The 72089-nt window shown below is 46.7% G+C and overlaps 1 protein-coding gene across 1 annotated transcript; it reads right to left on the bottom strand.

The window, feature by feature from the left end:
• Positions 1-39516: 39516 nt before the first annotated feature.
• LOC141270736 (uncharacterized) lies at positions 39517-71248 on the bottom strand. The gene is made up of 5 exons (XM_073680830.1): positions 71074-71248; positions 70867-70990; positions 70690-70787; positions 67910-68000; positions 39517-43847 (listed from the first exon to the last, which is right to left on the bottom strand). Exons 1-5 carry the CDS (start codon positions 71095-71097, stop codon positions 42421-42423), a joined length of 1764 nt encoding a protein of 587 aa, XP_073536931.1. The 5' UTR covers positions 71098-71248; the 3' UTR covers positions 39517-42420.
• Positions 71249-72089: the final 841 nt, after the last annotated feature.

Here is a 72089-nt window from a genome sequence, read left to right as displayed (position 1 = left end):
CGATTCATGATGCACAGATACCGCAGAGAAATTATATATTGTAAATTCTACAATAGCTCAGAAACCGGCGAATAGCTCCATACAGGATACTGGCCCCCATATAACGCTCCATACAGAATACTGGCCCCCATATAACGCTCCATGCAGACTGTGCCCCCACAAAATGCCTCATGCAAGCTGCTCCCCCCACATAATGGCCCATGCAGGCTGTCCCCCCCCCATATAATGCCCCATGCAGGATGTCTCCCCCCCCCCCCATATAATGCCCCATGCAGGATGTCACTTCCCCCCTCCCTTATAATGCCCCATGCAGGATGTCACACCCCCCCTCCATATAATGCCCCATGCAGGATGTCACACCCCCCCTCGCATATAATGCCCCATGCACGATGTTACACACCCCCACCCCACCATTTAATGCACTATGCCCCCATACAGTAATAAAAAAAAAAAATCCAATACTCACCTCACTTCTCACCTGCTGCTGCCGCTGCTCCGGACTCCAGCGTCGCTGGCATCTTCCCGCTCTGCGCTGTCATGGCTCAGGAGAGAGCGCAGTGTTAAGACGTCACCGCGCCCTCTGACCTGAGACGTCACAGTGCAGCAGCCGCGGAAGAGACAGGAGCTGCTGCGGAGGCATGGGGAGAGGTAAGTATTATGCCGGCTGCCGGGGCCCTGAGCAAGCGGGGGGGGGCTCTAACACCGGCACCGCACCACTCACGGGTCCCATAGCGAGCAGGGGTGCGCGACGGCAAGTGGGCCCCCTTGCCTGCTCAGGGCCCCGGGTGCTGAAGCTGGCCCTGCCTGACACCACCATTTCCGTGGCCAACAGATTGGAGATGGTGAAGTTCAGTCTCTTAGCTTTGTCATGTGTAGGAGGAAACAATCTTTTGCTGGCTGCAGTGCTGAGAGAGGGCGGAGTACAGTGGACCGGACAAACAGCTGGACCGTGAGTGAGATGCTGACGGAGATGTTACAATGGATAAGGTTGTGGTGTGCTCGTTCTCGGAGATCGGTCAAAAACAGCAGGCATGTCCTCTTCCATTATAGGTGATGGGCTCTCACTCAGCCTGACTGGAGCGGGTAAAGAATCAGAGATTCTGCAGTCGGAGACCTGCTTGACAATACTTGGCATGGTAACAAAAGAGGAGGAAGACGCAGCTGATGCGTTTGATGGGTTGGCTGATGGTTGTTTATTGAAAATCAATTTTAAGTTTAACATGTTTGTGTACCCCTGTGTGGAGATCAATATCTGCACCAAAAAATTAATTTCACTAAGATCAATATCTGCACCAAAAAACTGATTTCACTAAAGTTTTTATAATTATATTTATATATTAAAGTTATTATAATAGAGACCAAAACCTCTTCCACTACAGCCAACCCAGCAGATGGAGACTCAATCAGGAGTGCACCATCCTCTCCAGTCGTTCATGTGTCAGACTTGTACTCTGTTGTGCTGGTGCATGAGCTGGTCTAAAAAATTTGTGAAAGGACTCACAGAAATTGCTTCAGCCACTTACACTACTGCTGCTACTAATATTTTTGCGTTGATAAATTGATGTGCCAGGTTGGAAGTGTAGAGCTGCAATGCATTCTGTGTGCCTCATTGCTGTCTTGGGAAAAACCTCTCTTAAGGTTGTGTAAAAACGTGTTTCGATACTCCAGTATTCGAGGGTCCTTTTTCAGGGCGGGAAGCATGTGGCAAAATTTACTCTTATAATATGGATCGAACAGAATTACAAGCCAATAGTCAGCATTATTTAGAACCATAACTATACGGGGATCATGTTGCAGATAGTGCAGCAACAAGGCACTCATATGTTGGGCTCTTCCAAGAGGTTCAAGCCCATGCTGTGTTGGTCCTGGGTAATTCTGAAGATTGTTTCCTCTGTCCCCTCCCACCAAACACAAACAGAGAGGGGATGATTATCCTCTTCATGTTCCAACTGTTGCTCGCCCCCATCACCTCTTCCATTTGTTCCTCGCCTCTTGCACCTTCACTAACAATTTGTCTGGTATCACCAACCCCCCTTCAATCGCAGTGAACCACCCTCCCTTGGCACCCTGAGATGTCCCCCAGTGTATGACGTTAGTAACAGAAGAAAGTATTTTAGTGTGGATGAGGCCTCTATAACATAGCAGATATGCTCTAAACTACACTGCTCAAAAAAATAAAGGGAACACTTAAACAACAGAATATAACTCCAATGAATCAAACTTCTGTGAAATCAAACTGTCCACTTAGGAAGCAACACTGATTGACATTCAGTTTCACATGCGGTTGTGCAAATGGAATAGACAATAGATGGAAATTATTGGCAATTATCAAGACACTCAATAAAGGAGTGGTTCTGCAGGTGGGGACCACAGACCACATCTCAGTACCAATGCTTTCTGGCTGATGTTTTGGTCACTTTTGAATGTTGGTTGTGCTTTCACACTCGTGGTAGCATGAGACGGACTCTACAACCCACAGAAGTTGCTCAGTTAGTGCAGCTCATCCAGGATGGCACATCAATGTGAGCTGTGGCAAGAAGGTTTGCTGTGTCTGTCAGCGTAGTGTCCAGAGGCTGGAGGCGCTACCAGGAGACAGGCCAGTACACCAGGAGACATGGAGGGGGCCGTAGGAGGGCAACAACCCAGCAGCAGGACCGCTACCTCCGCCTTTGTGCAAGGAGGAACAGGAGGAGCACTACCAGAGCCCTGCAAAATGACCTCCAGCATGCCACAAATGTGCATGTGTCTGCACAAACGGTTAGAAACCGACTCCATGAAGGTGGTATGAGGGCCCGACATCCACAGATGGGGGCTTTGCTCACAGTCCAACACCGTGCAAGACGTTTGGCATTTGCCACAGAACACCAGGACTGGCAAAGTCGCCACTGGCGCCCTGTGCTCTTCACAGATGAAAGCAGGTTCACACTGAGCACATGTGACAGACGTGACAGAGTCTGGAGACGCCGTGGAGAGTGATCTGCTACCTGCAACATCCTTCAGCATGACCGGTTTAGCAATGGGTCAGTAATGGTGTGGGGTGGCAATTTTTTGGAGGGCCGCACAGCCCTCCATGTGCTCGCCAGAGGTAGCCTGACTGCCATTAGGTACAGATATGACATCCTCAGACCCCTTGTGAGACCATATGCTGGTGCGGTTGGCCCTGGGTTCCTCCTAATGCAGGACAATGCCAGACCTCATGTGGCTGGAGTGTGTCAGCAGTTCCTGCAAGATGAAGGCATTGAAGCTATGGATTGGCTCGCCCGTTCCCCAGACCTGAATCCGATTGAGCACATCTGAGACATCATGTCTCGCTCCATCCTCCAATGTCACGTTGCACCACAGACTGTCCAGGAGTTGGCAGATGCTTTAGTTCAGGTCTGGGAGGAGATCCCACAGGAGACCATCCGCAACCTCATCAGGAGCATGCCCAGGCATTGTAGGGAGGTCATTCAGGCACGTGGAGGCCACACACAATACTCAGCCTCATTTTGTTTTGTTTTAAGGCCATTACATCAAAGTTGGATCAGCCTGTAGTGTGTTTTTCCACTTTAATTTTGGGGGTGACTCCAAATCCAGACCTCCATTGGTTAATAAATTTGATTTCCATTGATGATTTTTGTGTGATTTTGTTGTCAGCACATTCAACTTTGTACAGAACAAAGTATTCAATGAGAATATTTCATTCATTCTGATCTAGGATGTGTTATTTGAATGTGGTCGGCGGCACAGCACGCACTCCCTAGTACCGTCCTCACGTGTGGTCAAGCGCACAGCAGGCACTCTCTAGTACCGTCCTCACGTGTGGTCAAGGGCACAGCAAGCACTCTCTAGTACCATCCTCACGTGTGGTCAAGGGCACAGCAGGCACTCTCTAGTACCATCCTCACGTGTGGTCAGAGGCACAGCAGGCACTCTCTAGTACCGTCCTCACGTGTGGTCAGAGGCACAGCAGGCACGCTCTAGTACCGTCCTCACGTGTGGTCAGAGGCACAGCAGGCACTCTCTAGTACCATCCTCACGTGTGGTCAAGGGCACAGCAGGCACTGTCTAGTACCGTCCTCACGTGTGGTCTAGGGCACAGCCATCACAATCTAGTAACATCCAGTCCTATTGATGTCGCTGGTCTTCATCCGACACAATCATCCTCCTCTGCTTCATGTGGATTACACGTCCAACGTCAGCCACACAGCCTCTGCCATCACGCTCCTGCGCAGGCACACTTCTCTGCTGTGTGCGGCGAAAAGGCAGAGAGAAGTGCGCATACGCAGGAGTGCAATGAAAGACACTGTCTGGATAATGTAGGACACATCCTCCACTTGAAGAAAGAAGGACGGCAATCTCAGGAAGAGGAGGCGCCGGATTAACACTAGAGAAACCCATTGGGACGGGACCGCCCTGTAGGTGAGTCTAATATAAGGGTTTGTTTTTTTTACGTTATGCAGATCTGCTTGGGGACTTATATACAGCATTCTAGGGTATACAGGTGGTGGTCGTACTTTATATGGGGAAAACCAGGTTTTCATCTATGCAGCTTGTACAAGTGAACTTCATTGTTTCAAAAGTGGGTTACCTGTCTAAGCCATGTTATTATAGTACCTTTTACATGGTTTACACAAATGCATCATGGGCTTTTCCTGCCCTATCAGTAAAATGAAAGGCTAAAATACAATGTGGAAGCTTAATCAGAAATGTTTTATTTACATTCAGAACAAGTTTAAAAGAAACAAATAACCATTACCACAGAAATCTCAAACTTTTAATTGTAGAAATATTGTATAAACAATATTAACATTATGTATAGAAATAATTCTAATTTTATAAAAGATCATTTATGGGAGGATTGTGGGTAAGGTCTTTGGCTTTGCCCCGACCCCTTGGCCTGCCTCCGGTATCTGATGTTTCAGCGTTCTGGAAATTAGATTATGATGCCTGCTTTGGATAGCAAATCAATAGCCTTGAAAAACCCAGGAATAAGTGAAGGGGGTCTTTGGGGAAATTGGTCTCGAATACAAGGCAGCGTGGAAAATTCTATTTTGTGGCTGTAGTCGACAACATCTCAGACCCAAGCGTTGTTGACTACTGAGAGCCACTCATCCCAGAACCAAAGGAGACGGCCGCCCACCCTGAGAAACATCCCAGGTGGAAACACCGATGAGAATCTGCTAGATCCAAACCGGCGCTGGCGAGTTCGTTGATGCCAGGAGGGGGCTAGCCTAAAGGAAGGTTTCTTCTTTTCCTGGCGGGCCGGAGAGTTGTCCTTTTGGCTGCTGTTCTACACTGAAAATTTCCAAAAGGACAAAAAAAAAACTGGACTGTGCGTCTCTTGGGGGAGGGCATTTGGCCCTCTGTTGTGGAAACAAAATACTCTTACCCCCCATGGCATTAGAGATCATCTTATCTAGCTCTTTGAAAAGGTGGGAGCCCTGGAAGGTGAGGCTGGTGGACTTTTTGGAAGCTGAATCCACGCTCTATGATTTCAGCTATGAGGCCATGTGAATGGTGATGTTGCCGTCTGCCAGGGCTGAATAGGCGGCTGCAGGGGGGGGCGGGCACACTCTCGTTATAGGCAGTGAGGTGCTCCTCGGGAGGTGACATTGTGGGCAGACTGGAGTCCTGGCAGAGGGACCAGGTCTGACCAGAAGGAAACCTTTTGTTACAGGAGAAACATGCAAAATGAGACTCCCTGGGGTTAGGTATAGAGAGAAGAGAAAGAAACAGATGCTAGAGGGGAGCTAGGCTGTGGATAAAGAGCTGCCCCCGGTGGCAGAGGTTACTCAGACCCTGCATCCTGAAGACCTTGAGAGGCTGAAGGTGGCGGTGATCCGGCAGAACCAGGTAATGAGGTAGCAGAGTTCAGGTGAGCTGCGGCAGTGTTATAAACTGGCGACAGAAAGATGGCGACGAGTAGAAGGAAGAGAAAGAGGCAGTAACAGGAAAAACATGTGCAGGGATCTTGCGCACCAGAATGCAAAGTGTGCCCTGATAGGTGGAGGGCGGAAAGCGCTGGAGAGCCAGCGTGCGTGATTGTTCAGACTGCTAGGGGTGTGGCCCGGCCACCGGAGAAAGGCTAGACTGAAGTCTGGATTTTTTAAAAGAGGTGCCGCAGGAGCCTCTGGAAAACGTGGAGGTGGCGAATCGAGCACCCTCACTGCCTGGTAGGATATATCTATGGTGAAGAACCTGAATCCTTCTTCGCAGACCGATGATGAAGCTGGGCATGAGATAGCCTGATCCTTCTGGATCTGGGGGGCGAGCGGGCAGAAGATTAGTGCCAAGGATAGTCTGCCAGGGAATCCCAAACACTCTTGTTGTGTTAGTGTCCTGCCTCGTAGACCACAGAGGATACAGTAGTGAAACAATTCCACTGTCGCCCTCACAAACAGTATCTGAAAGAAAAAGGGGAATCATTAATATAAAAAAAAAAAAAAAAAAACCCTACGGCTACATACACATTGCGTTCTGTGTCCCAGTCGGGGTATATGTCCGAAATCCCCAGCAAAACGGGGTCTGACGTATGCGCTGACGGGGGCCATAGACAGCAATGGTGATGGCAGAGCGAACATGCACTTTTTTCGGGAGTGTACGCCTACAGGAGGCGGACTCTCAGACACAGTAGACGTATGCCCCGACGGCGACACAGAACGCAATGTGAAAACACCCTAGGGTAGAGATGGGCCTGGGACCAGACCCATGTCTGCCTCCTACTGACACTAAGCTAAAACGGATTAGCTTCATGCCAGTTGATGATGCACCCTTCTGGGGAAGAGCTAAGTTTTTTTTGCATAGTGTCAGCAACATACACCCATGGTTTTTTGCGTCCCCCAATGAAACATTAACCCACCACCCCAAATCCCCCCAGCATTAATCCCCCCACATCAACCAGAGGGCCCCAAAGCATAAACCCCTCAAATCCCACCAGTCCTCCCCCTTCAAGCAAACCCACACCAGCCGCCTCCCCAAGCATAAACCCCCACCCCAAATCCCAGCAGACAGGCGTGCACCATCATTCCGCCCCCCTTCCCCAGAGCCCCCACAGGCGTGCACCATCATTCCGCCCCCCTTCCCCAGAGCCCCCACAGGCGTGCACCATCATTCCGCCCCCCTTCCCCAAAGCCCCCACAGGCGTGCACCATCATTCCGCCCCCCTTCCCCAGAGCCCCCACAGGCGTGCACCATCATTCCGCCCCCCTTCCCCAGAGCCCCCACAGGCGTGCACCATCATTCCGCCCCCCTTCCCCAGAGCCCCCACAGGCGTGCACCATCATTCCGCCCCCCTTCCCCAGAGCCCCCACAGGCGTGCACCATCATTCCGCCCCCCTTCCCCAGAGCCCCCACAGGCGTGCACCATCATTCCGCCCCCCTTCCCCAGAGCCCCCACAGGCGTGCACCATCATTCTGCCCCCCTTCCCCAGAGCCCCCACAGGCGTGCACCATCATTCCGCCCCCCTTCCCCAGAGCCCCCACACGCGTGCACCATCATTCCCGCCCTTCCCCAGAGCCCCCACAAACCCCCCAGAGCATGCTCTCAGAGCCCCCACAAACCCCCCTGAGCCCATAGCATGCCCCCAGAGCCCCCATAAACCCTGCAAAGCCCACAGCATGCCCCCAGAGCCCCCACAAACCCACAGCATCCCCCAGATCAAGCAGCATGCCCCCCAGAGCCCACAGCATGGCCCCCCCACAGCCCACACAAATAAGCAGCATGCCCCCAGAGCATCCCCACAGAGCACCCAGACCCCGCAGCATGTCCCCAGAGCCCGCAGCATCCCCCACATAACCACCACCAGCCCCCAAACGTGCATACCACCCAGAGCCCCCACAAACCTGCAGCATCCCCCCAGAGCCCCCACAAATCAGCAGCTTCTCCCCCAGAGCCCCCACAAACCCGCAGCATCCCCCAGAGCCCACAGCATGCCCCCACAAACCCGCAGCATCCCCCCCAGAGGCCCCAGCATGCCCCCACAAACCCGCAGCATCCCCCCAGTGGCCACAGCATGCCCCCGAGCCCACAGCATGCGCCCACAAACCCGCAGCATCCCCCCCAGAGGCCCCAGCATGCTCCCACAAACCCGCAGCATCCCCCCCAGAGGCCCCAGCATGCTCCCACAAACCCACAGCATGCCCCAGAGCCCACAGTAAGCGCCCACAAACCCGCATGCCCCAGAGCCCACAGCATGCCCCCACAAACCCGCAGCATCCCCCCCAGAGGCCCCAGCATGCCCCCACAAACCCACAGCATGCCCCAGAGCCCACAGTATGCGCGCACAAACCCGCAGCATGCCCCAGAGCCCACAGCATGCGCCCACAAACCCGCAGCATCCCCCAGAGCCCACAGCATGCGCCCACAAACCCGCAGCATCCCCCCCAGCATGCCACAACACACAAGCAGCATCCCCCCCCAGAGCCCACAGCATGCCCTCACAAACACGCAGCATTCCCCCAGAGCCACCACAAACACGCAGCATCCACCCACAGCATGCCCCCAAAGCCACCACAAGCCTGCAGCATGCCCCCAGAGCCCGCAGCATCCCCCACATAGCCACCACCAGCTCCCACAGAGCCCCCAAGCGTGCATCCTACCCAGAGCCCCCACAAACCCGCAGCATGTCCCCACAAACCCGCAGCATGCCCCCAGAGCCACCACAAACCCGCAGCTTCCACCCAGAGCCCACAGCATGCCCCCACAAACTCCACAAGCCCGCAGCATCCACCCAGAGCCCCCACAAGCCCGCAGCATCCACCCAGAGCCCCCACAAACTCGCAGCATCCACCCAGAGCCCCCACAAGCCTGCAGCATGCCCCCAGAGCGTCCCCACAGAGCGCTAGAGCCCGCAGCATGTCCCCAGAGCCCACAGGATCCCCTACATAGCCACCACCAGCCCCCACAGAGCCCCCAAGCGTGCATCCCACCCAGAGCCCCCACAAACCCGCAGCATGTCCCCACAGCATCCCCCCAGAGCCACCACAAACCCGCAGCATCCACCCAGAGCCCCCACAAACCGGCCGAATCCACCCAGAGCCCACAGCATGCCCCCCAGAGCCCCCACAAACTCACAGCATCCCCCCGAGCCCGCAGGATGCCCCCAGAGCCACCACAAGCCCGCAGCATGCCCCCAGAGCATCCCCACAGAGCCCGCAGCATCCCCCACATAGCCACCACCAGCTCCCACAGAGCCCCCAAGCGTGCATCCCACCCAGAGCCCCCACAAACCCGCAGCATCCACCCAGAGCCCCCACAAACCCACATCATGCCCCCAGAGCCCCCACAAACTCGCAGCATGCCCCTAGAGCCACCACAAGCCCGCAGCATGCCCCCAGAGCCACCACAAGCCCGCAGCATGCCCCCAGAGCATCCTCACAGAGCACCCAGCATGCCCCCAGAGCCCGCAGGATCCCCTACATAGCCACCACCAGCCCCCACAGAGCCCCCAAGCGTGCATCCCACCCAGAGCCCCCACAAACCCGCAGCATGTCCCCACAAACCCACAGCATCCCCCCAGAGCCACCACAAACCCGCAGCATCCACCCAGAGCCCCCACAAACCGGCAGCATCAACCCAGAGCCCACAGCATGCCCCCCAGAGCCCCCACAAACTTGCAGCATCCCCCCGAGACGGCAGCATGCCCCCAGAGCCACCACAAGCCCGCAGCATGCCCCCAGAGCATCCCCTCAGAGCACCCAGCATCCCCCACATAGCCACCACCAGCCCCCAAGCGTGCATCCCACCCAGAGCCCCCACAAGCCCGCAGCACTGACCTCCTCCTGCAGCTTCACCAGCAGCTTGTCTCCCAGTCCCTCTGCATGAGGCTATGGCGTCTGCTACTCAACTAGAACACGCCGGTAATGCACAGCCAGGACACGCCCCCCGGAAATGACGTCATACCTGGAAGGAGCCCAAACATTCTAGCGTTTACCATATATTCAGGCCTAGTGCCTGCAATGCAGAAATGCTCCTGATTTTTTCTGAGCATTTCTGCATCTCCCTGGCAGATAAAATGCATGCAGATTGTACGTGCGGATTGTACATGCGGATTGTAGATGTGGATTGTAGATGCGTTTTCCTGCCAGGGACAAGCGGAAGTGAAGCGTTCTTCACATGCATTTCCGCATGCGGGTTGTCGATTTTAGCATCACTTGGAAAGTGCTTGACAACTTGGTCACACTATATAAATCCATGCAACCGGCATGGATTTATATAGTGTGACCAAGTTAATAGTTTAACCCCTTTCCGACCCAAGGCGTACTAATACGTATCTGTGCCCTGGGACTTATGGACCAGATACGTATTAGTACGCCCTATCTTTAAAGCGGCACCGCGACCGAAGTCGCGGTGATAAAATTAAAATTCCGGTGCCATCTTACCTCAGGGTAGATGGCGCCGGCATCTTGGGTGGTGGCGCCGCCCCCCTGCACCCACGATTGCTGTGATTGGCTGTTCAATTCTGAACAGCCAATCACAGCATTTCTCACTGTTTCCGGCAATTAGATTGCCGGAAACAGTGCTGTGCAGCCTAGGATCGCTGCTCCTAAGAGCACCGATCCTAGGCTGTTGCCTAGTAACCCCAGCCCTCTCCCCAAACTGCTAGGATCGGTGCGATCGCCGATCAAATCGATCGCACCGATCACAGCGGGACCGCGCGGTAACAGGGCGGTGACCGGCTTGTGACCTGCCTGTCACCTCCCCATGACCCCCTGTGAAGTCATACAAGCCCCCAGCCAGCTCTGATTGGAGCGATCGATGATGACATCGATCGCTCCAATCAGAGTACATGAACACAGGTGACACGGCGGTCACAGGGCGGTGACCGGCTTGTGACCTGCCTGTCACCTCCCTGTAACCCCCTGTGGTGCGTGCCCAGGCCCCAGCCATCTCTGATTGGTGCGATCGATGTCATCATCAATCACACCAATCAGAGTACCTGACCGGGTGGTGACCGGCCTGTGACCTGCCTGTCACCACCCTGTCACCCGCCTGTGACCGCCCTGCAGATCCTCACACTTGGTGAGGATTTCTACAGAGCAGTCACGTCTGATCACTCTGTGCTGGGCCTTGTAGTTCCACAACCTTTTGTGACACTACAAGACCTCTCTCCTACCTGCTCCAGTCGCTGCTTCAGCTCCGGCATCCCTCTGCGCTCTCCAGGGTCCTGGATCTCTTGCTCCGGCATCCTGCGGAGCTCTTCAGGCTGCTGGCTGAGCTTCGGCGTCTGGCTGCTGTCCAGGGTCCTGGATCTCCTGCTCCTATCTCCTGGGTCGTCGGTCTCCAGCTCCTTATCCTGCGGATCCTGCTCCTGAGCCTGCTGAAAGAAGAACAGAGAAGACTTTGGTAAGTGCATCTCTGTTCTCCCCTCATCCACCCCTCGCCCCCCCACCTCCTCTCCCCCCCCCCTCCTTTTTACCATTTTTTTTTTCGTGTGTCCTGCAGTGTCTACGTCACTGATCAACATCCGTGCTCGCTGCTTTTCAGAACTTTTCTTTTCACGACTTTTCTTTTTTTTTTCTGTGTTCGCTGTTTTCACGACTTTTCTTCTTTTTTTGTTTTCTCTTTCTCTTCTTTTTCTTGTCCCTGTCAATTCTCCCCTCTCCACACCTTTGCACCACATCCGCGCACACACCCAGCAGCTGCCGAGAGTTGATTGGTGACATAGTTCACCGATCCGCACTCGTGCTCGCTGTTTGAACCACCCACGGTAGTTCTTTTTTTTTTCAGGAAAAAAAAGTTCACACCAAGCACACTGACACACACACACTCTAAATAAATTACTGACACACACGTGTAGCACCCTGAGGATTCGGCTGCTACAGGGGTATTGCACCTCAACCCAGAGGTGTGATATTCCACTCCCGGGTAAGGATGGAGTGTGGAACTGAGCTCAGAAAGCTGCATGCACTACACACATCCCATTTCCGAGGAACAGACCAACGGTACTCCCACTTAGAAATGTGCAGGTACGACCGAGTCTGTTCCTGGCTGGAGTGGGAGGGGGGTGGTACATCCCAGTAGTGTAGGGGCAGATAGGGGGAGCAGCCTGGGTAAAGTTAGGAGCTCATTGGGTGCTGGTCACCTGAGCTCACACATAGAGGGAGTATTTAAGGTGGGCACCATCTAAGATCAGGGTCAGTCAGTCAGTCTTTTGCAGAGTCAGAGGAAGAAAGCAGAAGAGCAGAGCAGCCCCAGAGCAAGAGTGAGAGAGGAGAGAAGGAAAGACCCAGAGGGGGAGACAGAAGGAACTCTGAGAACCCAAGTACAACCCTAGGGTGAAGAGTTGGCAACAGGGTACCGGATCCCAAACTGGTGGGGGCTAAAGCATACCTCAGCCAGAGACCGGAGGCCGTGGGCAGGATCTGCCACGGCCACCCACCACATCCACCCTGAAGGCAAACCACGTGTAGGGTCAGGGAACCCAAGGCCAAGGGTCTCCCAACAGAAGGCCCGAGGGAGCTGGACCTAGGTGGATCCCTGGTGGGGACGGCCAGAAGAAAGGACAAGAAGGAGGGCTCAGGGACACGCTCCGGACTTGCTTGGGGGTTGGCTGAATCCAGGACCTGGTGAACGCAGCACGGCTCGGGTGGTCACTCAAGGCCGGAGTGACCGGAATATCTGCAGTAAGTAAACACCCTGAACTGCACAACCCGACTCTGTCTTTAATTATCATCTACGCTGCACCACCACAACCCCCATCCTCTGCACCTGACCCCCTGAGGCCATACCCCTCCCGTTGGGGGTTATACTATCTAAAGCTGCACCAACACCATCAGCCTCAGCGGACCCTGCTGCAGCGGCGGCCGTAGTGACCGCAATACAACGGGTGGCGTAGTCGACATAACGAACTTTGTAACATCTGTAGGACTGCCACATACTCTGAGCTTGACACCCTGGGCACGGACCGGGTCACAGCCACTCGGAGACTACAACCCCCATCTGATCCGGCTCCGGGTATTCCCCTAAAGAATATGGCCCAGGGGGCGCGTCACACGCACCACATACACGAAAAAAAAAAAATGTCCGGCTCAGCCCAAACTCGCTATTCAGCGGAGGAGGCATAATCTTTTGTTGCCTCCGACACTGAGACTGACAGCGAGGGCGAGGATCCCACATTTCTTTGCTTTTCTGACGCCTCATCGTCCTCGTCTTCCTACTCTTCTTCCTCCTCAGGTTCTCCTGGACCGCCCCGCAGTCATCGCAGGAGAGAAGATGTTCCAGCGCCACCCAATACTGACCCCATATGGACCTCGCTCCCCGAAAATTTTGAGCCATTGATTCCTGATTTCGTGGCGGAATCAGGAATCAAGTTTGACACCACCGGCCTCACAGAAATAGACTTTTTCAAAGTCTTTTCTCTGAGGATTTTATAAACCTCATGGTGGGCCAAACTAATGTGTACGCTCATCAATTTTTGGAACAAAACCCCTCTTCATCATTTTCTGACTGGTCTCCTGTAGACGCAGAAGAAATGATGACGTTTTGGGGCCTGGTCCTTCATATGGGGATTCTGAAAAAAACAGAGATTCGGCAATACTGGAGTGACGTTTTTTATAACACTCCAGTGTTCCGAATGGTGATGATCCAGAAACGTTTTGAGGCCATCCACAAGTTCTTGCATTACAACGATAATGCAAGGTGTCCTGCATGCGATGACCCGAACTTTGATCGTCTTTTCAAAGTTCGGCCGGTCATCGAGCACTTCAACAACAAGTTTGGTGAAGTGTACGTGTCCCAAAGGGACATCTGCATGGATGAGTCCTTAATTGCTTTCAAGGGGCGGCTTGGATTCCGACAGTACCTGCCCAGTAAAAGGTCCAGGTATGGGATCAAGCTGTATAAACTTTGTGAGAGTACCTCAGGGTACACTCACAAGTTTAGAGTTTATGAAGGGAAGGACTCCCGGATTGAACCCCCTGAATGCCCGCCTGTTCTGGGAGTGAGTGGGAAAATTGTGTGTGACTTGGTGCACCCACTGCTGGATAAAGGTTATCACCTGTACGTGGATAACTTTTATACAAGTATCCCACTCTTCAAGTCCCTCTCTGCGCGACATACCGCAGCTTGCGGTACTGTCCGCAAAAATCAGAAAGGCCTCCCAAAGACGCTAATTGGGCAGCTGCTCAGAAGGGGTGAGAGCAGAGCCCAATGTAGCGACCACCTGTTGGTGGTCAAGTACAAGGACAAGAGGGATGTCCTTCTCTTGACCACCATACATGGTGATGGCAGCACCCTCAGCACTGTAAGAGGTTCCACTACACAGGTCGCCAAACCAGACTGTGTAGTGGGGTACAACAAGTACATGGGGGGAGTTGATCTCTCCGATCAAGTCCTCCAGCCGTACACTGCTTTGAGAAAGGCCAAGGTATGGTATAAGAAGCTGGCCGTGCACATTGTTCAGATGGCAATGCACAACGCTTTCCTTCTGTCTCAATGTGCAGGCCAGACTTCTGTGTCGTATCTTCACTTTCAGGAGACAGTTATCAAGGCCCTGATATTTGGCAGTGGTGGCGGAGCGGGTCCCACTACTTCTGGAACTGAAGGACCTCGAATTGTACCGGGCCAGCATTTCCCGGGGCAGATTCCTCACAGCGGAAAAAAGGGTAAGTCACAAAAGAAGAGCCGAGTGTGCTACCGAAGAGGAATACGCAAGGACACCATTTACCAATGTGACACCTGCCCCGACAAACCTGGCCTCTGCATGAAAGACTGCTTCAGAAGATACCATACCTCCATGGATTCGTAAAAATGAAAAAGTGAAAAAAAAAACACCTTTTCATTTTTATGAATCAATTGGTGAAGCACCTGGGGGTTCCAAGTGCTCACTATGCATCTAGATAGGTGCCTTGGGGGGGTCTAGTTTCCAAAATGGGGTCACTTGTGGGGGAGCTCCAATGATTGGGCACACAGGGGCTCTCCAAACGCAACATGGTGTCCGCTAACAATTTGAGCCGATTTTCCATTCAATTTGTTAGCGGACACATTTTGCATTTGGAGAGTCCCTGTGTGCCCAAACATTGGAGCTCCCCCACAAGTGACCCCATTTTGGAAACTAGACCCCCCAAGGCACCTATCTAGATGCATAGTGAGCACTTGGAACCCCCAGGTGTTTCACAAATTGATTCGTAAAAATGAAAAAGTGAAAAAAAAAACACTTTTTCAGTTTTATGAATCAATTTGTGAAGCACCTGGGGGTTCCAAGTGCTCACTATGCATCTAGATAGGTGACTTGGGGGGTCTAGTTTCCAAAATGGGGTCACTTGTGGGGGAGCTCCAATGTTTGGGCACACAGGGGCTCTCCAAACGCAACATGGTGTCCGCTAATTATTCAAGCAAATTTTACAAAAAGTCAAATGGCGCTCCTTCCCTTCCGAGTCCTGCCGTGCGCCCAAACAGTGTTTTTTCCCCACATATGAGGTATCTGCGTGCGCAGGGTAAATTGCACAACAAATTTTGGGGTCCAGTTTTTTTGTTACCCCTGTGACAATAAAAAAAATTGGGTCTAAAGTAACATTTTTGTGAAAAAAGTTGAATGTTCATTTTTTTCTTCCACATTCCAAAAATTCCTGTGAAGCACCTGAAGGGTTAATAAAGTTCTTGAATGTGGTTTTGAGCACCGTGAGGGGTGCAGTTTTTAGAATGGTGTCACTTTTGGGTATTTTCTGTCATAAAGACCTCTCAAAGTGACTTCAAATGTGATGTGGTCCCTAAAAAAATGGTTTTGTCAATTTTGTTGGAAAAATGAGAAATTGCTGGTCAACTTTTAACCCTTTTAGCTCCCTAACAAAAAAAATTTTGGTTCCAAAATTGTGCTGATGTAAAGTACACATGTGGGAAATGTTATTTATTAAGTATTTTGTGTGACATATCTCTCTGATTTAAGGGCATAAAAATTCAAAGTTTGAAAATTGCAAAATTTTCAACATTTTCGCCAAATTTCTGTTTTTTTCACAAATAAACGCAAGTGATATCGGAGAAATTTTACCACAATCATGAAGTACAATATGTCACGAAAAAACAATCTCAGAATCTGTGGGATCCGTTGAAGCGTTCCAGAGTAATTACCTCATAAAGTGACAGTGGTCAGAATTGTAAAAATTGGCCTGGTCATTAACGTGCAAACCACCCTCGGAGGTAAAGGGGTTAAAAAAAGAATAAAAATGGTAAAAAAACATTATACTCACCTTCCGATGGCCCCCGGTCTCCTGTACGGTGCGTCCGGTGTCTTCGGCGGTCGCGTGACCTGCCACATGACGTCATGGAAGGTCCTTTTACACCATTGCGAGCCGCCGGGGAGCCAGGACACATCGTGAAGGAGACCGGGGGCCATCAGAAGGTAAGTATAATATATATTTTTTTATTTTATTCTTTTTTTTTTTACACCTACTATGGTACCCCCGGTCTGGAGGAGAGTCTCCTCTTCTCCAGACCCGGGTACCATCCGCACATTGAATCACTTAATATCCGCATGTGTACATGTAGTCATGCGGATATTAAGCGTTTCAATGCAAGTCAATGGCGGCAATTTCGCCGCGTTTCCGCGAAATTAATGGACATGCTGCGGATTTTTCCGCAATGATAATCCGCAACGGAAATTTCCGCAGCATGTGCACAGCACATGCGGATTATCATTGGGGACCATGGGGCACGTATGCTACGTTAATTCCGTGGAAAAAAACGCTTGAAAAATGCATAGTGGGCACGCAGCCTCAGGGTTGTGTCTAGATCGGAGTTGCTCTATTGTGCTCCTCATTAGCCTCCGCTGTAGACGCTTCACTGCTGAGGAGGAGATCGGAGTTGCTGCAGTGAGGGCCTCAGTAAATCTGCTCCTCTGTAGACAGTTCAGCACTGACACCACTAGATGGCGCTGGTTCCAGGATCCTCATACACTCTGCTGTGTAGTCTTCTCTTCTGGATTTTTGATGCTTTTTTTATGGAATTGCTCAGGTGTTTAATGGAGCAAACATCACAGGTCAGAAATGACATTTTATTATCTGCCCATGTGGTGCGTGAGACATGATCAGACACATCCTGTTTCATTTATAAAGGAGGGACTGTGATAGTCATAAAACCTATTTTTACAGGGCCATCAGTCGGACTTTAGTATTGTTAAAGGGCCAGCAGTCGGCTATGCTTTGCGGTTCCCATTATTAAAGAGTGGTTCTCCTATACTGTTATTGCGTATGTGTAATGGAGACAAAAGGGCCTCTTAAGAGGATTCTTACAGGGTGCTTCAAAGATAGAGAGAGATTGCCATCTGCTGGTCAGGCACAGTCATGCGGAACTGAGATGTGCAAGAGAAGTTGAAGGGGGAGCAGATTTAGACGCTGGACCCAGTCAGGTGACTTCCAGTAAGGAGTTCCAAGGTACATGAGGCCAGCGTGCCAAGCCTGAGGGGTTTTTGGCGCCAAGCAGCAGAGAGGAGCAGACGTGCTCCCTGCGTGTTCTGAAACTCCGCGTGGCAGGTCTAAGCTGGGGGCCTGCAAGGTGCCACAGCCGGGCGCCGGTGAATGAGCTCCAGATCCCTCACAGATATGACTCGAGTGCTGTGCCTACTGAAGAGAGTCAGAACTTGCTTGCGGTGCTGAGCGAGTTCGCGGAACCCGACGTCGTCCGCCGACAGACGAGGTCTGGACCCCCCTATCCACGGCTTGAGAGACTGCCTCCAACGGCCAGGAAGAGAGGAGTTGGGAGACTGCTGAGCCAGGAAAGTCACACCTGTAAAAGCAGAGGAGCTGCATACGTGAACAGGGCCGTCACTTATACTGTTCACTCACGGTACTGGGGCCAGTTGGGTTTAGGTACTCAGGTTGGGAGGGGAACAGTTGCGGCGGAAGAAGCTAAACTTGCTCTAATTGATTTTGTCCGGAAAAGACTTGCAGCCCAGCGGGAATAACCGGTGACCCCACTAGGGCCATATACAGAGATAAAGAACTGACGTGGTGATTCCCCTGACTGGGTGCACCACATTACTTTGAGAGACTTCGTATTTTGCTAATATTTCAAATTACCGTTCAATACCCTTGTCGTTATCCCCTTGTTCAGAATACCTGTTATATACAGTACAGACCAAAAGTTTGGACACATCTTCTCATTTAAAGATTTTTCTGTATTTTCATGACTATGAAAATTGTACATTCACACTGAAGGCATCAAAACTATGAATTAACACGTGGAATTATATACTTAACAAAAAAGTGTGAAACAACTGAAAATATGTCTTATATTCTAGGTTCTTCAAAGTAGCCACCTTTTGCTTTGATGACTGCTTTGCAAACTCTTGGCATTCTCTTGATGAGCTTCAAGAGGTAGTCACCGGAAATGGTCTACCAACAATCTTGAAGGAGTTCCCAGAGATGCTTAGCACTTGTTGGCCCTTTTGAATTCACTCTGCGGTCCAGCTCACCCCAAACCATCTGGTGACTGTGGAGGCCAGGTCATCTGGCGTAGCACCCCATCACTCTCCTCCTTGGTCAAATAGCCCTTACACAGCCTGGAGGTGTGTTTGGGGTCCTTGTCCTGTTGAAATATAAATGATGGTCCAACTAAACGCAAACCGGATGGAATAGCATGCCGCTGCAAGATGCTGTGGTAGCCATGCTGGTGCAGCATGCCTTCAATTTTTAATAAATCCCCAACAGTGTCACCAGCAAAGCACCCCCACACCATCACACCTCCTCCTCCATGCTTCACGGTGGGAACCAGGCATGTTGAGTCCATCCGTTCACCTTTTCTGCGTCGCACAAAGACACGGTGGTTGGAACCAAAGATCTCAAATTTGTACTCATCAGACCAAAGCACAGATTTCCACTGGTCTAATGTCCATTCCTTGTGTTCTTTAGCCCAAACAAGTCTCTTCTGCTTGTTGCCTGTCCTTAGCAGTGGTTTCCTAGCAGCTATTTTACCATGAAGGCCTGCTGCACAAAGTCTCCTCTTAACAGTTGTTGAAGAGATGTGTCTGCTGCTAGAACTCTGTGTGGCATTGACCTGGTCTCTAATCTGAGCTGCTGTTAACCTGCGATTTCTGAGGCTGGTGACTTGGATAAACTTATCCTCAGAAGCAGAGGTGACTCTTGGTATTACTTTCCTGGGGCAGTCCTCATGTGAGACAGTTTCTTTGTAGCGCTTGATGGTTTTTGCAACTGCACTTGGGGACACTTTCAAAGTTTTCCCAATTTTTTGCACTGACTGACCTTCATTTCTTAAAGTGATGATGGCCACTCGTTTTTTTTTACTTGGAATTTGTATTATGGCAAGAAAAAAGCAGCTAACAGTCTATTCAGTAGGACTATCAGCTGTGTATCCACCTGATTTCTGCACAACACAACTGATGGTCCCAACCCCATTTATAAGGCAAGAAATCCCACTTATTAAACCTGACAGGGCACACCTGTGAAGTGAAAACCATTTCCGGTGACTACCTCTTGACGCTCATCAAGAGAAAGCCAAGAGTGTGCAAAGCAGTCATCAAAGCAAAAGGTGGCTACTTTGAAGAACCTAGAATATAAGACATATTTTCAGTTGTTTCACACTTTTTTCAATATAAGTATATAATTCCACATGTGTTAATTCATAGTTTTGATGCCTTCAGTGTGAATGTACAATTTTCATAGTCATGAAAATACAGAAAAATCTTTTAATGGGAAGGTGTGTCCAAACTTTTGGTCTGTACTGTATATACATAAACTGTTTATAATCATCTCCGACTGTCCTCTCCTTGTGTCTCTGTGCGTTGCATTCTGGCACCTGCATTACATATGCAGTGACTGCAAGGGCTGCCAAAAATTTGGACGCACTCCAATAACCCTTTGAAGAGACGTAGAGGAGGTCCTCATTAAAACAATTGCTACCATTGTTATGGATTGGGTCTTCTGTACTGGTAATTCCCATGCACTACGTGCATGGGCTGAAAAACATTTACCCCTTGGGGGCATACATGAACATACTATATAACATACAGAATGTTAGGGGTAGGCCTCTAAATAATTTTCCTACGGGCATCATAAACACCCTTAAAAAAATTATGTGGGTGTTGCATCACAGTCACCCTGGTGACTAGACAAAATAAGGAAGCGTATACCCATGTCTGGGTGTGAAGAGGTGCATGGGAATATACCCCTCAAAAAAAGCTATTGGATATGACTTTATGTTCCGCTGCTATCATCTGATAGTGTTGAGAAGTCTGGCCCAATCCAGCCCTTGTTCCTTTTTTATAAGAGTCAGCCTGTCAGCATTTTCAGTTGACATGCAGATGGCAGATGCGCCTATCAGTTATAATGCCCCCTGCGGCACTAAAAACCCTCTCTGACAAAATGCTAGCGGCAGGGCAGGCCAGGACCTCCAAGACGTAGAGAGACAGTTAATGCCACATGTCCAGCTTGGATACCCAATAGTTATAAGGCACAGAGGAATCACGGAGGACGTTGGTACAGTCGGCAAGGTACTCTTTCAGCATCTTCCAAAACGTTTCCTTCCTTGTTAGAGTACCCCACGCATCAGGGCCTGGGCACTGGGAGGGTCTGAGAAAACTGTCCCAGACCTTTGACAGTGTTCCCTTGCCTCTACTGCTTCATATTTGTGTCTCCCTCTCCTGTATTCCTTGGTTGTCCAAGGAATTGTGACCTCTGCCGCCAGTGTTTTCAGATGGGAATTTTTTAATAATTCCTCAACAAGGGCTTCTGGTACTGCAACATTTTACTAAACCTCTCCGCCACGGGAAGGAGAGATAGAAAGTTCTCCTTGTAGCGTGGGTCTAGAAGTGTGACCAACCAGTAATTACTGTCAGCCAAAATGTATATGTTGCACCCCAGGAGTCCGGTTGCCACAGTGGCATTGCCTCCCTCACAAGAGGTGATGCCATGCCTGGAAGCAAGCAGAGGTCCCCTAGTCAGGTATACTAACATGCAACACGTCCTGGCTCCAGACCAGCAAGGGGAGTCCCTCCCCTTGGCAACTGGGGGCGGGGTTAGTTAGACTTAGTGTGAGGAGTTGAAGTGAGGACGTCGACGAGAGATGAGCTGGGGAGTGGAGCTGCGCGGCAGTTCACCCCAGAAGGAACCAACACAGAGGAACCGGACACGGGAGTCAGAGGCTGTGGGGCACTGAAGGCCCAGCAGCAGAAACCGGGGGGCAGGAGACTGCAGGTCTCCTGGCCCCACCAGACGCCCGGAGGCTCAGCAGTACCGCAGGGCCCAGCACCGCCATGTGGGAGCGACGCATCAGCAAGGCCCGAGCTGCCTGCCATACGAGTGAGCACAAAAACGTTGCACTCAGGGACGAGGACCACCGCACAGCTACAAGCAGCAGGGCCAAAGAGATTAGTGGAAAGGGAAGGCCTCCAACTTCACCTGGTGAGGTGGATTCCTTACTTGCTTCCAGGCTGCCCGGACTTCCACTTCTAGCCAGTACCCTAGTCCCGGTTTGCCTAATCACCGCCAGTAAAAATAAGAGGAAACCGCCATTAAGTTGTGGACTGATTATTGCTGCGCCATCAACCCCTGCACTACAATGCCCAGCATCACCTATAACATCTACACTGCCCTGGAGCTAAGCTCTACCTGTGGAGAGCCGCACCAGCTTTGCTGCACTAACATCAGCTCCAGAGGACCTGCTCTGGAGCGACGGCTCCCTTTAGCCGCATACCACAGGTGGCGTCACGAACTTTGTGTAACGGGTCTGGGAGGCGGAACCTCTGAGCAACTATACAAGGGGGCGATCCTTGTAAGGAAGCGGGTGGTGACCAGGGAAGACGGGCAGGTAGTCACAGCAGGTGACCGGGACAGTCTCTGGGTAAACGGGCAGGAGGTCACGGCAAGTGACCGGGACAGTCTCTGGGTAAACGGGCAGGAGGTCACAGCAAGTGACCGGGACAGTCTCTGGGTAAACGGGCAGGAGGTCACAGCAAGTGACCGGGGCAGTCTCTGGGTGAACGGGCAGGAGGTCACAGCAAGTGACCGGGACAGTCTCTGGGTATAGGGTTGGTACGACCTGTGACGGCTGAGCCTCCAGGTAGGCTAGCAGGCGGATGGCAGGTGTGTGCTCCCAGGTGAGCAGGCGAGAGTCTCTGGATAAGCAGGTGGTCACAGCATGTGACGGCAGAGCCTCCAGATAGGCTAACAGGCGGATGGCAGGTGTGTGCTCCCAGGTGAGCAGGCGAGAGTCTCTGGATAAGCAGGTGGTCACAGCATGTGACGGCGGAGCCTCCAGGTAGGCTAACAGGCGGATGCAGATGAGTGCTCCCAGGTGAGCAGGCGAGAGACTCTGGATAAGCAGGTGGTCACAGCAAGTGACGGCAGAGCCTCCAGGCAGGCTAACTGGCAGGTAGCAGATGAGCGCTCCCAGGTGAGCAGGCAAGAGTCTCTGGACTGGCAGATGGTCACGGCACGTGACGGCGGAGCCTCCAGGTAGGCTAACAGACAGGTAGCAGGTGAGCACTCCCAGGTGAGCGGGCAAGCTGGTCCATAGACAGACTGACAGATGTCGGAAGGCAGACCGTCGGACCTCAGGCTAGCAAGCAGGAAAGCGGATGACAGGCAGGAATCAGGCAGCAAACTGGCAGGAAACTGGCAGGTAACTGGCAACGGGACCTGAGGGCTGAAGCAGAGTAGTGAACAGTGCAACAACATTGCTCGGGCACCTCCATTTTGGAGGAGGTGCCTTATATATGGTGAAGTCCTCCGGCCATTGGCCGGGGACTCCTTAGGACGGCGCGCGCGGCCCCTTTAAGAGGGGGGGAGCGCGCGCGCCCTAAGCACCGTGGCCGGGAAGGAGCGCGCGCTGCCAGCAGAGCGGGAGGAGGACGCCGGGCTCGGAGCGGAGAGGTGAGGGGAACAGCGTCCCTGCCTAGCAGGGGGCAGGGACGCCGACGCTACACTTTGTACATAAAAACTATAAAATCCCCTTTTTACTGACCGTCCTGGTTCATGGACCGGGTCACCGCCACTGTGACATCTCCCCTAGCAACGACTGGCCCGGCACCGAGTACCCCACGGCCCAGGGGGCGCGTCATATACAACGCGAGTGTCACGGGAAATGCAGCAGAAGATAAAGCCAGCCATGTGTGCCAGACTGCTAACAGCCAAGTCTAACTTGTCCTGACCAATAGGATGACTGTCCATGTGCTCCTCCTCCTCGTTCTCCCTCTCCACAGGCCATCCACACTGAACAGACGGTATAACAGTTGTGTGGGTAGTATCGTTTGTAGCGCAGGAAACAAGCTCCTGTTCCTCCTCCTTATTGCCAAATCCGTGCTGCGATGAGGTGACGCTGGGCTGTGTGGCATCACTCTGTATGGTTTCTTGCTCCATCTCATCGTGATCCGCCTGCAATGCTTCCTCTTTAATTGTGAGCAGCAAGCGTTTCAGTAGACAGAGAAGCGGCACAGTGACGGTGGCATCATCGCCGCTCACCATCTTTGTGGAGTCCTCAAACTTTGGGAGGACGGCACAGATGTCAGACATCCATGCCCACTCATCAGCTCTTATGTGCAGAGGCTGACCTAAATACTGACGGGTGTATTGAAGCTAGTACTCAACAACTGCCCTCCGCTGCTCACAAATCCTTCCCAACATATGCAGCGTTAAGTTCCAACGCATGGTGACATCGCACACCAGTCAGTGAGCTGGAGGCTGCAAATTCTGCTGAAGCACGGTGAGGGCGGCGGAAGCTGTAGGTGATTTTCGAAAATGGACACACATGTGGCGTACTTTGACATGCAGCTCAGGCAGATCCGGGTAGATTTTGAGAAACCGCTGAACCCCTTAGGTTGAGAACATGGGCCAGGCATGGTACGTGTGAGAGCTTGCCTATCTTCAGAGCCGCCACCAGGTTCCTGCCATTGTAACACACGACCAAGCCTGGCTTTAGGTTCAGCGGTGACAGCCACAGAGCAGCCTACTCTTTTACAGCTGTCAACAACTCTGCAGCGGTGGACGGTTTGTCACCTAAGCATTTTAGTTTCAACACAGCTGTTGCCGCTTGGCCGAAGTAGTGCTGCAGTGCTTCCAGCTTCCAACTGATGTGGTCATTTTAGAGATGGAGGCTGAGGAGGAGGAGATGCAGGAGCTGTAGAATGTGGGGGCAACCCTGATTGATCCAGGGCCCGCAATCCTCGGCATCAGGAGGATGTGTTCCGTCCCAGGGTCCGACTGGATCCCAGCTTCCACAATATTAACCCAGTGTTCCGTCAGCGAGATGTACTGTCCCTGGCCACAAGCACTTGTCCATGTGTCCATTGTTAGGTGGACCTTCCCAGTAACTGCATTGTTGAGGGCATGGGTAATGTTCTGGGACACGTGCTTATGTAATGCGAGGATGGCACACTGGGAGAAATAGTGGTGGCTGGGGACCGAGTACCGAGGGACAGCTGCCGCCAACAGGTTGTGGAAAGATTCCGTCTCCATGAGCCTATTCGAGAAATGTGGGAGTTTAGTAGTGTGGCCTGTTGGGTGTTAACTTCGTATTTGCTCTTACGTTCAAAGGACCTGGGTAGGAACAACTGAACTCTGCACTGGGACAAGGACGTGGTTCCTGACGGTGATGATTGCACGTGTGCAATGACAGGTGCAGGGCAGGAGGCATCTTCACCTGCGCCATGGACAGAGGATTGGCATGCATGCACAACCCCGGAACACGCAGTGGTGTCGCCCGCAGACACTGTTTCCGGACCCTGGCATTTGGCCCCACTAGTCAGGTGCTTTGGTGTCATGTGCCTGAGCATGCAGGTGGTGGTCAGGTTGGTAGTTTTCCTGGCTACCCCACTGATTGTTCCTGCCTGTTGTGGTGCTATGCCTCCCTCCCCCTCTGTGCTGATGTCTTTGCTATGCATGTCACCTTGCCAGGTTGGGTCAGTGACTTCATCTTCCATCATCTCATCTTCCACGTACACACCCTGGGCCTCCTCCTGACTTGGTGGAAATTGTGTCTCATCATCATCATCCAGCTCTTGTGACAGTTTCCCACTGTAGTCTTCATGTGACTGTAGCTGCTCAAATATATGGGCATTGCTACTTTCGATCTCTTGTCCCGCTTGAAGCGGGCCAGGCGAGAGGTCCAAATCTATAAAAGGAAAAGTGAACAGCTCTTCGGAGTGTCCAAGTGTGGGATTATTGGTCTCCGGGCACTCAGCTTGGTGGGGGCAAAGAGGATCAGGGTGACTAATATGTGGTCCAGACTCACGGCTACTGAGACTTGACCATGTGGAAGATAGGGTGGTGGTGGTGGCAAACTAACTGGAAGAATTATCCTATATCCAACCAACAACCTTTTCACACTGCTCTGGCTTCAAGAGTAGTGTTCCGCGGCCCCCAATAATTGGGACAGGAAGGTAGTTCGACATGATGTGGGTGTTTGTTGTGCTCCCTCAGCAGGCACAGTTTCATCTTTCCCATGGCCTCAGCCTCTGTGTGCACCATCACGTCCACTTCCCCATCCCTTGCCACGCGCCTTGCTCATTTTAAATGAAGTATAATATTTGGCACGCTCCATATAATGTTTATTATTACCACAGCAATATGGGATCACGTGTGATGACCACAATTTTAGGCAGTGGCCTTGTAGTGTGGTATTGGTCAGCGACCAAGTGTGAATAGGTTCAACAACACACAGCTGGCAGACTTGAAATGGAGTATATTTGGCATGCTCTACAAAATGTCTGTATTGTTACCGCAGTAATATGAGACGACATCTGATGACCACGGTTTTAGGCAGTGGCATTAGAGATATGGTATTGGTCAGCGACCAAGTGTGAATAGGTTGAACAACACACAACTGGCAGATTTTAACAGGAGTGTAATATTTGGCACGCTCCAAAAAATATTACGATTATTACCGCAGTAATATTGGATCACCTTTTATGATGGACAAGTTTCTCTGCTTCCACAATAGAGCAATGCGAATAAAATCAAAAAAATCAGGCTGTATACTGCTAACAAGGAAATGGAGCAGTAAAATGGTGTACTGTATTGCTTTTTAAGTAAATAATCAGGATGAAGAGCAAAAAAAATTGCCCTGATATGTAAGGCTGTGGATATCTGTAACAGCAGCAGACAGCCCATGCAATGGACTCTATTCTGCTGTATACACTGTCCACAAAGTCTGCCTGCCTAACTCCTGCTATCATCAGGATTAATATATGCAGCTGGATTAGTCCTTAGAAGGACTGTTAGTTCAGATGGATATATATCTTGCTGTAGAATACCTAATACTTCACTAATAATCCGCCAATTCTCTTCCTAGCTCAGCAGCAGCTCGCCCTACTCTGCCTGTTTCCAGGTTAGACTGAGGCTAGCATAGGGTCCCGGGTGTTAAATAGACCCAAGGCCAATCACTCTAATGCCACAACCAACATGGCTACGGCATTACAGTGAGCGGTAGGCAATCCTCACATGTTTATTTGCTGTCTAAAGAGCTAAACATGCGGGGTGGGGACCTGAGCTCCCGCCTGAGTATCCTGGAAGCAATCGCCGAACATCCCGAGCAGTGAGATGCTCGGGCGAGTACCCAGCAGTTGCGAGCACGCATCACTAGTAAGTGTGTCTTAACTGCAAATATTGGTAAAATCCTTTGCTTGAAATTCCCAACTCCCTCTGAAACCCCTGGAAAGTCTTAAATGTATTGTCTTTAATTAATTGTGTGATCCTGGAAAGTCCCATTTCCCGCCACTGCCCAAAACCCTCTAGCTTATCGAATTCTGGGTAATTAGAATTGTTCCATACGGGTGAATATTTTGAGTATCCTACCATGCCCATCATCTCTTTAACTTTGGACCATATTTTGTGTATTCTCCTAATAGTTATTCCCGATCGGTCATAGTTCCATAACCCTCTGCCCTCCAAAGCCTCCACCAGGCTTTCTACCCCCAGTGCATGCCTAATCACTCTAGCGGAGGAGGATGGAAGCTCCGGGCTCTCCCACCCCCTCAAATATTGTAGCTGTGAAGAGAGATAATACACCAAAGGTTCTGGAACAGCCAAGCCCCGTCCTCTTTAGGTCTCTGCTGGGTCTCAAGTTTTATCCTTAGGGTGTTCTTTTTCCATATTAAGTCCCTAAAAATACTATTAATTTTGTAGAATATTCACAGGGGAAGCCATATTGGTGCATAGTGCAATAAGTATAATAGCTGTGGCATGAGAACCATCTTAACTAGGTTGGCCCTTCCTATCACCGACAAAGATAATTTACACCAGCCATTTTTTTCATCTGAAATTTAGTCAGAAAAGGGTCAATATTTAAAGATTCATACTCCATAACATCTTCATTTACTATTATTCCCAGATATTTTAATGAGCGAACTATCTTGAGTTGTCCCGCTTCTATCATCTCATTTGAAAGTTTGGTTCCCACCGACATAAGTGCTGATTTACCCCAGTTCATAGAAAGGCCTGACAGAAACCCATAGTTATTAATAATGACTATAGCTTCTTTTAGTGATGCCGGCCAATCATCTAAAAAGAGAAGAATATCATCCGTGTATAATGCATTTTTTTCTTCATGTTCTCCATAGGGTAAGCCCTGAATTTTTGAGGAGACAAATTCCTGCGGCCAATGGTTCTATAGCAATGGTGAATAGCAATGGAGAAAGGGGGCATCCCTGGCCTGCACCTCTTTCCAAGTGAAATGATTCAGATTTAAGATTGTTGACTTGGATTCTGGCCAACGGGGCGGAATAAAGAAGCTTAATCCAGGAAATAAATTTCTTCCCAAATCCCATATGAGACAGTGTACGCCACAGAAAGGCCCATTTGATACTGTCGAAGGCCATAGCCACATCGGGAGACGATAAAGCCTTATATTTATTACTATTGGAGGGAAACTGAAGACCAGAGGGAAGCTGGATAGTTAGGAACAGGCTACGTATATTAACCGCTGTTGACATATTCGGCATAAAGCCTGCCTGATCCTGGTGAATTATGGACGTTATCACTTTATTAAGCCTTTTAGCTAGCAATTTTGCCAAAATATTATTGTCCACTGTAAGTAACGAAATAGGACGATAAGATTCTGGGAGCAGCGGATCTCTTCCCTCCTTTGGAGTCACTACAATTATGGCCTCATTTATTGACGGTGGTAATCTAGCTCTCTGTAATACATCACTAAAACCCTCCAATAGTTGTGGGAGAATACATTTACTGTATTTTTTGTAGACTTCTACTGGAATCCCATCCGCTCCAGGTGACTTGTTGGTTGATAAAGAACTTAAAGCGTCTTCAAGTTCCCCCAGCGAGAGAGGATCATCCAAGAGCTGAGATTCTAAAGTTGTCAGCTTAAGAAGAGAGGGGGGGGGGGGACCCTCCAACTCTTCCTCCGAGGGTTGTGTCTTGGAGGCGTACAATGAAGCATAGAATTCCCCTAACACAGAGTATATCTGGAGGTGAGCACAGCTCCTCCCCAGACAAACCCATAACAGCGCCAACATACAACGGTTTCTGTTGTGCCTTAACAACCATAGCCAGCATATGTCCCTCCCTTTCCCCCCTTCATAAAATATCTGCTTCAAAAAGAAGGGTCTATTAGCTGCGTTTGTAGTTAACTTGTTTTAGTTGACTCTGAGAGTCTTGTAGTTTTTTATTAGATAGGGTGGAAGGGTTTTGAATGTGTTGGATTTCTGCCCTCTGCACTTCCACCATCAGGTTTTCCTCTAATGCTTTTGAAGATATTTTAACGCCATTAACTTCCTTGATTAATAAGCCCCTCAAGAATGTCTTCAGAGCTTCCCAAACCATAGATACTGAAGCCGATCTCCTATTGACCTCAAGGAACTCTTTCAGTAATTTAGGAATATCATTATCAGGTGGTAAGAAACTCAGCCAAAAAGGATTAAACTTCGATGAAAGATTTGTTGAGTTCCCATGATCAAGGGAGATCAGCTCCACCAAAAGTGGTGAATGGTCCGAAAGCCCCCTAGGCAAATATTCTGTTTTACCAATCATTCCTACAGCAGAAATATTGCCTATTATAAGATCTATGCAGGAAAATCAACCGTGTGCAGCCAAGTCATAACTTAAGTATTAAATAACTTCCCTAACAAACATATATATCTTCCTTCGCTATCTACTTTTTTTTTTTCAACACATTGAAAATTAATAGAACAATGGAACAAAATACTAACCCCCTTAGAGTATCTGGAGAATACTGAATGAAAACTAGAACCTGCCCAGTAGGGGGTCAGCAGTTTTGTGCTCTGTGCTATTGCATGAGTCTCCTGAAGCCATACTATTGAAGGCTGATAATTTTTAATGCTGTCAAAGACTACCTTTCTTTTACTAGCATCATTCATTCCTCTAACATTCCAAGATATTATATTCATTTTCCTAGCCATTCCCCCTCAACCACAGTAAAATGTAAAGGTATTGTAAAGAAAACAAACCTTTTCCCATAGAACCTAGGATTAATAATCTGAGAGGCGGTATTAATTTATCTAACCCTAAACATAACCCAATTTTAACTCTAACAACTGAACCACTGTAACCATACCCCAATAACTACTCCCATAGAGACTAGGGTCCAATACAGAGCAATAAATGTACCAAACAGCCGCACTGGGGGGGGGGAGAGAACAAACCAACCCCAACCCTACCAATATTTCCACCATTTTTAACCATTATCATATTCTTAACAATTAACCGTGAATTCTGATACTCAAAACTTTGGCCGAACTTTGACGATTTTGAGGAAAATGCTCAGGAATCCGAAGATGAATCTGAATGTGCAATGTTCGTGATGACTTTGAGATTGGCAAACATTTTCTGAACAAGTTTGCTCATCTCTACTCAAGAGAGAGGAATCGGGAATGCTGGGAAGTACAGAGACCCACAGGCCTCCTGTCCAGAGGTCACACATTACTGACCTGGCAGATGGACAAGAGTTCTCCAAATCGATTCTCCACATGAATATACAAAAACATAGAGAGAAATAAATATGCAATGATGATAAGGATGCAAGATGCTATGTCAATAGCTAAATATAAAATAATACATCTGATAACATATTGATTAGACCATTTCTCTTATAAGTATAATATATGGTCAGGCGCACACCACTCAGATAGGAACGATGTGGTTGAGGAATATTTTCTGGAGAACATGAATTACAAATTATTGCTCAGTATCAAATAGAACGGCTCTAATGTAAAATGCCAGAATATGTTCTACTTCTCCTTCCTCCTCTCTTCACTCCCAACCCAACAGCAAAGAGAGGAACTGACAAACCCGAAATGGCTACGTTTCTTGTTGGTTATATTTCTGTTACTCTCCAATTGTACTTTTAGTGAATATATAACTCAAAGCTTATTGCTTTCACAGCTTGAAATATTTTTCTCGTAAAAATTTATAATAACCACAGAACTGAGAAAAAAATGGTCCTCCATTCAAGTCATTGGAGGAAATCACTACAACTAAATCTCTGAAATGTTATCCAACTTTGATCTCCCTTTATGTTCTCTAGACAACTTTCAAGAAGTTAATTTTCAGTGGATTTCTTATGATGTTATACAGTTTCTCTGCATTTAACGTTCTAGAACCACTAGCTGGGGAAAAAGATAACTGTTTAATAACAAAGAAAACTTTTTAAAATAATCTATATCCAGTGTTAAAGAAAGTAATTTGCAGGGACACATTTAAGGAATTTAATCTGCTTCTCTAGGCCTAGATTCTCATCCTTAAATACTGATGTATATTAATTGGCCCCTCGTTATACGTCTCTTTGTGTAAGACTATGTGAAATATCTACAGAAGAGATTGTCTTTAAAGAGGTTGTCCACTACTTGGAGATGGGCTTAGCTATTATTTTACTTGGGGGAAATAGTGATTGAGTAGGAGTTGTCTGAGTAGTGGACAATCGGTTTACCATTGTTCTCCCTTCAGTGGCGCAGCTAGTGGTTCAGCTCAGGGGGGTGAAACATCTGGGTGGGCCCCTAACCAGGTAATCGAGTGTACAACCCTGATCGTGGGTAGAGAGGAACCTCAGCAGATGACATTGCGGTTACTGACAATAAATCTCTACACAAAGACCAACCCTGATATTACCACCTTATGGTGACCATATAGTACTAGATACCAAACCTGCAGAACAAACAAGTAATTACAGTACAGTTATATATAGTAACTTACAGCTAACGTTCTTTCTGGTGGAATAGTTCATTTTCACGTCTTTTCCATCTGGCCCAGACCAACATGACAATATCTTCCAGTCACGACTCGTCTGCAGAGATTACAACAAAAACATTTGACTTCTCACATTTCCAGCCCCGTCCCCCATCTATTCCCAACCTGCACAAACTCCTCATCTGGCTGATACCTGAATGCTGAACCCGTTGCGGTCAAATGTGTCCCTATTACTGCACCTGCTTGTGTGGTACAGAAACAGAGCTCCTCTTACAGCCCCACATAATAATGTGCCCCTTAAAGTAATAATGTCTCATTTGTGCCCTCTAGATGGTACATTTTCTCCCCTGAAATGATTAATACACTGTGCAAATGCCCTAGAAAAGTGTTCACATTTTACCCCTTTGATGGTTACAATACTCTGAGTGCTCCTATAACAATAATGCTTCTTAAGTGCCCACTTAACATTTAATAATGCCCACTGGGATCCCCAAATATACAGCTCCTTTATATACAGTATGATGTCCCCCCAGCTCCCCTATATACAGTATGATGGGCCCAAAGCTCACCTATATACAGAACCGTCAGTACATGAATGCTGCACGAGAACCACTATTGGTAAATGAATGCTGTGCCAGGACCACTGTCAGTAGATTAATACAGCACTAGAACCACACTTTTCCTCCTCTGCATACTGCCCACACGATACTGTGCCTTCACATTAACGTCCCTCATATATAATAAAAGTCCCTTTAGCCTTTGGTTCTATAAGGTGCTTACCTTTCCCACTTCGGAAGCAGGGTGATGGAGTAGCAGTGTGACAGCCACAGTAGTGAACCTGTGGCAGAAAGGTGACTGCCATAGCCGGGTGACTACCTCTGATCAGTTATGGATTGGTACATTTGTACACGATCAGGACCATGGTCAGTACATGAATCCATTACCATTTCCACTGTCAGCACATGAATCCAACTTCTCCATATTGTGCCCCCACATCTCCATATTGTCCTGAAAGCTTCAACTCTCCATATTGTTCCACCATGCTCTCATCTCTACATACTGTTCCCCCACTTTTCCATACTGTGCCCCAAGCTGTCACTTCTCCATACTATCCCCCACTTATCCATTCTGTGCCCCCACTTCTCCATATTGTCCCCTCACGGTCACATCTCCACATACTGTTCCCCTACTTCTACATACAATCCCTTCATACTCCCACTTCTCCATATGGTCCATACATGCTCCCAATTAACCATATTGTCCTCTATACTCCATCCTGTTGTCCCACTTCTCCATATTGTCCCCTCTGCTCCCGCCTCTCCATACTGTCCCTCCACTTCTTTATATTGTGCACCCAATTCTCCAGACGGCCCACCCACGCTCCCACCTCTATATAATGTCCCCTACTTCTCAATATGGTCCCCTCACTCCATATATTTCCCCACACCTCCATGCTGTGCCCCCACTTCTCCATACAATCCCCCCACTTCGCCATATGGCCCTCAAACGCTCCCAATTCTCCATCAAGTTACCTCATATTGTTCCCTACGCTCCCACCTCTCCATATTGTCCCCCCACTTCTTCATATTGAATACTCACTTCATCATATGGTCACCCTATGCTCCCATTCTCCATACGGCCCCACTATCTTCTCCATAATGTCCCCACTTCTCCATATTGTCCCCCATGCTCCCTCCTCTCCATACTGTCCCAACACTTCTCCATATGGTCCACCCACCTCCAACGCTGCTCCCTCTCACAATTTTCAACACGGTCCCATAACATGCAAGCATGACTGTTATGAACTGACCTGGGTTAGAGTAGTGGTATTGAAACCACTTTGAGCAGCACTGGCAGACCACGTAGTCAGGAATTAGTCAGAGGTCGGTATACAGGAGCAGCAGTTTAGATTGAAGGATAAGCAGGTTGTGGAGTCAGGAATTAGCCAGAGGTTGGTAAGCAGGAGCAGCAGTATAGATTGAAGGATAAGAAAGTTGCGGCGTCAGGAATTAGCCAGAGGTCGCTAGGTACACGGGAGCAGCAGTATTGTTTGGACCAAGCAGAAGGTGGAAGGAGCGCTTAACTAAAGGCTGAGAGCTCAATAATCGGGCAAGGAAGGAAGTCCAATGACAGGTTTAAGTAGGGTGTTCAACCAGGATATTATACGGTGGAGCCAATCAGGAACTCAGGGTGGTGCCAATCAGGAACAATACTGGTACTAGTATCTGGGTTAGCAAGGAACTGTCCAGCGAGCTGAATTGCTCGGAGGCAAGAGCTGCCACCTGCTGCACAAGAGCTGCTGGGTTCAAGTCCCGACAGTAGCCCTCTCCTTCCAGGATGGCCTCTGGTCATCTCAGGCACTGGCTTCTCTGGATGTCTCTGGTGAAAGACTCTTGTAAGCCTGGGTGCATGGACGTTGCCCTCCGGCTCCCATGAATTATCTTCTGGTCCGTAACCCCACCATTGCATGAAATATTGAAATCTTCCTCTAAATCTTCTAGAGTCCAGAATTTTATCCACAATGTACTCTTCTTCACCATGGACTTCACCATGGACTTTTTCTGGTGGAGGAGGTGGCTGAGTTTTTCTTGGAAACGGGTTCTCACTGAATGGTTTGAGCAAGGATACATGGAAAACAGGGTGAAGGGTAGGAAGGGCTTTGCGATGTTTATCTGCTGTTTCTTTGTAATCTTTTTTGGACCTTTTGTAACATCTCAATTAGTTCATCTGAGCTTTCTGCAACTTTGTAAGTCTGTCAGTAACAGAAGGAACCAAAGTATTAAATGGACGATTAGGAATAAATACTGGAACTATATGCAAGCCATAGTTAGCAAAAAATGGATTTTGGGATGTAGAACTGTGTTTGTAGTCAGTGTCAGTCCTCTCCTGAGGTTCAGTAAATATCCTGGACAGAGCATGGGCCTTGCCATTTAACCAGGCCGATAATTATAAAATTAAACCTGGAGAAAAATAAGGTCCAACATGCTTGTCTTGAAGACAACCTCTTAGCTGTACGGATCAATTCTACATTTTTGTGGTCAGTAAGGTCAATCACCGGATGAGTGGCACCTTCAAAAACATGTCTCCATTTGGAGAAAGCGACTTTGATAGCCAAAAGTTCTTTATTTCCAATGTCCTAGGTCTTTTCTGCAGATGACATGGTATGAGAAGGAATGCACATGGATGAAGCTGCGTCTTGTCTCCAACTCGCTGTGACAAAACGACTCCCACCGTAGAGTCTGAGGCATCTACTTCGACAACAAACAGCAGTTCAGGAGTTGGATGGACTAGTAATGGTGCAGAAGTAAAGAGTCTTTAGTTTGTCAAAACCCATTTGGGCCTCTGGAGACCAGAAAAACACTTTGGTCTTCTTTGTGATTGAAGTAATTGGTAAAATGATTTTTGAAAGGTTTTTAATCAATATTCTGTAGAAATTTGCAAATCCTAAAGCGTGCTGGACGTCTTTTAAATTTCTTGGGGTAGGCCAGTCAACTACTATACTGCTCTGATTTTACTGGGATCCATGCTCAGACCTTCTGGGGAGATGGTATATCCCAGAAACTGAGTCCTGGCTTGTTCAAATTCACATTTTTCCAGGTATCTGATAATATAAGAATGTCATCGAGATGAATCAATTTGTTGTTGTTTAAGAAATCTCGCAAAACATCATTAATGACGTGCTGAAAGGTGGCAGGGGTGTTGCTAAGGCTGAAAGGCATAACCAGGTATTCAAAATGGCCATATCTAGTTGTAAATGCGATTTTCCATTCATCTCCTGGACATATTCGTATAAGATTATAGGCCCCTCATAGATTGAGGTTGGTAAAAATCTTCGTAGAACGCAGTCTCTCCCCAGCAACTCAGGAATTAAGGCGAGTGGGTAGCGATTTTTAATGGTAAGCTTATTTATTTCTCTGTAATCAATACATGGCCGTAGGGTTGAGTCCTTCTTTTCTATCGAAGAAGGTTGAATGAAGCCTTTCTCTAAATTTTCATCTAGGTATTCCTTTGAGACTTTCAATTCAGGTTCAGAAAGATTGTAAATTCGCCCAAACGGAATGGATGCTCCAGGAAGCAATTCAATGGGACAGTCGTAAGAATGATGAGGAGGCAGTTGATCCGCTTTCTTCTTCTACTGAGGTGGTAGTTTATCATAATTCTGATGAGAAATATTGGATATTGGATACTTTAATTTATTTGAGAACAGATAAATTAGCATGGCAATTGTTCTTACAGTACTCAGAGGAAAAGGTAATTGTCTTCGATGCCCAGTTGATAGAAGGGTTATGGATTGAAAACCAGGGAATTCCTAGAATAAATGGAAATTTTGGAGAGGAAATAAGATGAAAACTAACAGCTTCATGATGATTTGGCTCAATACAAATTTCAGGTTCCATTGTCTCGTAACAGGTCCAGAAGATAAAAGGTGATCCATCCACCGTTTCCATATCAATTGGTATGGATTTAGTCCTACTTGCAATGTTATTATCAAGTGTAAATTGTAAGTCCATAAAATTCCCCTTTACTCCAGAACCGAACATGGCAGAGCGTTGTATTTTTTGACTTCCAATTATGACCTGTATGGGAACGACAAAATGAGACAATGGTGATTGCTCTTTGCCTGTATCCTTGTATCCTACATTACAGATGAGATGATCTGCATAACAGAATCTGGCCATTCAGAAAGTTTTAAATCGCTTGCAGATTTGGCATTTGTGAAGCCCATAGTCCTTTTATTAGGACAGTTAATGGTAAAATGTCCAGAGCCCCACAATAGAGGCATACGTTTTCTGTACATCGCCTCTCCTTCTCTACTGCAGAGAGAGGTTTTCAGATTTCATTAATTTGCATAGGTTCAGGCACAGTTTCCATTTCCTGTTGATTTTTTAATGCAGATTGAGTAAAGGAATGGTTGAGGTTATTTCCAAATACAGTCTTTCCTTTCTTTGTTCAGTGAATCTCTGATCAATTTGAATTCACAATTGAATAGAGTCCTCTAAATGATCAGGGGTCTCGACCCTTGCAAGTACATCCTTTATTAACTCTGATAATCATCGTCGAAATTGACTCCTCTGGGCAGCTAAATTCCATGTGGTATCTGCCATACATCGGCAGAATTCTGAGGTATATTCAGATTATGCAACTTGGTTTCAGCTGTAGCACAATGATTTGGGTCATCAAACACTTGATCCATAGCTGTGATGAAGCAAGCAAAGTCAGTAAGGAGGTCACAATTCTTTTCCACATAAAGTGAGGAAAGGATGAGGATGCAAGAGCCTCATCAGTCAGGAGATTAATGATGAAAAGAACCTTTTTCCTGTCACTGGTAAATGGAGAAGTTGCATCTGCAAATAGATGTGACAAGGATTAAGGAATCCACGGTAATGATGACGATCCCCACTGATATGAGTGCGTTTGATTCTGGCCCTGAATTGCGCAAATCCAGAAGTTGTATCTGTAGCTTAATTTCTTTTTGCTGATCCAACACCTGTGTTTGCAACTTAGATAATTTTTCTTGGTATGTGCCACCAAAATTCTGAAGTGCAGCAACTTGTTTTGCCTCAGAGTGACTGCAACAGACTCCATGTTGTGTGCGAGGTTATTCTGTTATGAACTGACCTGGGTTGGAGTAGTGGTATTGCAACCACTAGGGGCAGCACCAGCAGACTGTGCCGTGTAGTCAGGAATTAGCCAGAGGTCGGTATGCGGGAGCAGCAGTATAGTTTGAACGATAATCATGTTGCAGAGTCAGGAATTAGCCAGAGGTCGGTACACGGGAGAAACAGTATAATTTGGACCAAGCAGCAGGTGGAAGAAGATATTGACTAAAGGCTGGGAGCTCAATAATCCTGTGTAAGTCAAGTATCAAGGCGTGTTCTTCAGGACACAGCGGAGTCACAGGCGAGAAAACCAACTCCTATACAGTTCACTGCCGTAACAATTTCACTTCTTTATGTGAGTAATTTAACCAGTCAATAGAAAACATTTAAAACATTATACAGACATTTAGCCTGATGGCTGAAACCTTTGTGCTATACAGCCTGTTACCCAAACAATCTGTACCTACCATTTTCTCTATAAATTTACCTACTGGCGTGACTGTTTAATGTAGGGGCTAGCCTGCAGTACAGCACAGAAGCTTACAATCTTATAAACATTTACTTCTATTCCCCCAATCAAATATCCCTCTACCGTCCCATTGTGTCCTCAGTGAAGTCAGATGAATAGCTCATCAACTGTATCGAAGATATCCCAAAAGCAACTGCAATGGCTATCTCGATGTGAATGATGTCTATCGAGGTTGAATAACTGTTCCACATTATAATTGTCCACGTAAACTTTCTCCTAAAACAAAATGAAGTTAAGTTTGATCTGGAGTCCATTGCGTGCTGTGTCAGCTCCTAGGTGTGGGATTAGGATTTTTAATTATTGAACAAACAGGAAACATGGCAGCAAATCCAGAAGTTCTGGATGCTGATTTTTTGTAATAAACGTGGTCTGAAACAGTCAATATGCCCAACTACTGGCTCTATCTCAGCCTTCAGTATTTTGGCACCGGAATGTAGTGAGGTGCATGCACGACTACTCACTGTGGGGCCCCTTCAACCGGTGATGCTTGTGGCCTAATTCCTCAGCAGTGTCCAACACCTCTTACTGTAGGTCCCGGCCTTTACTGTCTCTTATCGGCGTTCCTGTCAGAGATCTCCTCACATCTGGCAGGTTCTCATCACAAGCAAGATCAGTTCCAATCTGCTGCTTCCCTGGTCTTGGTGCTATGTTTACATGAGCAGATGTCGCTGGATTCACCTCCAGCACATCCTTTCCCTGTTCAGGACATTTCCAGACTGCTCTTAAGATGGCCGCACTTCCACTTCCTGTCTCTTACGTCAGATTGTAGTCCCTCCTCTGACAATTTTATATGCATCACACAGTTTTTCAACAAATACTTAGGCAACAGTGACATCTTGTGGATGAATAACATTAATGTAGAGAAGCAAATCTATTTACAACAGTCATAGTCAGTGGCGTACCGCCAATGGCGACAAGCCACACCCCTGCTAAGGGGCCCGTGAGCCGGGGGGCCCCGAAGCAGCAGGTGAACGAGGAGGATAGGGGAGTATTGCATTTATGGGTTGAAGGGGAGGTTGTGGCAGCGGAAGGACGGGCACACCCAGTACCGGCTGCTGCAGCTACCACGTGTGCCCGCTGCTAAAGGAGAATTAATATTCCCTATTCTCCACTCCCATGGGTGTGGAGAAGAATGAATATTCATTCTCTTTAGCAGCAGGCACGGAGGAGGGCTGAGCCGCGGCTCCTGCTGACAGTGCCCGCTACTAAAGAGAATGCATATTCGTTCTTCTCCACGCCCATAGTCCCAGCGTGGTAAGGAGTGAATATGCCGGCAGCTCACATCAGCGTCAGAGCGTGCGCTGCTCAGATGCTGACATGAGATGCTGGCAGACAGGATGCAGCGCTGGAGCAGAGGTGAGGAAGGAAGGTGAGTACACTGTGTTTATTTGTTTTATGTGTGCAGTGATTGGGCCATGCATACCAGGATTGGGGGATGAGGGTCCACACATAACAGGATTAGGAGATGAGGAGGCCACACATACCAGGATTGGGGGATGAGGGGGCCACGCATACCAGAACTGGGGGATGAGGAGGCCACGCATACCAGGATTGGGAGATGAGGGAGCCACACACACCAGGATTGGGGGATGAGGGGTGCCACATGGGGCCATTATATTGTTTGGAGGGTTGTGTGGGGCCATTATACTGTATGTAGGCCCATTATACTGTATGGAGGGCTGTGTGGGAGTCACAGTTGGGGGATCATACTGTGTTGGGGTCACGATACTTTGCCTTGGGAGTTGAGGTGGGGGCACAGTAGGGTCATTATACTGTTTATGTGGAGGCTAATGTGGAGGAATGCATCATGGGGGTATCATGCTGTGTTTGGGGGGCACTTTTATTGGAATCATACTTTATGGAGGTAATGAAAGAGGAATCTAGGACTTCAGCAGGAGCAAAATTACTATGTAAAGGCTGGAAAATTGTAAGATCTGCTCTTCTGTGACACAAATATTTATTTTTTGTGGGGGAGGGGAAGGGGGGCCCAATTAGATCTTCTGCTATGGGGCCCCATGATTTCTATGTGACCAGGGGCGTACAGTGTTCTACTGGTGTGGATACAGGTATACACAATTATATCACTCTGGTGAGCCGACACATCTCACACCCGCAAGAAGGAAGTGCAATGCCAGGTTTAAGTAGAGTGTTCAATCAGGAGATTAAAGGAATGCACAGAAGAGGAAAGAGCCACATTAAAAGATATGCACACTACCTATATATAAGCATAACAATTTTTTTATTCCAACAAAATGGACATGCAAATTTAAAAACATTTAAAAATACATAACACAAAAACCCCTCGTCTCCCTAAAATTGGGAATTCTGGTGTAACAGAGTTCCATCCAAATTTTATATTGAGTATACAGCTTTAAGTGAGCATTATTTATGCCGCTTGAACCTTCCCAGTAAATCTCTATAATGATGGTGGCAAAAAAAAAAAAAAAACTATAACAATGAACCATAGATGTCACAAAGATGGTAATGTAAGAATTCACCTGTATATGGGATATTCCAATAAACAATTATGCAGCATCATCATAAACAGCACACGTGTCCAAATAAATCTACTCAAAGACTGTGTCCTATAGGGACCCCTAATAAAGAATATATACAAATATTTGATCAATGAACAATCTCATATAATATATAGGATATTTATATTGCATAATAGGAAACACTGTGCCTTATGAATAACCCTTGGTAAACATAGCTACTAAGCCAATACATGTTCCCATACAACATCTAGAGAGTTTAAATTGAATAAAAGGAGAGACAAAGTACTTTTACTCAGCTAGATCTGCTGATCCTTTTTAAAAACTGCTGAATAGCCCATATTAGTAAGGCAGCACAAGCCAAGGCTCATATTGGGATAGAGATATCACCTATTTGTAGTAGGGGGGCAAGGCAGCACAGAAGAGACAGGGTACTGAACCCCACGAGTATCACCATGTCAAGCACGGCTTCATCAGGGGATAGAGTCCATCCGTTGTCAGGTCTTTATTTATACAGAATCATGATTAGAATCTCATGATCAGGAGATTACAGGAACTCAGTGTGGAGGCAATCAGGAACAACACAGGTAATAGTATCTGGGTTAGCAAGGAACTGTCCAGTGAGCTGAATAGCTCAGAGGAAAGAGCTGCTGCCTAGTGCACAAGAGCTGTTGGGTTCGAGTCCTGACAACGACCCATCCTTGCTGCCTCTGCGGCTTAGTGATCACAGAAGCAGAGTGATGAGCAGTGTGCGACTTCATCACTCCACTGCACGTCAGGGTGAGGAGATGATGAGTCCTCCCCTACCTCCCACGTCTGAGAGACATGAATACATCTGAGCACTGATAAAGGGGAGCCGCATGCTGTCCAGGCCTGGCTTAAGTATATCACCGCATGTGCATGCCATTATAGTTATGGGTAGCGTAGCTCCAGGTGGGCCCCCTGAGCATGGGGCCTGGGAAAACTGCACCCTTTTCCCCCCCGGTAGCTACGCTAGTGGCTCTCTTCATATAATATTCATAGCCTGGTAATGAAAGTTTAAAATGCACAAACGGAATAGGACTGGGGCACCTTAAATAATGGTCAGGTGTCAATTAAAATTAGCACCAGTCATATCAGCTCGCAGGGTGAAGAATTTTTTTTTGTGCTTCTAACAGGACTAAGAGAAATCAAATTTACTTTACATTCTAAATCACCACCTCTCAAACATACTATGTTCTATGTAATTTTTCATTCCATCAAATCCATAGGTTCAAGGCAATATTTTAACAGTTCAATAATAAATGAATGTAATTAAAAACAAAGATTTTTAAGCACATTTCTAGTAATGATTGTTAAGAAGTTTGAAAATGGGTTATCCTACACCTCTCTGATCCACATGATCTGATATCACGTGTTGTGAGACTCTACTGTAAATGACCAGAACAACTGTCAAGACAACTCTGATTCTTAAATGGTCTCATCCAATGAAATACTGCCAATGTCGGCAAACCATGTGGCCAATATGGAGTCTGTGAGCCAGGGGTTGGAACGGGGTGCCCAGTGCTGAATGACCCAGCCCGGTGTCTCAGTTCCAATGGTGTGCGCATCTTCTGGCCAAAGATCCAGTTGTATATATTGGTGGAACATGGAACAATCAGATTGTTGCTCCACCACTCAACAATTGTGTCTCAGTTCTGGTGCGCGGAGCCTAAGTCTACACACAGTTAACTGGAGCAGCAGAGTTATTGTGTCTGTGCATTTTTCTACAAGAGGAGAGGGACACTAAATTGTATTGGGGAGCACCATGGAGGCCTCACACTGTATTGGGAGGCACAGTGGCCCATTACACTGTATTGGAGAGCCCAGTGATGGTCTCATACTAAATTGGGGAACGCTGGGTGGAGAAGGGGATCATACTGTATTGGGTGGATGATAGTGGCCTCTTACTGTATTGGGAGCACTCTGGTAGCATCATAATGTGTGTTAGATTATCATACTATGATGTAGGACTGTGGGGGCTTAATATTGTATAAGAAAATACACTGTGGGGACGCTTCTGTAAGGCTAAATGTAAAACCGAAAGAAATGCACTTGAGTGTAAGTTGGTATACATGCAACATGGAGGTGCATGTTCACATTGGCCATTAAACAGATAAGACCTAAAATAAAAACAAAACAAGCAAATAACTTGCAGTAAGTAAATAAATGGCAACACTCCATGTAAATAACATTGAGTACTTGCTTAACATTGTTTTGGTAAAAAAAAAACTAAAAGCAATCCCACCACAAGATCTCCCCAATCGAGATGGTCCTAACCTATAGTATTAAAACCTTATCATGTGTCAAATGACATCAATGTGAATGTATAACAACTTACACTGCATGTAATTTCTTTCGGTTTTGCTTTAGGCAGAGTCAGTGGATATCCTTACATCCTGATTGTAATAAAATCTACTCTATAAAGTGATGAATGCCCAAGGATCCCCTTGATTTTTCTTTTTTTTCTCCTTACTTTCCTTTCTTGTAGCGTCTTGCTTATCCATATACTACATAAGTTTCATGATATTTGTACCATGATTATCCCTCCTTATTCATATGCTTTGATTCTTTACATAATTAAGCTTATATATTGTTTTTTTCTGTTCTTCCTCTTTCAGTCTTTGATTTTCTGTTTACTGTTATATTATGATGTTTACAAAATAAAAAAACTTTGAACTTGAAAAAAAAATGGCTACTTTCCTGCGTGAGTTTTTAGATGTTTAACAAGAATTGTTTTCCGATTAAAACACTTCCCACATTCTGAACATGAAAATGGTTTCTCCCCTGTGTGAATTTTCTGATGTCTAAAGAGACATGAATTCGTTGTAAAACATTTCCCACATTCTGAACATGAAAATGGCTTTGCCCCTGTGTGAATTCTCTGATGTTTAGCAAGTTTTGGTTTAGTACAATAATATTTCCCACATTCTGAACATGAAAATGGTTTCTCACCTGTGTGAATTCTCTGATGAGTAACAAGGCTTAATTTATATGTAAAACATTTCCCACATTCTGAACATGAAAATGGTTTCACCCCTGTGTGAATTCTCTGATGAGTAACAAGACTTGATTTATTTGTAAAACATTTCCCACATTCGGAACAAGAAAACGGCTTCTCCCCTGTGTGAATTCTCTGATGCATCACAAAATTTGATTTGTGTGTAAAACATTTCCCGCATTGTGAACAAGAAAATGGCTTCTCCCCTGAGTGAATTCTCTGATGTTTAAAAAGTTCCGATTTTTTACTATATCGTTTTCCACATTCTGTACATGAAAATGGCTTCTCCCCTGTGTGAGTTTTTAGATGTGCAACAAGATTCATTTTCAGATGAAAACATTTCTCACACTCTGAACATGAAAATGGCTTCTCCCCTGTGTGAATTCTCTGATGTTTGAAAAGTGCAGATTTCTCACTATATCGTTTCCCACATTCTGAACATGAAAATGGCTTATCCCCTGTGTGATTTTTCAGATGTGCAACAAGATGTGCTTTCCGATTAAAACATTTCCCACATTCTGAACATGAAAATGGCTTCTCCCCTGTGTGAATTCTCTGATGTGTAACAAGACTTGACTTCTTTTTAAAACATTTCCCACATTCTGAACATGAAAATGGCTTCTCCCCTGTGTAATTTTTCAGATGTGCAACAAGATGTGCTTTCCGATTAAAACATTTCCCACATTCTGAACATGAAAATGGCTTCTCCCCTGTGTGAATTCTCTGATGTGTAACAAGACTTGATTTCTTTGTAAAACATTTCCCACATTCTGAACATGAAAATGGCTTCTCCCCTGTGTGAATTCTCTGATGTGTAACAAGACTTGATTTCTTTGTAAAACATTTCCTACATTCTGAACATGAAAATGGTTTCTCCCCTATGTGAGCTATTTCATGTTCAACAGCCCTTCTGTGACTTTTGTTTTGCATATTTGTCTTTGATGAAGCAGAAAAAAGGACCCGTGGAAAAGGATTATAGGACAGATTTTTTCTGATAACATCTTGAGGTGTATCTGGTATAATGACATGTTCTTCACAAGTATCTGGTGTGATACCAAGATTATCAGATGAAAAATCTGAGAGTATCAGATGTCCCTCAGAGCTCCTGGTACAGTCACCTGCTAAGAATAAAAATTATTTTATTATTTTTCAGTAATATTGCATTGGAATTATATTACTATTTATATTATTATATGCTTTATAGCATTTCCATGCAAACTGCAATACAATTTACTTATTGACAGACCAATGGACCACAAAAATGGACTGAGATTACACTTTACAGGTCACCTATAGAAGTCATGGCTTTGGAGAAAAATTAAGCTTTTGTATATATTTTTATTTATGTAACTAAACAGTGGATACAACAAAGGAGAACAAATCCTTTATATTCTATATGTCATGCAAGCCAACAGGAACACTGCCTGAATATGGGACCACTGGGGGATCTAAAAAAGTATTTGTAGCAGCGAGTCTTTCAAAATTTTTCATATTTCTGCATAAATTTGACCTAATACTACATCAGATTTACACACTAAAAGTAGATAAAAAAAGAGACTTCTATATGTACTATTTAGCAGGTCAGTTACATAATATTATGATTTCAGACCTCTCCTATACCCATGGCTGATTATTTTCTAACTACAAGAGTAGGGGATCGCTGTTTACTTTGTTTTCAGTTTTACCTAGATGAATTCACTTGGGGGGGGGTATAGTTTGTAAAATAAGGTCACTTATGGGGGGTTTCGGCTGTTCTGGCACCTCAGAGACTCTGCCAATGTGACATGGCACCCTCAAATCAGTCCAGCAAAATCTGAACTCCAATATGGCCCTTCTGAGCTTTGTATTGTGTCTCAAAAGTAGTTTTCAACCACATCTGCGGTATCTGTGTCAGGAGAAATTGGACAATAAAATTTGGGGTCCATTTTTTCTGCTATCCTTGTTAAAATGTGGGAAAAATATCTTTTTCTTTGCATTTTCACAGTTAAACGTTGTAAAATTCTGTGAAGCACTTGAGGGTTCAAGGTGCTCACCATGCATTTAGATAAATTCCTTGGCTGAAGGTGGCACTGGTGGAGGGGTTCCACTGCTTAGGTACATCAGGAACTCTCCAAACGTGACAAGACACCCGCAGACCATTCCAAAAAAGTCTGAGTTCCAAAATGTCACTCCTTTCTTAGCTCTGCTGTGCGTCCAAATACTAGTTTTCCCCCACATATGTAGTATTTGTGTACTCAAGTGAAATTGCACAACAAATTGTGTTCAATTTTCTTCCGTTATCCCTGTGAAAATACAAAATTTGAGGCTAAAACCATTTTTGTGGGAAAAATGTGATTTTTTAATTTTCAAGGCTCTATGCTGTAATATTCTGTGTAGCACCTGGGAGTTCAAGGTGCTCATCACACATCTAGATAAGTTCCTTGAAGGGTTTAGTTTCCAAAATGGGGTCATTTGTGGGGGGAGTTTAACTGTTTAGGCACAACAGGGGCTCCCCAAACATGGCATGGTGTCCGCTCTTGATTCCACCCATTTTTACATTCAAAAATTCAAACGGTATGTCTCCCCTTCTGAGCCCTGCCATGCGCCCAAACAGTAGTTTTCCCCCACGTGAGGTATCGGCATACTTAGGAGAAATTCCGCAACAGATTTTAGGGTTCATTTTCTCCTGTTACCCTTGTGAAAGTAAAAAAATTGGGGTTAAAGTAAAATTTTTGTGAAAAAAAGTAAAAATATTCATTTTTTCCTTCCACATTCCATTAATTCCTGTGAAGAACTCGAAGGGTTAATAAATTTGGTTTTGAGGACTTTAAGGGTAGTTTTTAGAATGGTATCACTTTGGGGTATTTTATGTCATATAGGCCCCCTAAAGTCACTACAAATGTGATGTTTTTCCTAAAAATAAAAAAAAAGCTTTGTAAATTTTGTTGTAAAAATGAAAAATTGCTAATCAACTTGTAACCCTTTTAATTTCCTAAAAAAATAAAATGTTTCAAAAATATTGCAGATGTAAAGTAGACATGTTGTAAATGTTATTTATTTACTATTTTGTATGACATAACTCTGGTTTAAGGGCATAAGAATTAAAACTTTGAAAATTGCAAAATTGTCCACATTTTTGCCAAATTTACAATATTTTCACAAATAAACGCAAGTTACATCGAACAAATTTTACCACGAATCATAAAGTACAATATTTAAAGAGAAAATCTCAGATTCAGTGGGATCAGTTGAAGCGTTACAGTGTTATTACTACATAAAGTGACACTGGTCAGAATTGTAAAATTTGGCCTGGTCATGAAGGTGAAACCAGGCTTGTGGAGTGAAGGGGTTAATAGTGTCAACTAAGTACCCTATATTATTTACATGTACTATTCATATTTTTTTTACTTACTGCAAGCTATCTGCTCATTTTGTTTTCACCCTAGTTTCTGCTTACAAGGCTGCATCGCTGCTGTTCAAAACTTTTACACAGCGAGCCACGAAAGACATGTACTGTACATGACCATAGTTGCTGCTCTATGGTGCAGAGCACATTCAAGCTTAAATGCCAGGAGGAAGAGTGTCCACGTAATCCTATCCATGTGGGCACAGTGCAGGTGCCCCTTTCTGTAAGAAATAATTCTAGTAAGGCTGAGAACACACCACCATTTCTCGAAATTCTGTGGGTTCACCAAGTCGTAAATCAATGACGGCACCAACACCAACTTGACTAGGTGGGAGTTGAGTTTGGCACAAGTGGATGACTGGGAGTGTACACCTGTTTCATTGTCACACAATCAGGGATGGATGCCTGACAGTGAGATAGAAATAGAGGAGTGGGAGTATGAAAAATAGTAGTTGTGGATGATGCAAATGATGACACCAACCACTTATTACTTGGGGATGCAACCTGGCTACCAAAATAGAAGTGCGAGTAGAATGTGTAGGAGGGTAGGTTGAGCCTTGCTCATAAAGCTAGCCAGTGTGCTTTTCCCAAATGAATAGTTTGAGTTGCTTCATGTGTTTATTAGAGATGAGCGTTGTTCTACTCGAACTGTTCGCCAATCTCAAATTCGAGCTGTTTTGGGCGGTGTTCGAGCCGTTCGGCGAACACGAACAATTTGAGAAAAATTCGGCTGTTCGAGGTTATGTTCGATAACTGTTCGTGCACCAAAATCATAACTGGATTTTTTCTCAGTAATGATGAAAATTAATGTTAATACGCAGTTTGAGTGTACAGCGGGGTGGGGGGAGGGGCAGGGGATGGATCTCTGCAGGAACAATGAAGATCTCCATTTTTTTTTTCTCTTTCCCGCATTTACAGTGGGGAGGTGCAATCTGTCAGCCTATCAGCAGCGCACACACGGAGCGAAGTGCTTTTTTTCACACAAGCAAGGGCATGTGTCATTGGCAGTGTATGTCACATGTCCTTGCCCTATAAGACCAAGCCATTTTCCCCGTCGCCACCATTTTCTCACTGCTGCAGCTGCGTGTTAGACGGCACCGCTGTTGCTGTGTGCGCTATACCTTGTTAATTTCAAGCCAATTTTCGCACAAATCTACAGATAGCTTGGGAGTAGGGAATAGTTGTGATTGCAGTCCTTTTAAGGACTAGGTTACAGCATTTCCTACGACTTTTATCAGGCAGGTCTGTGCTCTTAAATAGATAGGTTGTGGGAGTAAAGACTAATTGTAATTGCAGTCCTTTTCAGGACTAGGTTACATCAGTTCCTATCAGTTTTTGCCAGGCAGGTCTGTGCCAGTGCTGTGCAAGTTTTTTTCACAGCATTTGGCTGAATCTAGCAAAGCTAATCCTTTTTGGCCTATTGCAGAGTGTGTTAGTCAGTGGAGTAGCCTATCTGTGTTGCAAGATATACCACCTGTGTATAGAATACCAATTTTTTTACTGCACCTAGTGAAGTAAAATCTTTTGGGCATAGCATCATTCTATTAGTCCATCTATACTGACCTCCATCAGGTTGCAAATTGAATATAATTTTTTTCTGCATCTAGCTCTGAAAAAATATTGGGCTTCTAGCTGTGTGTGGGACTTGTTGTATTAGTCCATCTATACTGACCTCCATCAGGTTGCAAACTGAATATATTTTTTTCTGCATCTACCTCTGAAAAAATATTGGGCTTCTAGCTGTGTGTGGGACTTGTTCTATTAATCCATCTATACAGACCTCCATCAGGTTGCAAACTGAATATATTTTTTTCTGCATCTACCTCTGAAAAAATATTGGGCTTCTAGCTGTGTGTGGGACTTGTTGTATTAGTCCATCTATACTGACCTCCATCAGGTTGCAAACTGAATATATTTTTTTCTGCATCTACCTCTGAAAAAATATTGGGCTTCTAGCTGTGTGTGGGACTTGTTCTATTAATCCATCTATACAGACCTCCATCAGGTTGCAAACTGAATATATTTTTTTCTGCATCTACCTCTGAAAAAATATTGGGCTTCTAGCTGTGTGTGGGACTTGTTGTATTAGTCCATCTATACTGACCTCCATCAGGTTGCAAACTGAATATATATTTTTTCTGCATCTACCTCTGAAAAAATATTGGGCTTCTAGCTGTGTGTGGGACTTGTTCTATTAATCCATCTATACAGACCTCCATCAGGTTGCAAACTGAATATATTTTTTTCTGCATCTACCTCTGAAAAAATATTGGGCTTCTAGCTGTGTGTGGGACTTGTTCTATTAATCCATCTATACAGACCTCCATCAGGTTGCAAACTGAATATATTTTTTTCTGCATCTACCTCTGAAAAAATATTGGGCTTCTAGCTGTGTGTGGGACTTGTTGTATTAGTCCATCTATACAGACCTCCATCAGGTTGCAAACTGAATATATTTTTTTCTGCATCTAGCTCTGAAAAAATATTGGGCTTCTAGCTGTGTGTGGGACTTGTTGTATTAGTCCATCTATACTGACCTCCATCAGGATGCAAACTGAATATATTTTTTTCTGCATCTACCTCTGAAAAAATATTGGGCTTCTAGCTGTCTGTGGGACTTGTTCTATTAATCCATCTATACTGACCTCCATCAGGTTGCAAATTGAATATAATTTTTATCTGCATCTAGCTCTGAAAAAATATTTGGCCTTCTAGCAGTGTGTGGGACTTTCTCTATTAGTCCATCTATACTGACCTCCATCAGGTTGCAAATTAAAAATAATTTTTATCTGCATCTAGCTCTGAAAAAATATTTGGCCTTCTAGCAGTGTGTGGGACTTTCTCTATTAGTCCATCTATACTGACCTCCATCAGGTTGCAAACTGAATATAATTTTTTTCTGCATCTAGCTCTGAAAAAATATTTGGCCTTCTAGCGGTGTGTGGGACTTTCTCTATTAGTCCATCTATACTGACCTCCATCAGGTTGCAAATTAAAAATAATTTTTATCTGCATCTAGCTCTGAAAAAATATTTGGCCTTCTAGCAGTGTGTGGGACTTTCTCTATTAGTCCATCTATACTGACCTCCATCAGGTTGCAAATTAAAAATAATTTTTATCTGCATCTACAGTACCTCTGAAAAAATATTTGGGCTTCTAGCTGTGTGTGGGACTTGTTCTATTAGTCCATCTATACTGACCTCCATCAGGTTGCAAATTAAAAATAATTTTTATCTGCATCTAGCTCTGAAAAAATATTTGGCCTTCTAGCAGTGTGTGGGACTTTCTCTATTAGTCCATCTATACTGACCTCCATCAGGTTGCAAATTGAATATAATTTTTTTCTGCATCTAACCCAGCCAATAGTTTTGGCCTAATACCACAGTTTGGCCACTCAGCTCTGCTCGGTTCCCATCCATTTTTTTTTTATGCAAACAACTCCAGAGTTGTGAATTAGTTAACGACCAAAATGAGTGGAAAAAGGCCTGCTGCTGGTGGAAAGGGGAATAGGCGTGTTGGGAAGGGGAAAAAAGGTTGTGTCTGTGGGGTAGGTGTTAAAGCAACAGTAACATCTGCAGAAGAAAGACCATCTTCCAGCCAAACTAAAATGTCTACTTCTTTTAGCGGACAATGTGATAAGATCCCTTTCTTACGTCCACGCCAATCGCTACAAATTCCAGATGAGGCACAAAAACAGCAGGTGCTTCAACGGATATCAAGTGCTCCTTTAAGTGGGCTCTCCTCCACATCAACTTCAACATCACAAATACTCCAGTCCTCAAAGGTGTCACCCCAATCGCACTTGCTTCCTCACAGCTCCCAAATCTCCAGCTGCCCGTCTGAGTATGAGGTAGAACAGATGGTTGAGTCTGCAGAGCTGTTTACTCATACTATAGCCTGGGAATCAGAGGTCGACTCCAGCGCTTCTGTGAATCCAGACGAGGAAATGATCTGCACTGATGCCCAGAATCTTTATGAGTCGGATCCAGGACCAGACGCAGAAGGTTCTGACCATAATGTAGACCCTCATTCCCAAACTGTAACTCCTGTTGGTGGAGACAATGAGGAAGACGATGATAAGACTCAAATACCTGATTGGAGCGACAACTTTAGTTTTTTGTCAGGGCAGGAACAGGTTGGCTCTGAGGACGACGGGTGTGATAACGCACAGGGTGATGATGATGAGGTTGGAGATCCCACTTACTGTCAACCCACAGTCAGCCAAGAGATGAGGTCAGCAGAGGAGGTGGAGGAAGATGCTAGTGACGACGAGGTCAGGTTGCGCCTTCCTGGACAGAGACGTAGTACTGGAAGCACGTCAACAACTGCATCCTCAAACACAACTCTGCCTCTCACCACAAGTCGTGGTGGCTCTTCAGGTCGCATGGGTGCTAAGCCTTGCATAGCCTGGGCATTTTTTCAGATCGATAAAGATGACCCAACTCATGTTATCTGTAACAATTGTCAGCAAAAGCTAAGTAGAGGCCAAAAAATACATAGTTTGAGTGCTTCATGCATGAACCGGCACATGGACATGAAGCATAAGTTGCAGTGGGAAGCTCAGTGTGCTACAATGCGGCCTAGCCGGCCGGGCCAACCACCGTCTGCCATATCTTGTGCATCCGCGGCCTCTTCATCCTCTGTGACTGGGGGGACAGCAGTCACACCTGTTTTGGGGCGCAGACCTGCCACCTCTTTACCCGCAACAGCCAGCATGATTGGCAGGTCATCATTTTCTTTGGAGGTGGTAACACCAGCTGGTGTTGAGCGCTGTCCGACATCGATAGCACCACCTTTGGATCAAGGCAACCTAACATGTCCGCCTGCATCTTCCTCACAGACCGGCAGTTTGCCGGGGACACCCTTATCAACCCCGTCTAAGCACAATAGCCAGCCCTCGGTCCCTCAGATGTGGACAAGTAAAAGACCATTTCCTCCTAGCCATGAGAAAGCTAAGAGGTTGAATTTCACCATTTGCAAGCTCTTGGCTACAGAAATGCTGCCTTTCCGCCTGGTGGACACAGAGGATTTTCGAGACCTTATGTCCGTCGCAGTGCCCCAGTACCAGATGCCCAGTCGGCACTACTTCTCAAAGAAAGGTGTGCCTGCGCTCCACCAGCATGTCGCACACAACATCACCGTTTCTTTGAGAAACTCTGTGTGTGACAGGGTGCATTTCACCACAGACACTTGGACGAGTAGGCATGGACAGGGGCGTTACATGTCGCTGACTGGGCACTGCGTAACTATGGTGACAGCAGGACAAGGGGCTGCTGTCCAAGTCTTGCCGTCCCCACGAGTTGTGCGTCAATCCTCTTTATGTCAAAGTTCCTCCACTGCTTCTGCCTCCTCAACCTCCTCTCGGTCTTCCACCTGCACCCAAAGCCTGTCTGGTCATGCCACAAGCTTTCTAACTGCGCAGAAGGGATCCTGCACACCTCCTTACTATGCTGGCAGTAGGGCTCAACGTCATTAGGCGGTTTTTACATTGAAATGTCTGGGAAATGTGAGTCACACAGCTGAGGAGTTGTGGTCAGCTCTGGAGAACCAATTTCATGAATGGTTGTCTCCACTGGACCTGAAACCAGGGAAGGCCGTGTGCAACAATGCTGCAAACCTGGGTGCGGCCCTTCGCCGGGGCAATGTCACACACGTGCCTTGTATGGCTCACGTGTTGAACCTGGTTGTCCAGCAATTTTTAGCCCACTATCCCAGACTAGATAGCCTTCTGCAGAGAGCACGGTCGCTGTGTGCTCACTTCCGCCGTTCGCATCCCGCAGCTCAGCGACTTACATCTCTACAGAAGTCGTTGGGCCTGCCACTTCACCGGCTAAAATGCGATGTGCCTACCCGGTGGAATTCAACTCTGCACATGTTGCAGCGACTGTGGAAGCACCGACAAGCCCTGGTGCAATACGTTCTGACATATAGCCTGGGCCAACGAGATCCAGAGGTGGGGCAAATCACGCTGGAGGAGTGGTCTCAGATCAGGGACCTATGCACCCTTCTGCACAGTTTTGAAATGGCGACGAAGATGTTTAGTGCTGACGATGCCATTATCAGCATGACTATTCCGGTGATTTAGTCATGGAGCACATGTTAAACAGAATTCGGAGTCAGGTGGTGGCACAAGAGGAGGTGGAGGAAGTAGAGGAGGAGGAGTTGTATGCGGAAGGGCTAACATCTGCAAGGTCCAGACGGTCGGCAGCACCAAGGCGGCAGGCATGTGAGGGTGGGGGAGATGGTTTTACCAGGGCGCATGGTAGCAGCCAAACTAGTGAGGAAGGTGCAGGAGCCCAGGAAGAAGTGGAGGACGAACTGATGGAAGACTCATCAGATGAGGGAGACCTTGATCACATTTCTGTTGTGCGAGGTTGGGGGGAGAGGACAGAGGAAGAAAGCATGATTGTTACCTCGCCACCAACACAACAGGGACTTGGTGCTCCTGGATGCGCAACACACATGAGTGCCTTCTTGCTGCACTACCTGCAACATGACCCTCGAATTGTGAGAATTAGAAATAATCCTGACTACTGGGTTGCCACACTGTTAGATCCCCGGTACAAAAGTAAATTTGCAGAAATTATTCCTGCCATAGAAAGGGATGCACGCATGCAGGAGTATCAGCAGAGACTGTTGCAGAATCTTACATGTGCTTTTCCACAAAATACCAGTGGTGCACGTAGTGAATCTCACAGTTCCAACTTGCCAACCGTGGGACCGTCAAGTGTTCAGCACTCAAACCGTAACAGAACCACAGTATCTGCTAGTAACATCAATTTTGCGGAATCATTTCACCACTTTTTTAGCCCATCCTTTGCAAGGCCACAGGAGACAAGAAGTCTGACACATAGTCAACGCCTAGAGACGATGGTACAGGAGTATCTCCAAGTAAACATTGAAGCCATGACTGTGTCACTGGACCCTTGCTCTTTTTGGGCTTCCAATCTGGATAAATGGCCGGAGCTAGCCACTTACGCCTTGGAGATCTTGTCATGCCCCGCAGCCAGCGTTCTGTCTGAACGTGTGTTCAGCGCTGCTGGTGGTGTGCTGACAGATAAGCGCACGCGGCTCTCCACTGATAATGTAGACAGACTCACGTTCATAAAGATGAACAAATCATGGATCCGAAACGACTTTTCTACCCCTGTGTCATCCTGGGGAGAGTAAAAGCTTGATGATTGGTTAAAATCACCCTACCAACCGTTTTAAGCTTTCAAATTAATAATCATGTTTATCTGTATCTTGGCTGGAAAATAATTTGGGCTTTGTAGCAGTGTGTAGCACTGATTCTATTAGGCCATCTATAATAAGCTCCACCAGATTTAAAATTACTAATCATGTTTATCTGTATCTTGACTGGAAAATAATTTGGGCTTTGTAGCAGTGTGCAGCACTGATCCTATTAGGCCATCTATACTAAAGCTTCACCAGATTTAAAATTAATAATAATTTTTAGCTGCATCTAGCCCGGAAAATAATTTTGGGGCTCCGAGATGCGCAAGACACATAAGTGCCTTCTTGTTGCACTACCTGCAGCATGACCCTCATATTGTCAGAATTCGAAGTAATCATGACTACTGGGTTGCCACACTCTTAGATCCCCCAAACTTTTCGATCAACCTTTTCATTTTAATAAAGACCAAAAAAATGGTCATTTTTGAAATTATAAGCATTAGCAGGTTGTTAGAAACTGAAATCAAACAGTTTTCAACTCAAAACTTTATTCTAGGTGATGTTACATTTTCACATAGGACCCCTTGTTCGAAAGGAGCTTCTGAACTCTCTCGTCCATTGAATTTGTCAGGTTTTGGATGGTTTCTGCTTCAATTGTTTTGCATGAGGACAGAATACCCTCCCAGAGCTGTTGCTTAGATGTGAACTGCCTCCCGCCATCATAGACACTCCTTTTAATGATGCTCCAAAGGTTCTGAATGGGGTAGAGGTCAGGGGAGCATGGGGGTCACACCATAAGTTTGTCCCCTTTTATGCCCATATCAGCCAGAGATGCAGATGTTTTATGTGCAGCATGAGATGGTGCATTATCATGCAAAAAAATGATCTTGCTGTGAAATACACGGTTCTTCTTCTTGAACCATGGCAGGAAGTGCTGTTTGAGAAAATCCACATACATTATGGAGTTCATCTTTAGCGCCTTCAGGGATCCTAAAGGGGCCGACAATCTCTCTCCCCATGATTCCAGCCCAAAACATTACTCCACCTCCTCCTTGTTGGCGCTGTAGCCGTGTTTGCGTGGGGTGTCCATCAACCAGCCATCCTCCACTCCATCCATCTGGACCATCGAGCGCTGCACGGCACTCATCCGTGAACAAAACAGTTTTGAAATCAGTCTTCATGTAATGTTTGGCCCACTGGAGCCGTTTCTGCTTGTGTGAAGTGGATAGAGGAGGTCGACAGGATGGCGTATGCACAGCTGCAAACCTCTGAAGGACCCTGCATCTTGTTGTTCGGGGGACGTTGGAGGCACCAGCAGCTTCAAAAACTTGTCTGCTGCTATGACAAGGCTTTTTTGCCGCTGCTCTTTCAACCTGACGTAATTGCCTGTAGGAAAGAGTCCTCAATTTGCCCTTATCAGCACGCACAAGTGTGTACTGTGAATCAGCTACATACTTCTTGATTGCCAAGACACTTCATCCTGATCATCGCACAATGTTGATTGTAGTCATGCCTTGACCTAAACACTCCACAATTTGTTGCTTCTCAGCAGCCGACACATCCTTTTTCTTTCCCATTTTGGCAGAAAATGTAGGCTGCTTAATAATGTGAGACAGCCTTCTTAAGTAGTCTTGCCTTTCATTGGACACACCTGCCAAACTAATTAGCACAGGTGTCTGCAATTGCTTACAGTGATATAAAGAGCCCTGACACACATCACCATCAATGAGTTTAACTGACAAACAAACAAATTCTTCCCTTATCACTCCTAAACACTTTTTGCATAATAATTTGGAACACAGTGTACATGTGCTTTTCCACAAAACACCAGTGGTTCACGTAGTGAATCTTACAGTTCTAACTTGCCAACCGTGGTCTGTATGGAGTTGTTCAATAAAGGGCCCAAAATTAAGATAACATAGATGGGAGAGGTCTCTATGAATAGGAATTCCTAAGTATCTGATACCCTGTGAGGGCCAGGCAAAGGGAAAGTTGGACTGGATGGAATCCTATATGGATTTGGGGAGGGAGACATCGAGGGCCTCAGACTTCGCTGCATTGATTTTAAAATTTGACCATGTAACAAAGTGATCTATTTCAGCCATAACAGCATGGATGGATATATGTGATTGAGTGATATATACTAGGACATCATCAGCAAATAGAGAGCACTTGTACTCGGTGCCTCCCACCTCAATCCACCTAATATTGGGGTTATGGCGAATTGATGAGAGCAGGTGCTCCGTCACTAGGATGTATAAGAGAGGGGACAGAGAACATCCCTGCCTTGTCCCATTGGTGATTGTGAAAGGTGATGAAAATGTTCTGACGCGCCCCCTGGGCCTTGGGACACCCGGAGCCAGACCCTTTTTGGTGGATGCTGGTGGTTGTAGTCTCCGTGGCGGCGACCCGGTTCCGTGGCTCAGGGCGGTCAAACCAGTGGCGGAACTATTTATGTGGTTTTGATGTTTAAATGTCCGACTACGCCACCCGTGGATTGCGGTCAGAGTGAACCGCCGCTCCAGGGCAGACCGCTGAGGCTGGTGTTGTGGGTGCAGCAGAGCGTAGCATAACTCCCCACGGGAGGAGTATAGTCTCAGGGCAGTGTATGCGGAGGATGGGGGTGATGGTGCAGGGCAGCAGCAGTAACGACACGGAGTCAGTGATGCAGTCCAGGGCCTTTACTCACAGTTCTTATTATCCAGACCACGTCTGCAGGTAACGGCTGCCCACGTCGTACTGTGCTCACCAGGTGAGGGGCTCAGACAACTCCCAGATAACTTTGGAGCGCTTCACAGGACCCCCTTTGTGTGTCCTTTGTCTGGCCTTTCTTACCAACCCTTCTGTCCGGCTGCCTCGGGCCTCCTCTTGGTAAACTTGGCGCCAGTTTCCCTGACCCTATGTGGTGCCTTCCTAGCGGGTGTAGCGAGGGGCTGCGCCACATAAAATGTCACAGCCTCCTGTTTCTAGCTGAGGGTCGTTTCCTGCCTCCACTAGTTTCGGGGACCGGTCTCCCCCTTTGGCCTGACCCCTCCACGCAGGTGGATTCGGGCGTGCGGTGGCGACTCGCCCGTCCGCTCCCCTGGGATCCCTTCGTTCCTCGTTCCTGGAGCCTTCTCCGCTCCTCTTCCTTCCTTCTCCCTCTTCCAGGCCTGGGCCTCTGTTACTAGGCCCGCCTCCGGAGCAGAGCTCATGCAGAGCCCCTGCTCCCTGCCACTTCTGCTCAGACTTCTCTGCACTGAACTAAGATGGTGCCCACCTTTTATACTCCCTTCTCAATGCACCCAGGAACTGCTTCCTCCCTGCTCCTGCACTACAGGGTTCCCCTTCCTCAGTGTTCCCTCCCCCCACTCCAGCCAGGGACAGGGACTGTCGTGCCCATCTCAGGGGCATATTGGTCGCCCTGGTGTAATGCATGCAGGTGTCGGGTCCTGATCCACACTACATCCTTACCTGAGAGTGAGATATCACACCTCTGGGTGAGGTGCAATACCTCTGTAGCAACCGAGCCCTCAGGGTGCTACAGTTCCATTTATCTTCAGCCTAGGTGACGTATTGCGATACAGGGCCGTGATTTTGGCTATAAAAGGGTCCCCTAGACCCCTACCCCAAGCTTTTTAAGAGAATCATATATGGCGTGCCAGGAGACTCTATGGAATGCTTTCTCAGCATCCAACGAGAGTATCTAATTACAAATTTTTAACTGCATCTAGCCCAGGAAATACTTTGTGCCTAGTAGCAGTGTCTGCTAGTCAGCGGATTATCCCGGCTGTTAAGCAAGCTACACCACCTGTAGTTTGGACACTTAATTTTTTCAAAGGAAATGCTTCGGGACCACGGGATACTCAGTGAAGAGCATCAGGAGGCACCCCAAGGCATAGGGGCTGGGACTGGCAGTAGGATGCCTTGCGGTGGACAGCCGAGCTCGATCCTTATAAAAGCTTTTTAACTGCAGCAGCTTTAGTGGACGCTACTGGAGCTGGAATTACGCGGCTGCTGGCATGAGACTTGCCCTCCAATAGATCCTTGTAAATGGATTTAAAGTGTATTCATTCAAATTAGAGAGACAATTTAAATTAAAAAGCTTAGAGCTGCCTCCACCAAAGGGGGGCTCGCTCGACCCACCAGCGGACAGGCACCAGTATTGGGAGAGGGGGGCTGGCCGTCAGGGTTCACCGCGGCTCTGGCACAAACCCGGCGACGCGGAGGTGGCACGGGCAGGAGCGGACTGAACGTGTCGGCTTCTCACTTTTTGGATTTTAGAAGGGCATGACATGCCTATATCTGTGTCTCCCCCTCCTTTTACTTCTCCACCTCTTTTCTTTTCGCATGACTATATGTACTTGTCACTTTTCCATGTGTTAGTTGTGTCTTCTGAGCAGTTTGTCAGCTTTTGGACACCTTTGAAGGTGTTTTCTATGTGTTTCTATGTGTTTTTGTTTGCCTGCCATTGGTTTTAACGGTGTTCGAAGGTGTTCGACGAACAGTTCGGCGAACACACGGGTGTTCGACGAACCGAACCGAACTCGAACACTACGGGGGTGGCTCAACACTAGTGTTTATGAAGAGATGTACAAGTGCATCTCACTAAATTAGAATATCATCAAAAAATTAATTTATTTCTGTTCACTTCAATACAAAAAGTGAAACTCATATATTATATAGTCATTTCAAACAGAGTAATCTATTTCAAGTGTTTATTTCTGTTAATGTTGATGATTATGGCTCACAGCCAATGAAAACACAAAAGTCATTATCTCAGTAAATTAGAATACTTTATAACAACAGCTTGAAAAATGTTTTTAAAATCTGAAATGTTGGCCTACTGAAATGTATGTTCAGGAAATGCACTCATTAATTGGTTGGGGCTCCTTTTGCATTAATTACTGCATCATTGCGGCGTGGCATGGAGGCGATCAGCCTGTGGCACGGCTGAGGTGTTATGGAAGCCCAGGTTGATAGCAGCCTTCAGCTCGTCTGCATTGTTGGGTCTGGTGTATCTCATCTTCCTCTTGACAATACCCCATAGATTCTCTATTGGGTTAAGGTCAGACGAGCTTGCTGGCTAATCAAGCACAGTGATACTGTTGTTTTTAAACCAGGTATTGGTACTTTTGGCAGGGTGAACAGGTGCCAAGTCCTGCTGGAGAAAGAAATTTCCATATCCAAAGAGCTTGTCGGCAGAGGCAAGCATGAAGTGCTCTTAAATTTCCTGGTAGACGGCTGTGCTGACTTTGGTCTTGATAAAACACAGTGGACCTACACCAGCAGATGACATGGCTCCCCAAACCATCACTGCTTGTGGAGACTTCACACTAGACCTCAAGCAGCTTGGATTGTGTGCCTATCCACTCTTCTTCCAGACTCTGGGACCTTGATTTCCAAATGAAAATTGGAACTCTGGGACCTTGTGGAGTGTGTCAATGACTGCCTTCTGGACATCTGTCAAGTCAGCAGTCTTCCCCATGATTGTGGAGCCTACTGAAACAGACTAAGGGACCTTTTTAAATTCTTAGGAAGCCTTTGCAGGTTTTTTTTGTTAATTATTTTAATTTACTGAGATAATTACTTTTGTGTTTTCATTGGCTGTAAGCCATAATCATCAACATTAACAGAAATAAACACTTGAAATAGATCACTCTGTTTGTAATGACTCTATATAATATATGAGTTTCATTTTTTGTAAGAATTGAAATAAATTAACTTTTTGATGATATTCTAATTTAGTGAGTTGCACCTGTAGTTCCTAATCTTTTCTAGTGTCACCAGAATGGGCCTGTAATTATCTTTTTACTGCTGAAACATCTAGCCACCTGATGACCTACAAGATGGGGAAACGTGTCAAGGCAATAAGGCAGCCCGTCTAAGAAGGACAAGCATTGAATAAGTTATACATTTTGTCTGTTATATACTACAGGGGTCTCCCTTTAGATTTACATACCTGATGCTGCCTGTATTAATATAGGTTACATCATATGAAGCTTGAACAGAGACAACTAGGGAGAGACAGGGAGAACCACCATTGAGGAGGGGACGCCACATCTCGTATATCTAGGGTGCCAACCTCCGTGGCTAGGCAGAACCAGCCTAGGTATTGATCTAGCGTTCCACAGGTTATTATTTTGGTGTTGCCTGGGACATTTATACCACTCAGTATCTCTGACCTAGATATACAGTAGTGTTCACAATAATAGCATTGTGTTCAAAAACATGAGTTAAGCACAAAATCTTTACACTAGTTTTTACTTCCATGCATTGAGAACATTGCAAACTGTTTTCTAATTCAATAAAAAAAACGGACCGTCACATCTAAAACAGAAAACTGGTGTGTACAGGTGCTTACCAAGAGTAGCCACCTCTGTATACAACTAACAAATAAAGTAGCACTCTGTAACGCTAAGTATGCAAACATTATAAATATTTGAAATTTGAACAGCAATACTGCTCAAGAAAATAGAAATAATTGAGAAATCTTAGCGCATTAATTGGCCAAGTCATGTGTACCAGGTAGCCATGATAAGGCGCTTCTCAATAAAAGGACCTTACTAGTGTGTATCATGGTAAGCTATTCCACCAATGAACATGCATAGTAATGTGCACAGCAACTGCTCCACCCTCAAGTTAAGGTGATGATTCAGACATGAGGAAGACGGTAAGGAGATCCTTGAAAAAGTTGGCCCCGAGTGACGAGGTCGATGCGTTCTTGACTGTTTTCAGAAGGGTGGTGGAACTGGAAAAATTGCCTCTGGAGCACTGGGCGAAGGTTCTGGCCCCATATCCACTTGAACCGCAAAAGGCCTATTATGGCCTGTCCTTGCAGGGCACAAAAGAGTACGCCAAGTTGAAAATGGAGATCTTGGCATGCTTAGGGTGACTGACTAAGGGCGCAACGGATGCACCACTGGGCTTATCATACTGACAAATTCCCCCACACCTCCTGGGGCCAAATATTCAACCTCCCGGTTCAAAAGTGGTTGCAACCAGTATCTTCTTCCCCAGCTTCTATGGTGGAGAGGGTCATCATGGACAGGTTCAAACACTCCTTTCAGAGGCCGATGCACTCCTGGATTGCCCAGGGAGATCCGTGGAATGCCTATGACCTGATGGAAAGGTACCAGATGGTCGAGAGTTCCTTGGGGAAGTAAGGGGTCTTAACATCTCCATACTGGGGTTCCGAAAAGGGGGTTGACGCCATAAAGAAGGGAACTAGAGTCACATCTAGGGGCGTACTAGAGCCCAGGAGGCTTTTGAGTTGTAGTCAAAGGCCCCATCTAATAATGTGATTTGTTGGTGGCGTCACACCCCAAGACTCATAGCCGCCCAATGCCCCATGACCTCCGAGGCAACTGACTACAGCATCATTGGGTGTTGCTGCCGTATTATGCATATCCTGCCTGAAGTGTTCATCCTCAATCCAGCGAGGGGCTACAGGTATGTCCCATATCAGTGAACATTTCACATTTCAAAAAATTAGGGCCATACACAACTAAAGTGACATCAAGTCTACCAGAGTAGAAATAGTATAATGGAGACGGACACCCCTTTAACTAGAGAAAACACACTGGATAGAAACTCAACCAAAAGTCTCCACATGTCAAAAAACTATTTATAACATCAACAGCAGGCACAGAAGCCACAACAAAGATGTCAGAGACTGCAATAACGCGAGATCAATGCAGCACATTAAAAGCTATACCATGGCCTAGTCTCCACAGTCTGTGACTGGGGTGCAAAAGTCCTTAGAGATCCATGACTTATTCATCTTGATGAAAGTTAGGAGGTCTACACTTTCAGTGAAATGACTCACAGAAATTGCTTCTGCCACTTACGCTGCTACTGTTAATGTTTTTGCGTTGAAGAATTGACATTCCCGGGGTTGGAAGTCTACAAATGCGATGCACCCTGTGTGCCTCACTGCTATCGTGGGGAAAACCCCTCTTAAGGTTGTCTACAAGAGTGTTTTGATACTCTAGCATGTGCGCGTCCCTTTCCAGGACGGGAAATATCTGGCAAAATTTACTCTTGTACTGTGAAGCTAACAGAGTGGCAACCCAGTAGTCAGCATTATTTCGAATCCTAAAAATACGGGGATCATGCTGCAGATAGTGCAGCAAGAAGGCGCTCATGTCGGGCTCTTCCATTCGGACCAAGCCCATGGTGTGTTGGTGGCAGGGTAACACTGGTGCTTGCTTCCTCCGTCCCCTCCCACCATCCACTTACAACAGAGAGAGGATCATTATCCTCTTCATCTCTATACTGTGGCGCGCCCATCACCTATTCCTCCTCGTCCACCTCCTCCATTTGTTCCTCGGCTCCTGCCCCTTCACTAACAGTTTGTCTGGTACCACGAGCCCACCCTCGATCACTGTAATCCACCCTCCCTTGCACCCGCCTGTGCGACAACAGTCTGGAACTTAGAGATATTACACTGTGTGCAGAATTATTAGGCAAGTTGTATTTTAGAGGATTATTTTTATTATTGATCAACAACTATGTTCTCAATCAACCCAAAAGACTCATAAATATTCAAGCTTAATATTTTTGGAAGTTGGAGTGTTTTTTTTTTAGATTTGGCTATCTTAGGAGGATATCTGTTTGTGCAGGTAACTATTACTGCGCAGAATTATTAGGCAACTTAATAAAAACCAAATATAATCCCATCTCACTTGTTTATTTTCACCAGGTAAACCAATATCGGTGCACAAAATTTAGAAATAAACATTTCTGACATGCAAAAACAAAAACCAAAAAAATTAGTGATCAATATAGCAACCTTTCTTTATGATGACACTCAACAGCCTTCCATCCATAGATTCTGTCAGTTGCTTGATCTGTTTTCGATCAACATTGCGTGCAGCAGCCACCACAGCCTCCCAGACACTGTTCAGAGAGGTGTTTTCCCTGTTTTCCCTTCCTCTAGATCTCACATTTTATGATGGACCACAGGTTTTCTATGGGGTTCAGATCAGGTGAACAAGGGGGCCATGCCATTATTTTTTCTTCTTTTAGACCTTTACTGGTCAGCCACGCTGTGGAGTAGTTGGATGCATGTGATGGAGCATTGTCCTGCATGAAAATCATGTTTTTCTTGAACGATACCAACTTCTTCCTATACCACTGCTTGAAGAAGTTGTCTTCCAGAAACTGGCAGTAGGTCTGAGAGTTGAGCTTCACTCCATCCTTAACCCAAAAAGGTCCCACAAGTTCATCTTTGATGATACCAGCCTATACCAGTACCCCACCTCCACCTTGCTGGCGTCTGAGTCGGAGTGGAGCTCTCTGTCCTTTACTGATCTCGCCTCTGGCCCATCCATCTGGCCCATCAAGAGTCACTCTCATTTCATCAGTCCATAAAACCTTTGAAAAATCAGTCTTAAGATATTTCTTGGCCCATTCTTGACGTTTTATCTTATGTTTCTTGTTCAAAGGTGGTCGTTTTTCAGCCTTCCTTACCTTGGCCATGTCCCTGAGTATTGCACACCTTGTGGTTTTTGATACTCCAGTAACGTTGCAGCTCTGAAATATGGCAAAACTGGTGGCGAATGGCATCTTGGCAGCTTCACGCTTGATTTTCCTCAATTTATGGGCAGTTATTTTCCGCCTTTTTTGGCCAACACGCTTCTTGCGACCCTGTTGGCTATTTGCCATGAAACACTTGATTGTTCGGTGATCACGCTTCAAAAGTTTGGAATTTTCAAGACTGCTGCATCCCTCTGCAAGACATCTCACAATTTTGGACTTTTCAGAGCCCGTTAAATCTCTCTTCTGACCCATTTTGCCAAAGGAAAGAAAGTTGCCTAATAATTAAGCACACCTTATATACGGTGTTGATGTCATTAGTTAACACCCCTCCTCATTACAGAGATGCACATCCCCAGATTTACTTAATTGGTAGTTGGCTCTCAAGCCTATGCAGCTTGGAGTAGGACAACATGTATAAAAAGTATCATGTGATCAAAATACTCATTTGCCTAATAATTCGGCACACAGTGTATTTATCTCTTCCGCATCCTCCTCTGCTTTCGCTGGAACCACCACCTCCTCCCGCAGACTATTCAGTGTTCTCCAGCATGTAGATGACCGGAATAGAGATTCTGATGATGGCATCGTCAGCATTAACCATCTTAGTAGAAAATTCAAAACTGTGCAGAAGGGTACAGGGGTCCTTAATCTATGCCCACTCCACAAACGTGATTTTCACCACATCTGTACTGCGTTGGCCCAGGCTATGCAACATGAGATACTACATCAGGGCTTGCCACTGCAACATGTGTAGAGTGGAATTCCACCGTGTCGGCACATCGCATATCAACCAGTTAACCTATTATGGCCAAAGACCTCTGTAGCGATGTGAGTCGATGACCCACAGGGTGCGACCGGTGGAAGTGAACACACAGCGACTGTGCTTTCTGCAGCAAGGCATCCAGGCCGTGATAGTGGCGGAGAAATTGCTGTACCACAAGGTTGAGAACGTGAGCCATGCAAGGCATGTGTGGGAGGTTGCCCGGAGTAGGGCCACCACCAGGTTTGCACCGTTATCGCACACGGCCTTCCCTGGCTCCAGGTTCAGCTGTCCACAACTCTTGAGCTGTTTTACTGCGATCTCCAAGGCATATTAATTTTAACACTGCCTAATTGCGGTGAGCCCTGGCTGCGCAGTACAGAGGTCGGGGGATTCTATCTGCAATGTTGGAATGCATGGCTCATTAAGGCACAGATTCAGGGCGCAGGTGGAGCCCTTAGAGGAAGGGGAGGAGGCAGAAGCAGTGGAGGAAGTGTTACATACAGAGGTTTATCCCGCAAGCCTTGGGGATTCAAAGACTTGTGGAGCAGCCCCTTCCCCGTCTGCCCCCACAGTCACCAGAGTCACCCACTGCTCAGTCAGCGAGATTTAACACCCCTGGCCATGCTTGCTTGTCCAGGTGTCTGTAGTGAAATGCACACAGGCAGACATATTTTTTCAAGGAACAGGTGATGTTGTCTGCGACATGCTGGTGTAGCGCAGCCACAGCTTTCTTAGAGAAGTAATGGCGACTGGGCAACTGGTACTCGGGGACTGGGATGGCCTTTAGCATTCCTTTCGAAAAACAGTCTGTATCCACCAGGCGGAAAGGCCGCATTTCCGTGGCCAACAGATTGCAGATGGTGGAGTTCAAGCTCTTAGCTTTGTCATGTGTAGGATGAAACAATCTTTTACGTGACCATAACTGCAGGACTGAGGGCTGGCTGCTGTGCTGAGCAGGGCTGTGGAGTCGGTAAGCCAAATCTCTGACTCAGACTCCTCAATTTCTATGTCACCGACTCCAGGGCTCCCTCATACATGGCTCATGTTTAAGTGATAAATTTAAAAAACTCTAGACCCTTAGATCAGGAATAGGACATTTCATAACTTTCCCAAATTCTTATGAAAAAATATTCCCCATAAATTGCATTTAACTACGTACCCTATTTATTATATATTTTATGAGTTGGTCCATTTTATACCGACTCCACCAAAATAGACACAGACTCAGACTCCACGACTCTGACTCCACAGCCCTGGTGCTGAGAGAGGGTGGAGTAGGGTGAACACGACAAACTGGTGGACTGTGAGTGAGGTGCAGGCGTTGATGTCACAGTGGATTGAGAAAGATGTGGTGTGCTCGGTGAAACAAAAACAGCAGACATGTCCACTTCCGTAACAGCTGACGGGCTCTCACCCTGATTTGAGCGGGTAAACAAGTGGAGGTTCTGGGGCCGGAGATCTGTGTGAGAAAACTTGGCACGGTAACGGAGGAGGAATAAGCAGCAAATGCAGTTGATTGGGAGGACAGTGGTTGGTGAGGCCCACTAGTCCGCAATTTATCGCAGTGAGATTCCCAGACTAACGCTTGTTGATCATGCATGTGCCAGATCATGTATGCAGTAGTCAAATTATTGCAATTTTTACTTATTCTGAGTTGTTTTTTTGCAAAGCTGGCAGATAACATGAGTTGGGTCATCCTTTGCGTCCGGAAAAAAAACCCAGGCCAGGCAACCCTTGCCGCCACTGCAAACGGCAGACCCGCGACCACTGTCACAGTTGTGACTGAGGATGCAGTGCTTGTCGTGGTTGCATCACTCCTTGTCTGTGCGGGAGGCCGCAAAGTAACCTCGTCTTCCTCCTCCTCCTCTGCTGAGCTACTCAGATGTGTGCCTTCTGGGTTCACACCAAGTGGGATCTACTACCTCATCGTCATCCTCTCTGTTCTCCCACTCCTCGCCTAAGAGTCACCCTCCTCTTCTTCCTGACCTGACAGCACAGTACAGTCCGTGTGCGCCTCAGGTATCTGAGTCTCATCAGGATCACCTCCCCCCGGGGGTGAACGTCTGGTGACAAGGGTTAGGATTATGCTTAGACCCTAATTCGTCCAGCCCTGGATCCAACTGAAAGAAATGTTGGGCATGGGTGCAGATGCTTTCCTCCTCTTGAGTCTGTGAATCTTTGGAGAAGACCTCTGATGCCCAAGGCATAGAATGTGTGAACATCTCTGCAGACTCGGTCATCTGTGGTTCCTTACAGTCAGATGGGCAGTTGGAGAATTGTGAGACGGGGGGAAACTAGGGTAATTGGGGTGTCATCTCTGAGGACTGTACTGTGTATGATGTTGAAGAGGAGAGGCCACTTGATGCAGCACTTACCACCCACTGGAGCACATGCTATTTCTGGCCCTCATCTACAAGGAGTACCGCTGTGCGGCTACCAAAGAAAGGGAGTGGAGTAGCTCATCCAGTAACAGAAGTGGTCAGTTGTATTTGGATAGGATGTGACGGTGTTTATTCATTAGAGCTTTCACTAACATTACCACCTACCCCACGTACATCTTGAACACCAAGCCTATTCCCCCTTCCACCACGACCTCACGTTTTCCTACTCATTTTGGGATGTACCCTTCCCCTCTTTTAACCAGCTGTTTAACAAACCTATGCCTACACCGGTCAGTGACCTGCCACTAAAATACCAATCAGTATTTATTTGCTCAAATAATATGGCTGGAGCTCGCTATTAGCAAAAAAAATTTAGATTTTCTAATGTGGAGCCCTGGAAAGAGCAGAATCTCAGCACAAAACAATTACAAGCTCGGATGTGGCCTGGTTTATGTAGCATGGTAGTACCAGATACAAATTTACAGTTTCAAAGGTGTACTCCTGCGTGGAGCACAATTTCAGTTCTAAGCTGAAACGTGCCTCTGTCTGGACCATACTATTGGCAAAAACGATTGATCTGCTGGAAGGTCGATTTCACAGCCACACAGGATCCTATCTATCTAAACTATCTGACTTACAAGCAACCACCTAGCTAGGTATCTCACTCTCTCACTATCCAGTAGCAGAGTTTTGGCACAAAAAAAATAGTGCCTCTATGGAGAGGGACATGTGACTTTAACTATCAATGACACAAGCCATTGTGTCTGGACGTTGTGGATTGTTCCTGCGCCCTGATTGGCTGCCCGAATCTCCATACAATAAGTTACGATTAAAAAAAAAAAAAATTAATAACAACAGTCCACCACACCTCTGACCTCTCCCCACGCCCTTCCCTCATCAAACACGTTACCCCGCTCATCATACAGCACCACTATCCTAGCCAAATTCCTAAAAGATACACTAGTGGAAAAGCGATAATTTACCAAATTTTGGCAGAATTTTGCCAATTTTGAGTAAAATAGCTCGGGGGTCCGATTACGAATTCGAATGTTTGTGCCGAATTTAAAATTGGTGAAGGTTTTCCCAAACATGTTCGCTCAACTCTACTAAACACTAACCTGTGTCCGAGTGGTCATAGACACAAACTGTGGCACCAAGTCCCATGAGATTGGTGTAGTCAAAGCACAGCTGTCAACTTACACCCATCAGAAATGTTGCTCCAAACCATCTTTAAATTGGGTACCATTTCTGGTGAGGCACTTACCACCGAGAAGAGGTAGTGTGTGCACATCTGAATGAATTCAGCATTACTTACCCCACCACCTCCCTTCATTAAAGACTGGTGTGCATGGTGCCGATCTTGAGGAGATTGTCCAAGACTTACTTTTTTTTTTTTTTTTTTACTATGGGCCTAAAACTAAACAGGCAGGTATTTGCTAACAGAGTCAATAACCAGCCTGCTGTACTCAGTGCTGTGTCAGAGTTGTCACCGAACGCTCCTGCCAGTGATTTATCTGCTCCATGTCAAAAAGCAGCTCTTCTTCCAGGCTGCTCTGTCGATAGGGCATGACTTCCAATGTCAATCACCATGACAGCCAGCTTTCCGCAGTTAAACTAACACAGCATGACATCGGCAGTCATGCCCGATCAACAGAGCAGAGTGGAGGAGAAGCTGAATCACCACTAAGGAGCCGTCTGTGACCACTATGCGTCAGTAGAGATCGGCAGCAGGCACAAAAGGTAGGTATGAAACAACTACCTGCATCATTGTTCTTAGCACATTGTAAAAATAAAAAAAGAATAGTCCCAGGTAACCCCATAATGAATCAGCCCCTACATCCACATCAAAAGTTTCATGTGAACACACCCGAAAAAACACAAACAGCTAAAGTTACTCTGCAAGTCAGTGACTGATTAGAACCTGTGACTTCTCTGCATTTAGTGATTGATACTCACCTGTGCGGTTATCTGTAGGAATCTCCTCTTTACACCACTCATCACCCCTCACATATGTCTCTGTAGTATTAATATGGGGCAGATCTTCACCCTAAAAGAAATATTGTGAAAGGCACAGGCAGATGAAGACATTTGAGAAGGTTCAGACAACATCTAATGTCTATGATCAGCTTTATCCAGTCATCTCCACCAAGTATAAAACATACACTGAATGGCCACATTACTAGAGACACCCATCTAGTACCACGTAGGATCTTCTTTCCCCTTCAGAACCTCAGTAATTAATCACGTCATAGATTGTACAAGGTGTTGAGATTATTCCCCAGGAATATTGGCCCATGCCAACAGGATAGGTTCTTGCAGTTGACGTATATTAGATGAAGGTGCTGACATGCTCTGAACAACCAATTCTACCTCGTCCCAGAGATTCTTGATAGGGTTAAGATCTGAGGATGGTGAAGGCGGGAAAACAAGGAAAACTCAGTCATGTTTCTGGTGTAAAGGAATGGACGATCCTGGAAACTCCTGAAAACAATTGCTGTATGCCATATAGGTATATTTGTGGTGCTGCAAGATATACTGTTATTGCAGGACACTGATGAAAAAGTACTGTAACTATATGGATAATGCTCTGGTTTATTGTAGTCACTTTTATGTGATAGTTATGGACTGTAGGCAGCTAAGCAAGGGAGAGTTACAGAGGGTCAGCCCTGCAGCTGGGCAGGGGAGAGTTACAGAGGGTCAGCCCTGCAGCTGACAGGGGAGAGTTACAGAAGGTCAGCCCTGGAGCTGGGCAGGGGAGAGTTACAGAGGGTCAGCCCTGCAGCTGGGCAGGAGAGAGTTACAGAGGGACAGCCCTGCAGCTGGGCAGGGGAGAGTTACAGAGGGTCAGCCCTGCAGCTGGGCAGGAGAGAGTTACAGAAGGTCAGCCCTGGAGCTGGGCAGGGGAGAGTTACAGAGGGTCAGTCCAGCAGCTGGGCAGGGGAGAGTTACAGAGGGTCAGCCCTGGAGTTGGGCAGGGGAGAGTTACAGAGGGTCAGCCCTGGAGCTGTGCAGGGGAGAGTTATAGAGGGTCATCCTTGCAGCTGGGCAGGGGAGAGTTACAGAGGGTCAGCCCTACAGCTGGGCAGGGGTGCGTTACAGAGGGTTAGCCCTGCAGCTGGACATGGGAGCGTTACAGAGGGTCAGCCCTGCAGCTGGACATGGGAGCGTTACAGAGGGTCAGCCCTGCAGCTGGGCAGGAGAGAGTTACAGAGGGTCAGTCCTGAGGCTGGGCAGAGGAGAGTTACAGAGGGTCAGCCCTGCAGCTGGGCAGGGGAGAGTTACAGAGGGTCAGCCCTGCAGCTGGGCAGGGGAGAGTTACAGAGGGTCAGCCCTGAGGCTGGATATGGGAGAGTTACAGAGGGTCAGCCCTGCAGCTGGGCAGGGGAGAGTTACAGAGGGTCAGCCCTGCAGCCGGGCAGGGGAGAGTTACAGAGGGTCAGCCCTGCAGCTGGGCAGGGGAGAGTTACAGAGGGTCAGCCCTGAGGCTGGATATGGGAGAGTTACAGAGTGTCAGCCCTGCAGTTGGGCAGGGGAGAGTTACAGAGGGTCAGCCCTGAGGCTGGATATGTGAGAGTTACAGAGGGTCAGCCCTGCAGCTGGGCAGGGGAGAGTTACAGAGGGTCAGCCCTGCAGCCGGGCAGGGGAGAGTTACAGAGGGTCAGCCCTGCAGCAGGACAGGGGAGAGTTACAGAGGGTCAGCCATGTAGCTGGGAGGAGTCTTGGGAGATATTTCTAGGTGGTACACGGTATATAAAATAGACTGTAGTTGTAGTGCATGTTTCCTATGTGGGCCCCTGTAGAGTGAGGTTGCGCTATTGCTCATTGTTGGCACTTGCGGCAAGATATGAGGTGTAATGAGAAAATGTATAAAACTCATGATCATTATTTAAGTAAGGGACTAGAGTCTAATGTCCCCCATACAGCAATGATACCGCAACATCACGCGGTGAGTACTCTGAATATCATGCTCAAAAGAAAGATTGGAGTAACCATGAACCACCAATACAATTAAAACAGAAATGCTTATTAGAAAAAAATCATTTAAAAATGATTAGGAAAGCAAAGGATTACAGACGTGTGTGCTCACCCATAGTGAGGGGAGGGCAGACTTGGTGAGACCCTGTCAACATTGCCCCGACGCGCGTTTCGCGTACAGCTTCCTCAAGGGGAGGTAAGCTGTACGTAAACTGCGCATCAGGGCAGTGCTGACAGGGCCTCACCAAGTCTCCCCTCCCCTCCCTATGGGTGGTAAGCATACAAGTCTGTAATCTTTTGCTTTTCTATGCTTATGGCCATTGGACCTCTTATTATATGTTGTGATTTGTTACATAGACTCTATATATTGCTTGATACTTTGGATTGATTTGGTGGCTCTCAGTTTGTTATTTTTCCTTATTCATGACATCCTGTTATAAGTTTGATAAAATGTTTTTAATGATTTTTTTCTAATAAGCATTTCTGTTTTAATTGTATTGGTGGTTCATGCTTACTCCAATCTTTCTTTTGAGCATGATATAAGGTGTGCCGTCTGAGCCTGACGGTTGCATAGAAATACATGCTGTCATTCTCAGGTTGGGAGAGCCGCAGGCCAGTCCGAGCATTGTGATGCAATCCCTGTCCAAGTTATACAACCGTCTGAGTCTTCCCTTATATTGGTGGATAAAACAAAAAAGACTAAACACACAAGACCCTCACAGCCTTCTACATATCATGGGAAGATTCTTCTCTTCATCTACCTGATGATCCCGAGGAACATTGGAAACTTCTTCTTCACAGTCAAGTGGAAGAAGAGGACGCGGACATCTCTCTGGTGTTGTCCTCTTACTGGATAGAACTATAGAAAACACAGGGACGGAATTCATTCTTTACATACAGATAATTATAGGCCGTGTGTATTTAGTCCTGTCTATTACCTGGTGATGTGAGGGGCTGGGGAACCTCCATCATGACGTCCTTGTACAGATCTTTGTGTCCTTCTAAAAACTCCCATTCCTCCATGGATAAATAGATGGCGACATCCTGACACCTTATAGGAACCTGACACATACAATGATACAGTCATCCCCCCGATCCCTTCATAGCGTTACTGTATAATGTCCCAGCATTCCCAGCAGTGTCACCTCTCCAGTCAGCAGCTCAATCATCTTGTAGGTGAGTTCTAGGATCTTCTGGTCATTGATGTCCTCATGTATCAAGGGGTGAGGTGGAGGCCCCGTGATTGGGCTCAGGGGTCTTCCCCATCCCTCAGACACAGAGTCCTGACAGCGATCACTAGAGGTCTTCTTCACTACTGTGTAATCCTGGTTATGGAGAGACACATTAATAAATCTCACTACAGACATCTCCAGAGTCCTCACCTCTCCAGTTCTGTCCATCTGTTATTCCCATAGATAAGAATGATGTAATGTGACGTCATCAGAATCTCTCACCTCTCCGGTAAGCCAGAAGAGGATCTCTAGGGTGAGGTGTAATATCCTCTCCACCATCTTGTCCCTGTCCCTATCCATCCTTGATGGTCAATCAGGAAAATTCTCTTATGTAGAAGATCTCCACTGAGAGGATCCGATATTGTAGGGACCTGAATGGGGAGAAGATGACGATGTAACATCATAAAGATCCCATGTAAGAAATCTCCGGAGCTGTTACAGGCTTCACATGATCACTACATCCAGTCATGGCCCTGTCCTGCCCCCGGTATAACACACAATCACATTATAGTCACATACAGAGATTTATCACATAATGTCTCAAACACAGCACTAAAAACATAGAACAAATCTAAAAAGAAAAATCTAAATTATCTGAATCTTTGCTAAATATTTAACTGACGCAGTGGTCACGTATGCACAGTGTCAGAGATATCAGCACAGACTGAGAAGAGATGGCGGAAGTGGAAGATATTAATCCCATATATAGAAGTCAGTCCAGTACAGGTAATAGAGTCCGACTAGGAGGAAAGAAGGAAAAATCAAAAAAGAAGGGGGATGAGGAGAAGATATTGAAAAGACCATACAAAGAGAGATAGAATTAATAAGTTGAAATCATTGTGGTCTGTATGAAAAAACTAATCTAAACATGTGATCACCAGAGCACACATTCACACATTCGGTCACATTTATAGAAGATGGTTTTAACG

Source organism: Phyllobates terribilis, unplaced genomic scaffold (genome assembly GCF_046119375.1).
Source record: "Phyllobates terribilis strain yellow unplaced genomic scaffold, ASM4611937v1 Scaffold_5__5_contigs__length_657084704, whole genome shotgun sequence".
In the NCBI taxonomy this organism is placed as follows: domain Eukaryota; kingdom Metazoa; phylum Chordata; class Amphibia; order Anura; family Dendrobatidae; genus Phyllobates; species Phyllobates terribilis.
Note: the sequence above shows the minus strand (reverse complement) of the source record. Positions and strands in the feature narration are given on the sequence as shown.

Bases quoted from the DNA above. Each gene is read 5' to 3' on its own strand.
- LOC141270736 (XM_073680830.1), bottom strand. From the start codon at position 71,097: ATGATTGAGCTGCTGACTGGAGAG. The intron at 70,991-71,073 runs GTGACACTGCTG...TGTATGTGTCAG, and splicing joins TTGAGCTGCTGACTGGAGAG to GTTCCTATAAGGTGTCAGGA. The intron at 70,788-70,866 runs GTAATAGACAGG...TGTTTTCTATAG, and splicing joins CCAGCCCCTCACATCACCAG to TTCTATCCAGTAAGAGGACA.